At 47.1% G+C, this 60,948-nt stretch overlaps 1 protein-coding gene across 1 annotated transcript; it reads left to right on the top strand.

Annotated features, from left to right (window-relative positions):
* The first annotated feature begins 3,046 nt into the window (after positions 1-3,046).
* Positions 3,047-27,842, top strand: LOC141156383 (putative ferric-chelate reductase 1). Its single transcript, XM_073642581.1, has 6 exons — positions 3,047-3,309; positions 23,379-23,587; positions 24,306-24,439; positions 25,188-25,288; positions 25,473-25,560; positions 27,584-27,842. The coding sequence occupies exons 2-6, from the start codon at positions 23,389-23,391 to the stop codon at positions 27,647-27,649; spliced, it is 588 nt and encodes a 195-aa protein (XP_073498682.1). The 5' UTR covers positions 3,047-3,309; positions 23,379-23,388; the 3' UTR covers positions 27,650-27,842.
* Positions 27,843-60,948: the final 33,106 nt, after the last annotated feature.

Below are 60,948 nucleotides of genomic sequence, written 5' to 3'. Positions count from 1 at the left end.
CCATCACTCTCCTTCTTGGTCAAATAGCCCTTATACAGCCTGGAGGTGTGTTTGGGATCATTGTCCTATTGAAAAATAAATGATGGTCCAACTAAACGCAAACCGGATGGAATAGCATGCCGCTGCAAGATGCTGTGGTAGCCATGCTGGTTCAGTATGCCTTCAATTTTGAATAAATCCCCAACAGTGTCACAAGCAAAGCACCCCCCACACCATCACACCTCCTTCTCCATGCTTCACGGTGGGAACCAGGCATGTAGAGTCCATTCGTTCACCTTTTCTGCGTCGCACAAAGACGCGGTGGTTGGAACCAAAGATCTCAAATTTGGACTTATCAGACCAAAGCACAGATTTCCACTGGTCTAATGTCCATTCCTTGTGTTCTTTAGCCCAAACAAGTCTCTTCTGCTTGGTGCGTGTCCTTAGCAGTGGTTTCCTAGCAGCTATTTTATCATGAAGGCCTGCTGCACAAAGTCTCCTCTTAACAGTTGTTGAAGAGATGTGTCTGCTGCTAGAACTCTGTGTGGCATTGACCTGGTCTCTAATCTGAGCTGCTGTTAACCTGCGATTTCTGAGGCTGGTGACTCGGATAAACTTATCCTCAGAAACAGAGGTGACTCTTGGTCTTCCTTTCCTGGGGCGGTCCTCATGTGAGCCAGTTTCTTTGTAGCGCTTGATGGTTTTTGCAGCTGCACTTGGGGACACTTTCAAAGTTTTCCCAATTTTTCGGACTGACTGATCTTCATTTCTTAAAGTAATGATGGCCACTCGTTTTTCTTTACTTAGCTGTTTTTTTCTTGCCATAATACAAATTCAATACAAAAACAGTCTATTCAGTAGGACTATCAGCTGTGAATCCACCTGACTTCTGCACAACACAACTGATGGTCCCAACCCCATTTATAAGGCAAGAAATCCCACTTATTAAACCTGACAGGGCACACCTGTGAAGTGAAAACCATTTCCGGTGACTACCTCTTGAAGCTCATCAAGAGAATGCCAAGAGTGTGCAAAGCAGTCATCAAAGCAAAAGGTGGCTACTTTGAAGAACCTAGAATATAAGACATATTTTCAGTTGTTTCACACTTTTTTGTTAAGTATATAATTCCACATGTGTTAATTCATAGTTTTGATGCCTTCAGTGTGAATGTACAATTTTCATAGTCATGAAAATACAGAAAAATCTTTAAATGAGAAGGTGTGTCCAAACTTTTGGTCTGTACTGTACATCCTGTATAAGTTGTATAAGTCTCAGTGGTCATTTTCCTGTTTTTATTGGTCTTACATGCTCACTAAATCATTTATGCACTGGCCATGTCACTTTTTCTATGTAGTACTGGTCACATTTACATATACACATATGTACAACAAACTCCATTCTGCATGACATTTTTTTTAATAGGTTTAGACAGTCTAAGGGATCATAATAATTTCTGTGCTTACACTTATTGCTTGTAGATCTCGGCACTCTGAATAGGTGGTGCACTAGTAGGGTCCTAACCATTATAGCAAATCTGAAGAACTAGGCAATCAGTAATTAAATAGAAATTAAATTTATTAGCAATCCAATATGCTTGTATATTGTACGCACAATATTTCGGTCAAGCTAGACCTTCTTCAGATACACAGGTTGCATTTAGGAGAGGCGTGTATGATAGAAAAGTGCTGGTGGTAAGGAAGCGTTACATTTATAACTGCCTAACATCATCACTCGCAATTTTCTTTTTATTGCATTTTTTGAATTAATACATCTGTACGATATTTTCTTGTAAAATTATAGAATAGGTGTCCAGGTTTTCTCAGGGTAAAATGCTGCAGATAATAAGGATTTTTAAAATGGCTTAAAAATCTTCATCCTCAACAACCTTATTCGCTTACTCTTTGAATCCTACTTTCAAAAACCTTCCACCTCCTGTCCTGAACCAAACTATCTCACTCACAAGGTCAAGTATTCAAATTGACCCCAGCAAGTATACAAACGTAGCAACTAATAAAGTCTTGTTTAACTCGTTAAAGTGTTCAAACTACATTTTATATTATGACATATTACTGTATTTTTACTATATTGTTCTTATACGTGTTAAAAAGTGACTTGCATATGGGTTAGGACAATGTAAAGTATACTTGTTGTTTTTTTCTCTTTAATCTCATATCCCCCCTTTCCTTCCCTATTAAAATTTGATTACTTTCCTTCTCCTTACTACTCCTGACCCGTTTTTTTCCTATTCCCGTATTAATATTTCTTACCTTTCTTTTTCCGTGTTTCTCCAAACTTTCCCTTCTTTTTCCTCCCTGTTAAAGATTTGAAAAATCTTCAATAAAAACATTTGAATTAAAAATTATCATCCTGAAGTATGACTGGTTTGCTAGTTCGCCTACTGATTGCCGAACTCTTTAGATGGGCTAATAGTGAGGAGCGAGTGTTCTTACGATTGCTCATTCCACAATTATTGATTTGTCTAAAAATTATCCTATCACATGAGCATATAAAAAATCATCCAGAAAACTCGGACGATTATTGTCTCACTTGTCATCCGCATGCAATTTTATTTCTTTTACAGCAGCAGCTATTAATAATTTCCAAGACCATCTACAGTTTCCAATGTATTACAGGATTACAATATATCCATAAAAAACAGATGCTTTACTGTGGCTCTGTATGGTATCTGATTTATTTTTAGACTTGAACGGTCGAGTCTCATCCGATTTACGGAAGAAACTAGTGCAAGCTGTGATTTTATTCACACGCAGATTCAGTCAATGAAAAAATTGCTCATCTACCCCATTGAATAACATTGGTCCAAGTGCAGTCCGTATGCTGTCCGTTTTTTATGGACAGCACTTGGAATGAAAAGACAGCTGTGCGAACAAGCCCTTATCGGCAGCACATCGCTTTGTATAAACCGCAGATGTGCTGGTGATAGCATGATAATCTCTGCACACAGAATGATCAGATTGACGAATGTTTGTCAGACAGTCTGAACAGGCCAATAAACAACCTTCAATCAGCTTGTACATAGCCGACAGGAATTCATTTAATGACCTGGATCAGATGCTTGTGGAAAGGGATCATTACATGTCCGTACCTGGTGGAGATTTGATTAATGTTGAGGTGTGAGGTTTATTGCATATTGTTCTCTGCTTTGTACTTACCATGTGTCTGGATTTCACAATGTTAGCAAGTTACGGAAAGGCTTCTTGTGAAACATCAGACGTTTTCTAGAGGGTGGAGAAGAGCAGAAGGGAAACTTCCAAAACTGAATGTACAACCAGTGCAAGCAAAGGATTTAATACACTGAGCTCCAGGAGGTGAGTAACTTCCATCATTGGTGCAAGGATGCATGTCACTTTATATAGCATTAGGCTATGAATGTGATAATATTGTTAAGAAATGATATTGAACATGTGTACTCGTGTGGATAAGATGTGGAATGTTTAGTCTGTACTATGGGCTTTCCAGGTTCTATTATGTTCTTCACTGCATAGGGTTAAAATTCAGGTGAACATAATTAATTTACCCAGACTCCTGTGCTCATTTAGAGTTGGACTTATATCAGGAAGCTCTTTAGATCTATTCATATACCATGATTAAGGCTTTTAGCTGAAACGCGCCGGTTGTGTGCTTTTTGGATATCTCTTGGTGACCAGTGCATTTATTTATTTTTAATATTGGTAACAATAAAGACATTTTTTTATTTTTTAATAACCTTGTCGTCGCTGGAGGAATTTCTTACTTTTTGCAAGATGTGGAACTAGCTCACAAGGTAAAGGGGTCTATTACTACCAGTGCCGGACTGGTGTGCCAAGGGCCCACCACTAACATTGACACTGGTAGCCCACTATTCAGCTACATGCAAATATCACATTACCCTCATTCACAAATTTGCCTATGTTGATATTTAATAATAAATGGAGTAGTTTGTTAGATGAATATGTGGATGATGCCCTTTTCTGTACATAGTGAAACAAATGTATTGTGCCAACTACTTCTGATATAGGTGGAGTGGAAGGTCCATTCCTACATGGGGGCCCACCGGAGGAGTCTCCTGTTCTCCTATGGGCCAGTCCAAGCCTGGTTACTGTCATAAAACAGTTTCTCTACTTTCTCACATTGCATGTTACATATAGTTACATAGTAGAACTGAAAACAGTGACATGTTCATCTAGTTCAACCAAGGGATGGGAAAGGATGAAGGAAATGGGGTTTAGATACATCCATAATGCATGTTCCAGTCTACCCTAAAGAGTTAGTTTTTCCCTCCTGACCACGAGCATCGATCGACTGTTCCCATTGTGATCTGCTCCTGCAGTAGACTATTCTACTGATTAATAGTTTTAATGGTAAAGAAGCATTGTCTTCTCTGGAGATTGAACCTGCCTTCTTCAGATAGAGGGAGTACCACCTTGTCTTTTGAGGGGGGTTTATATGAAGCAGCTTTTGACCATATTTTTTGTATGGACCAATAATGTACTTGTACAAATTATTAATGTTTCACCTTAGACGTCTGTTCTCAAGACTAAACAAATGTAATTCCTTTAATCTTTCCTAGGATGCTCCAAGTCACTTGTCAGTTTTGAGGTTCTTCTTTGTACTTTTTCAGAGTCCAAGACAATCTTTCTATGAACTAGTGCCCAAAACTGAACTGGATATTATAGATGAGGTCACAATAATGCTTTGTAAAGTGGTAGTATTACGTCCCTGTCCCATGAGTCCATGCCTCTTTTAGTACATAACAATATCTCACCTATCTAAGAAGCTGCTGATTGACACTGCATGCTGTGATCTACAGGTACACCAAGATCCTTCTCTACAAGGGACTCTCCTAGTTTTACTCCCCCTAAAACATGTGGTGTCCCCAGGTGCATTTCTTTATATTCAGCCACACTGAACCTCGTCTGCCAAGTAAATACCCAAACATTCAATTAGTTCAAGTCAGCCTGTCACTTATGAACATCTTCCATAGACTGCAATATATTATATAGCTTGGTGTCATCTGGAAAAATAGAAACAACATTATAAAATCTCGTCTTCTATATTATTAATTAATAAGTTGAATGTGAGTGCCTAAGCTAATGAATAACATAGATTGAAAAACAGAATGGAAGTGCCCTATGACAAGCTATAAAGGAATTGGGGCCTATAAGCTGTCCTTATGCTGAGGCCTGTGCTAGGTAGGTCTGTCCCTGTATAGTAGCTTTAATATCAACCCAAGTAAGTGTAAGGATTTTATATACCAGAGTATGTGTTCACATACTGGGACAATAAAATGAACACTATATGTGCCTATAATATTATGTAGACTGTATGGTCATATATGTGAACTAGATATGCATAAGCTATTCATATATTCCAGGGGTGGACATAGGATTGGTGCATCCTGTACAGCTGCACAGGGGCCCAAGAGGAGGCCCACTTCCATCTCCAAAGCAGTTATGAGAAGCTATTAGAGTGCAAAGGCCCATATATTGTTCTTGCACAGTGGGCCCTCTCCTGTCTGTGTCCGCTCCTGGTATATTCAATATGTGTATATACGCTATGTGCATGAAACTATATAATGTATATATATAGTATGTGTTTATACCTAACTTGTACATACTGTATAACTATATACTATGGGACCGAATCATCAAGGTGCTTATGTAGCACCCTGAGGATTTGGCTGCTACAGGGGTATTGCACCTCAACCCAGAGGTGTGATATTCCACTCCCGGGTAAGGATGGAGTGTGGAACTGAGCTAGTAGGCTGCATGCACTACACACATCCCATTTCCGGGGAACAGACCGATGGTACTCCCACTAGAGAAATGTGCAGGTACGACAGTGTCTGTTCCTGGCTGGAGTGGGAGGGGGGTGGAACATCCCAGTAGTGTAGGGGCAGATAGGGGGAGCAGCCTGGGTAAAGTTAGGAGCTCATTGGGTGCTGGTCACCTGAGCTCACACATAGAGGGAGTATATAAGGTGGGAACCATCTTAGATCAGGGTCAGTCAGTCAGTCAGTTGTCAGAGTGTAACCTGAGAAGCAGAGCAGAGGAGAAGAGAGAGAGACCCAGAGGCGCAGAGGGGACCCCAAGAGCCCATAAGAGAGCTAATAGGGTGAAGGGTCGGCAACAGGGTACCGGATCCCAAGCTGGCAGAGGCTACAGCACACCTTAGCCAGGAACCGGAGGTCGTGGGCAGGATCTGCCACGATCACCCACTAAATCCACCCGGAAGGCAGACCAAGAATAGGGTCAGGGAGCCCAGAGGAGGCTTGACCAACAAGAGGCCCGAGGGAGCCGGACTTAGGTGGATCCTTGGTGGGAACGGCCAGAAGAAGGGAGAGACAGAAAGGAGCTCAGGACCACACTCCGGAGTTGCCTGGGAGTTGACTGAGTCCAGGACCTGGTGGACGCAGCACGGCTTGGGTGGTCACTGCTGTACACAGTGACCCGAGCAACACCAGTAAGTAAAACCCTGGAACTGCATTTTATGTCTCTGAGTCTCCTTGCTGCACCTTCACAACCACCATCCTCCACGGCTGACCCCCTGAGGCTATACCCCTCCCGTTGGGGGTTATACTACCTAAGCTGCACTCACATCATCAGCCTCAGTGGACTCTGCTGCAGCGGCGGCCGTATTGACCGCAAATCAACGGGTGGCGTAGTCGACACAAAAGAACATCTAATAACATCTGTAGGACTGCCACACACTGAGCTTGACACCCTGGGCACGGACCGGGTCACAGCCACTCGGAGACTACAACCCCCATCTGATCCGGCTCCGGGTATCCCCAAAAACACTGGCCCAGGGGGCGCGTCAACTTTGGCGTAGTCGGCAGGATAACGTGCCCGCAACAACCGGGTACTGCGTGCCTGAAGAGAAGTTCACTGTTACCTTAAAAAGAAGTCTCCCGCCGGTTCCGGAGGGTCCCCGCCAACGGACCCCATCACAGGTCGTTTCCCGCCGGTTGTCCGCCATTTGCAGCTTTTTCCCGCCATCCATGGAGTTTCCCGCCACTGGGAGACGATTCCCGCCATTTCCAAAGATTTCCCGCCTTGGAAGAGCGGACGCCATTATGGGCGTGCCAGAGGGTGGTAAGAGGCCACCTCCCATCGTGGGCCAGGTCGAAGAATGGCGCCAAAAGCGGAAACCGCGCCCACCAACAGAGACTGTGATGCTGGAAGTGTCCATCAGCGTAAGAGAACTGCCCCTGGAACTGAAGTTGCCCCGGGACCACCCTCGATGTGGGCGGAGACAGAAGAAGAGAACAAAGATGGGTGTCGCCTGGAGCAGTCTGGAGAGAGCGCACCCGGAGACAAGACGTCTGGAAGAGAGTCCAGAGAGAGCCTACCCGGAGATGGAGGGAGAGTCAGGCAGCACCGACCCAGTGGTCAGGAGCCTGTTGCAGGTCGCCACTCCAGAAGGCCTGCTGGAGATCCTAGCACAGTTCCCCCGAGACCGGGAGTGTTGTGCACAGACTGCGCTGGAGGGCCTCGCACGGAGGATGGCCCGGGTACAGCGAGAGACGTTGGCGGAGTGGAGCCGAGAGATGGCCCAGCAGACCGAAATCCGTCAGCGGAGCACGCCACCCGAGACGAGGAGACAGACCGCCTCTGAGGATGGCGCAGGAGGAATGAAGGCAGGAGACAACGCCGAGAAGGGAGCTGAACGGACGGAGGCAGGTAAAGGGGACGTCTCTACCCCGAGCCGGGAAACCGCGTGCCTGCCCCAGCTCCCCGTCGCAGAGCCCGAAATTCCCCCTGCCGTGCCCGTCGCTGCATCGTCACCGCCGCCGACTAGGCCTCAACCGGAAACCGCGGCCGCGACCCCTGTGACGTCACACGCCTCGACCTCGAGCGTGGCCAAGCAGGAAATACCACCGGCCTGGTCGCAAGGCCTAGTACCCCCGGGCGCCGCAATACCAACAGCGCCCCCTACCTCCGCGGAGCCACCGGCCTGGCCGCAGGGCCGAGTAACCCAGGGCGCCGCCGTTCTTACGGTGCCCTTTGCCTTTAGGGTGCCCCAAGCCTGGTCGCAAGGCCTGGTCAACCCGGGCGCCGCTACCATCAACGCGCCCTCAACATCTAGAGTGCCGCACCTGGGTGAAAATCTATTTGCCCAGCATACGTGCCCGGATGGGCAGCCCTTTATATGGCCACCGGAGTTTCACCATCCCCAACTCCGGAAAGAGAGACCCCTAGACGAGCCCCTGATTCCGGCTCCGAAGTCTGTAAAGAGGACCTCGCCCCCACTGGAGGAGGCACAGTTCGAGTGGGACCCCACCGGAGAAGACCTCATGGGGTTCACTCAGGAGACTCGGGCGGCCGCAACGGAGCGTGCAGAGTGCTGCCGGCAGCAGCTCGAGGTCTTCGAGAGGGAGCGGAGAGAGAGGCGGGTCCGGGAACAGCAAGCGCAGATAAGGAGCGTGGAGCAGAAGAGCCGGACCAGGAGGAATCCCCGTGCAGCACATGGTCCCCCTTCCACCGGGACTGTGATAAAATTCAACATGCAGCACGGATGGGGCTTTATCAGAGACCATCATACCCCCGGCGACGTCTTTGTCACCCGCAGAGACGTAGAAAGCCATCTGCCGGAGGGACACAGAGGTCGTGACCTGTATGTAGGGGACGAGGTCACCTTCACCCGGCACAAGTGTGCCAAAGGACCCTACGCCCTCCATGTGCATCGCCTGACGGAGGAGGAGCAAGAGGACCCGGACGGGTCTGAAGAATCTAAAGAAGGAGCAGGAGGACGCCGTCGTTGAAGTACGGTAGAGAGAGACTGTACATAGTTACCCGTCAGGGTATAAGAACTGTTCTAGTTAAAATATAGTCCCCGTTGGGACCAGCAAATTGAACTGAAACCCGTGTGTCCCTATTCCAACTGACCGAGGACTGAGAGCGGTCATTCCTTTCCTAATACCTGGCCGAGGACTGAGAGCGGCCATATCCCCTTGTATATAGTTGCGCTTCCTAAAGCGCCCCCTACCGGTTTTATAGGGAACTGTTTTATTCCAAAAGAGACTGTCGCACTTTACCCGGTCACAAGTTGCACAGTGACCGGAGGAACCAGAAACAAGAATGTTATTTATATGAAAAGTTTATGCTGCTGATAATGTTTTATATGTTTATATGTTGATGTTTATGAAAAATAATTGTATGTTTTGGATGTTTATATTTTACAGCCCGAGGACGTGCTGTGATTTACCAGGGGGGAATGTAGCACCCTGAGGATTTGGCTGCTACAGGGGTATTGCACCTCAACCCAGAGGTGTGATATTCCACTCCCGGGTAAGGATGGAGTGTGGAACTGAGCTAGTAGGCTGCATGCACTACACACATCCCATTTCCGGGGAACAGACCGATGGTACTCCCACTAGAGAAATGTGCAGGTACGACAGTGTCTGTTCCTGGCTGGAGTGGGAGGGGGGTGGAACATCCCAGTAGTGTAGGGGCAGATAGGGGGAGCAGCCTGGGTAAAGTTAGGAGCTCATTGGGTGCTGGTCACCTGAGCTCACACATAGAGGGAGTATATAAGGTGGGAACCATCTTAGATCAGGGTCAGTCAGTCAGTCAGTTGTCAGAGTGTAACCTGAGAAGCAGAGCAGAGGAGAAGAGAGAGAGACCCAGAGGCGCAGAGGGGACCCCAAGAGCCCATAAGAGAGCTAATAGGGTGAAGGGTCGGCAACAGGGTACCGGATCCCAAGCTGGCAGAGGCTACAGCACACCTTAGCCAGGAACCGGAGGTCGTGGGCAGGATCTGCCACGATCACCCACTAAATCCACCCGGAAGGCAGACCAAGAATAGGGTCAGGGAGCCCAGAGGAGGCTTGACCAACAAGAGGCCCGAGGGAGCCGGACTTAGGTGGATCCCTGGTGGGAACGGCCAGAAGAAGGGAGAGACAGAAAGGAGCTCAGGACCACACTCCGGAGTTGCCTGGGAGTTGACCGAGTCCAGGACCTGGTGGACGCAGCACGGCTTGGGTGGTCACTGCTGTACACAGTGACCCGAGCAACACCAGTAAGTAAAACCCTGGAACTGCATTTTATGTCTCTGAGTCTCCTTGCTGCACCTTCACAACCACCATCCTCCACGGCTGACCCCCTGAGGCTATACCCCTCCTGTTGGGGGTTATACTACCTAAGCTGCACTCACATCATCAGCCTCAGTGGACTCTGCTGCAGCGGCGGCCGTATTGACCGCAAATCAACGGGTGGCGTAGTCGACACAAAAGAACATCTAATAACATCTGTAGGACTGCCACACACTGAGCTTGACACCCTGGGCACGGACCGGGTCACAGCCACTCGGAGACTACAACCCCCATCTGATCCGGCTCCGGGTATCCCCAACAACACTGGCCCAGGGGGCGCGTCACTTACACCAGAAATCTGGCGTAAATACCTTAAAAAGTCTCTGTATTTTTGTGCAACTCGGCAGTCCCAGCCAGCTATGCCAATATGGCTGTGACGCGGGCAGAACCGGTCATACCCTCCCTTCAATTCATCATAAGTTATGCCACAAAAGTGGCGCTACTTCCTCCAGAAATGTACACCAGCTGGCAGTGCCTACTTGGTACCAGACGCGCGTTATTCACTAAAAAGAATCAAGTCAGTATATTTCAGCGAGCACTTCATTACGACTGATGTGCGTTACACCAGTCTTAATGAATTGATCCCAATGTTTGCATACTATGTTTTTATATTTAAAAACAAGCAGAATATATATGTGTATACGTGTGTACGGAACTTATGTACAATGATTAGGTGTCAATACATATGTACTGTATCATTAGATATAAGTAGGAAATACTACATACACATATATCTGCCAGGCAGAATTATTGGACCAATTGGTAGCTAAAGGGGATTTCCCACGAACAAAAGTTCATTTTATTCACTAGATCTTGCAATAATAATAAGTTCCACGGTACGTGTGATCCTGATGCGGCACATGGACGGCACACGGTTGCCACATGTATGCCACACAGGTACACACGGACATGGATATCTCCAGTACTGTTTTTTCCAGTACCGGAAATATCAGGACACGTGAAAGAGCCCTTAGCCAGAGATCAGATCGCACCCGCTGAGTGTGACCTGCCCCGTCACTGTGAACTCGTGTGCACATGCAGGAACAGGCATTTGAATTTTGGCAGCGCTCCCTCTTGGAAAGCGAGGTTTGTCAATAAGGATCATGGACACTGCTAGATATGTAAATTGGAAGGCGTATCGGTGCACTGAGTGGAGTAGCCATGTCAAGAGTGCACTGAAGTGACCCTCATTTGCACACAAAGTATAACTAAATTTATTTGCAACTACAAAACCAGAAAGGATATTACTGGCATGATTTTTATAGGGGTAAGTCCCCTATATAAATGTTTAAAGGGAACCTTTATGCTGCCCAAATTGTGGGAAGCAAGAATCAGAGCCTGGCTTCATGATTGCAGCCAAGTATATTTTTCTATGAAATGCTCCAGTGTTTCAGAGAAAAATAAAAGTTTAACAATTGAGCCAGGAGACCAGATTAGTCTGGTGTTGTATTTGGTCACTTTTTTCAGTGCTGCTAGAGAACATTGACAGCCCATAGTGAGAAACCTGTCAATCATCTAGAGCGACGATGGGATCTTTAAACTATATTATGGCCGTAGCATTTTAAATTTTCATGATATGGACCAGCGTTGATGACTTGTTTTTTTGTGCCCCAAGTCAACGTTTTTATTGATATCACTTTGGGGTAGATGCAATGTTTTAATCACCTGTTATTCAAATTTTTTTGTGCTGTTGCGGCGGTTAAAAAATCACAATTTTGACGTTTTGATTTCTTTTCTCGTTACACTGTTTACCAATCAGATTAATTTATTTAAATTTTTCAAAGACGAAAGTTTTATGACTAAAGCAATACCAATTATGTGTATTTTTTTTATTTATTATTTAATTTATTTTTAATAGGGGAAAAGGGGATTATTTGAACGTTTATTTATTTATTTTCATATCTTTAAAACATTTTTTTCACTCTTCACAATATTTAATTGTCCCCTTGGGCTACTTGAACCCGCATTCATAATCTTTATTTATTTATTTATTTATTTTTATATATGTTACACGCACGCCGCTAGGTTCAGATAGGGACGAGACAGGTTACATGAATTCTTTGGAATCCTGAGGGAACCGTTACTCAGGGCGACCATAGACCATGTGCTGCAGCTTCTCTCAGGCACACAGGGGTATTTACCCTCAGGCACAGACACGTAGGTTGTTTCACTTGCTGACCAGACACACTTGACAAGAGTCCTCATAAACGGTCGAACAGTAGCATTTAATAAGAAGCCGCACAGCCAGTGCAAGTTAAGTCTTATGAGCAACAGGCTCCAATGACAAACAGTACAGTTTCCCTAGCAGCACAGCAGTTCACAGTCTTCCCAGTAGTAAAGGACAGCACAGTTCTAATGGCACATTATTGAACACAGCATTCTTTACAGCACAGTGAAATGGAGGAGGGGGGGGGGTTTGCTGAGGGAGATGATCGCTGTGACACCACTTCTTACAGTCCTTATCTTTCTGCCTGACAATACTCTGCACTGCTAGTTCAGGAACTCTATCTGACCTATGCTTAGCTTCACTCCTGACTTGAATCTTTTTCACTGGCAGGGGCGCTTCTGTGAGATACAGAACACACACACCACCTTTCTCTTTGGCTCCAGCCAGACAGTAAACAACTTCCCCACAATCCCCCTGGGGCTCTGCTAAAACACTCCCCTTCTCCTGTGACTGTGTTAACCCCTTTAGTTGCTGGATGCTTCTGGAGCACAACACTTCCTGTCTCCTATGCTTGTGTTACTTCTAATAGTTGCTGAATGCTTTTAAAGCAACAGCACTACTTCTGCATGTCACGCTCTGCAACAGCACTACTGTTACGGGTCCGGGTGGTGAAACCTCTGTGCTTCTGTGCAAGGAGGGACCAGAGGGGCGTGACTAAGTGCCTACTTGGCCCAACTAAGGTCACACGGCGGCTTAGTCGACTCTGTGAACCAGGGAGGTGGACTCTGGGACCGACCTTGTGTGAGAGCAGGTGACTCCCACGGGTCAGATGGCAGGAACTGACCGGTTCCGCGGATGAGCATGGCAGGAAGGCTGACGGGTGGACTGGGTAGATAATCAGGCTGGTTCGGCAGATAGCCAGATGGGTGCTCCAGGTAGGCGAGCAGGCGGGCATGACAGGTAACAGGCAGGTGCTCCAGGTAGGCAGACTGGTGGGCATGGCAGGTTACAGACAGGTGCTCCAGGAAAGCAGGCTGGCGGGCACAACTGTAGACAGACTGGAGGTCAAAACTGTTAGACAGGCTGGCAGGCTGGACTGACAGACTGGCAGGCAGGACTGACAGGCAGCGGGACCTGAGGGCTGGAGCAAGTGTTTAGCACATGGAACAACATCCTTGCACAGGCACCTCCATTTTGGAGGAGGTGCCTTATATAGGGGAAGTCCTTCGGCCATTGGCACGGGACTCTATAGGACGGCGCGCGTGGCCCCTTTAAGAGGGAGCGCGCCCTAAGCACAGTGCCCGGGAAGCTGCGCACGGTGCGTGCCACAGCAGCAGGGGAGCGGAAAGACGCCGGACCTGGACCGCGGCGGTGAGAGGAACGGCGTATCTGCCTGGCAGGAGGCAGAGACGCCAATGCTACAACTACTTCTGCATGTCACATATAGTGCCAACATATTCCGCAGCGCTTTACGTACATTATCATGGCTGTCCCCATTGAGGCTCACAATTTAAATTCCCTATCAGTATGTCTTTGCAGTGTGGGAGGAAACCAGAGAACCCGGAGGAAACCCACACAAACACGGGGAGAACATGCAGACTCCTTGCAGATGTTGTCCTTGGTGGGATTTGAACCTAGGACCCCAGTGCTGCAAGCCTGCAGTGCTAACATTTGATCACTTCTAAGAAAACCAAAGAAATTAGCTGGACTATAAGCTGGTATGCGTGTGTGTCACCCTGGCCTGGATGCCACAAAATGTATTAAAGCTGTGTCTGAGAGCAAGGGGGAGGTTCTCTAGTCAGGGGAACATTAGCATGCAATGCCTCAGGCCAGTAGGGGGAGCTGGCTGCCCCTATAAAAGCTGGTACTGGGGGCAGGGTTAGGGAGAACTTGACGGCCTGTCTCAGGACTGAGACTTGTCCCAGAGCAGAGCAGGTACAGACAGTTTTGTATTGCACCTAAGAGGAAGTGTGGCAGGAGGAGAGCCACAAGCCAGAGACAAGAGGCGAAGAGAGCCTGTCTTGGCAGATAAAAGACTTACTTTACCAGACTTTGGTGTCTGAGGCTGGGAGGATTCTACATCCCCCAGCAGAGAACCAGTCCGCAAGGACTATACATTCCTTGGCCTAAGAAGCCTGGAGGCCCTGCCACAACCGAAGGGACCAGTAAAGCCGTACAAGGCTGGGAGCAGAAAGGAACCCACGTCGCAGGCCATACAGGCGAGAATACACGGAAAGCTCGGAAACGTGGGCTGTTACCCTATAAGGAGGAGATAGCCAGAAGGAGCGCAGAAAGCACGGTAGGCCTACACCCTCACCCTGACCAGGGCCAATTTCCCCGTTGCTCTCAGACATCCAGGTCCCCTCCTAGCTGGGACTGTTTGTGGGTCAATTTACCTGTTCTAGTAAAGACCCTGGACTGCAACCTGTTGTCTGCGTGCTCCTTGCTCCTCCAGCACTATCAGCACTGGGACTCTCACTACCATCACTCCCAACATCCATTATACTGCCCTGGGGCCGCACTCTTCCCGTGGGGAGTCACACTACCCTAGCTGCACACCTCATCAGCCCCAGCGGTCTGCATGCAGCGGCGGTTCCTAATAACCGCAATCCACGGGTGGCGTAGTCGGACATAAACATCAACACATAACGGACTACCACTGGCCTGACCACCCTGAGCCATGGAACCGGGTTGCCACTACTACTCCCATCGTTCCCCCACTGCCCGGATCCGAGTGCCCCACGGCCCAGGGGGCGAGTCAGCTTTGGCGTAGTCGGACATAATCAACAACACATAACGGACTACCACTGGCCTGACCACCCTGAGCCACGGAACCGGGTTGCCACTACTACTCCCATCGTCCCCCCTATTGCCCGGATCCGAGTGCCCCACGGCCCAGGGGGCGAGTCACGTGCAAAGTTTAAGAGTATGTTCACACTATGGCCACTTCACAGTCAAAACCCAAGAAAAAAAAACAAAATGGGTATAAATCCTACAGCAAATAAATAAATAGTAATAGTACATATAAATAACATAGGGTACTTAGTTAACGCTATTTTGATAAAAAAAAGTATAAAAGCCATCCCACCATGCACCAGCACTGGCTTTCACAAGAGAACCGTAATGACAAGCATTGAGGTCGTCTGTCATGGCAACCCAGGGGCTCCCCATGATCAAGGGCGCATTGATAGGTGTGTGGAATGACGCCCCCCTTGCCGGCGCGTATTAAATGCCGCTGTCAGTGATTGACATCAGCATTTAACAGGTTAACATCCAAGGGTGGAGATCAGGTCTATTTATGGCTGTTAGAGGCAAATGATGGCTCAATAACACAGTCGTCATCTGCCAGGAAAAGATACAAACTTGTCGTGTGAGCCCACATCATAGTTAGGGAGCCGGCATATGACGTACCAGTATGTCATACATCAGTAAGGGGTTAAACTTAAATCAAATTCATAAATATGAGAGTACATATAGGTTACATGAGAGCACATATTGGTTATATGAGAGTACATATTGGTTATATAACAGTACATACTGATTATATGAGAGTACATATTGGTTATAGGAGAGTACATATTGGTTATATGAGAGTACATACTGATTATATGAGAGTACATATTGGTTATATAACAGTACATACTGATTATATGAGAGTACATATTGGTTATATGAGAGTACATACTGATTATATGAGAGTACATATTGGTTATATGAGAGCACATATTAGTTATATGAGAGTACATATTGGATATATGAGAGTACATATTGGTTATATGAGAGTACATATTGATTATGTGAGAGTACATATTTATTATATGAGAGTACATATTAATTATATGGGAGTACATATTGGTTATATGAGAGTACATATTGGTTATATGAGAGTATATATTGGTTATATGAGAGTATATACTGGTTATATGAGAGTACATACTGGTTATATGAGGTTACATACTGGTTATATGAGAGTACATATTGGTTATATGAGAGTACATATTAGTTATATGAGAGTACATAATGATTATATGAAAGTACTAGTGATGAGCGAGCATGCTCGCCCGAGCATCTCACTGCTTGAAATGCTCGACGCTCGCCGAGTATTTCCTGGTTGCTCGGGCGGGAGCTCGGGTCTCCTCCCTGCATGCTTGGCGCTCTTTACAGAGCCAATGAACATGCAGGGATTGCCCGCCACTCACTGTAATGCCGCAGCCATGTTAGTTGTGGCATTACATTGATTGGCTGGCCGCACAGCGTCATCAGGTCTATATCAAACCTGGCGCCACCATGATCATCACAGTCACTCCGGAATCAGACAGTGTAGGGAGAGGTGCTGCTGAGCTAGGGAGAGATTTGCTTGTGTATTAGGTAGTGTAGGGAGAAGATAAGTATATTACCCATATCCATCTCAACAAACAGTCTTTCTAAGGACTAATCCATCTGCAGAGATATCAGGCAGGCAGTGTATATTGGAAGGCAGGGTATATAGGAGACTGCAGTGCATATAGCACAAGAGGCTCCATTCCAGTTCTGTCTGCTGCTACTGTTAGACATTTCTAGACTTAGGCCCAGGTCACAGGGGTCAGGAATATTTTTTTGGGGATCTTAACCCTCATTATTTTCTTAATCTGCGCCATTTGCTTGTTGGCACTGCAGAATACAGCCAGGTCCTTTCCATATTACAGAGCTAAAAATCCAGCTATTTAAAACTGTGGTTTGTCCATCATACGGATCACATATAATTGTGCTGAAAATACTGCCATTTCTGGCCTCCATTTAAATTTTGTTGCAGTGTGTCAGTGAATTGATTGACACGAGGTCGGCGCTGTTAAAAATAGTTACCTACAGGCCAGCTATTTAAAACTGTGTTTTCTCCGTCACACTGATCACATATAGGTTTTCAGAAATTACTGCCATTTCTGGCCTCCATTAAAATTTTGTTGCAGTGTGTCAGTGAAGCTATTGACACCAGTTTGCTGTTCAAAATAGTTACCTACAGGCCAGCTATTTAAAACTGTGGTTTGTCCGTCACACGGATCACATATAATTGCGCTAAAAATATTGCCATTTCTGGCCTCCATTGAAATTTTGTTTCAGTGTCAGTAAAGCTATTGACACTAGTTTGCTGTTAAAAATAGTTACCTACAGGCCAGCTATTTAAAACTGTGGTTTGTCCGTCACACGGATCGCATATAAGTTCGCTCCAAATTCAGTCATTTGTAGTGGAAAATATTGTCCTCCATTTAAAATGGGCAAGGCACGTGGCAAGGGATGGGGAACTGGACGTGATGGTGATGGTGCATGCAGAGGCCGAGGCCGTGGGCAAGCTGAAATTGTGCCACAACAAACACCCACATCTTCTTGCTCGACCTTCCTGTCCCAATTAACAGGGGACCGCAGAACACCACTATTGAACTCAGAGCAGTGTGAAAAGGTTATTGGTTGCATAGCAGATAATGCTTCCAGTCACTTTGCCTCCACCACCACCACCCTGTATTCCACACAGTCAAGTTTAAGTAGCCGTGAGTCTGGACCGCATATTCCTCACCCTGAACCTCCTTCCTCCCACCATGCCGAGTGCCCGGAGACAACTGATCCCACACTTGGACACTCCGAAGAGCTGTTCACTTTTCCATTTATAGATTCACCCAAATCTTTGACCCAAATATTTGAGCAGCCACGGTCACACGAAGGCGACGGTGGGAAAGGGTCACAAGAGGTGGACGATGATGAAACACAATTTGCCAGAAAGTCAGGAAGAGGACCAGGGTGCAGAAGTGGAAGACGAGGTAGTGGATGATAATAGTAACTGTCCCAACCTGGCAGGAGGACATGCAGAGCGAGGACAGCAGCACACAGGGGGAGGGAGGTAGAGCACCCCAACAGGCAGGAAGAAGCAGTGTGGTGGCCGCAGACAGAAGGCAGGCAACCGTTCCCCGTAACACTAACACGAAGGAAGTTGCCAGTACAACTGTTAGGTCTTCCCGAGTCTGGTTGTTTTTTAAGGACTCTGCCAGGACAGCATCAGCAGGGGGGGGCAAAACTACCAGCCTGACCACCACCAGCATGATTAGGACCCATGATTGTGGGCCAAACCCCAGGGTCCAGGAACAGTGTCTGCGGGTGGCACCACTGCTTCTTCCGCTGTTGTGCATGAAAGCCAATCCCCTGTCCATAGTGCATGCGAAGATGCCTCCTGCCCTGCACCTGTCGTTGCACACTCTCAAGAAGCAGCATCAGGAAGCATGTCCATGTACTTGTCCCAGCGCAGCGTTCAGTTGTCCATACCCCAGTCCTTGGAACGCAAGCGCAAATACGCATCCAACGCCCCACAGGCCACACTACTAAATTCCCACATTTCGCGACTGCTTGTGCTCAAAATGTTGCCTTTTAGGCTCGTGGAGACTGAAGCACTCTGCAACCTGATGGCGGCGGCCGTCCCTTGGTACTCGATCTCCAGCCGCCACTATTTCTCCCGGTGTGCCGTCACCGCATTACACAAGCACGTGTCCCAAAACATTAGCTATGCCCTCAACAACGCAGTTACCGGGAAAGTCCACCTAATCACGGACATGTGGACAAGTGCTTCTGGCCAGGGATGGTACATCTCGCTGATGGCACACTGAGTTAACATAGTGGAAGCCGGGACCCAGTCTTACCTTGGGACGGAACACGTCCTCCCAACGCCAAGGATTGCTGGCCCTAGGTCAATCAGGGTTGCCCTCACAGTCTACAGCTTCTGCACCTCATCCTCCTCAGCCTCCTCGTCCTCTTCAGCCTCCATCTCTGAAATGACCACATCAGTCACAAGCTGGAAGCACTGCTGCACTGCCTCGGCCAAGCGGCAACAGGCTGTGCTGAAGCTAATATGCTTAGGTGACAAACCGCACAATGCTGAAGAGTTGTGGACAGCTGTGAAAGAGCAGGCAGATCTGTGGCTCACACCGCTGAACCTACAGCCAGGCATGGTCATGTGTGATAATGGCCGGAACCTGGTGGCGGCTCTAAGGCGAGGCGAGCTCACACACCTACCATACCTGGCCCATGTGCTTAATCTTGTGGTTCAGTGGTTTCTCAAATACTACCCAGAGCTTCCGGATCTGCTTTTTAAAGTACGCCACCTGTGAGCCCATTTTAGAAAGTCACCTACGGCTTCCGCTTCTCTTGCCTTATTTCAGCAGCGTTTGCAGCTTCCGGCTCACCGACTGTTGTGTGATGTCCCCACCCGTTGGAACTCTACACTGCAGATGTTGGGAAGGATTTGTGAGCAGAAGAGGGCAGTTGTTGAGTACCAGCATCAACAAGGCTGTTGGTATTCAGTTCAGACTCCACACGTAAGACCTCAGGAGTGGACATGGATGTCAGACATATGTACCATCCTCCAAAACTTTGAGAACTCCACCAAAATGGTGAGCGACAATGATGCCATAATTAGCATCACCATCCCGCTTCTCTGTCTTCTGAAACGCTCTCTGCTCACAATCAAAGAGGATGAATTGCAGGCAGAGCACGATGAGATGCAGCAAGGAATCAAACATGGTGATTACACACAGCCCAGCCTCATCTCATCCCAACGTGGATTGGGTGACAATGAGGAAGAGGAGGAGGAGGAAGAACAGGAGCTAGTTTCATGCGTTATAGACGGTACTACCTGCACAACTGTCATACCGTCTGTTCAGCGTGGATGGCCTGAGGATAGAGAGGAGGAGGAGGAGAGCATGGTCAGTCGTGCTCTTGGTGAGGACACGGAATCTTGCCTGTTAGCAGTCTGGCATGCATGGCTGAGTTTATGTTACGCTGCCTTTCCCATGACCCTCGCGATTTCAAAATTTTGGGTGACAGTAATTACTGGTTGGTGACACTTCTAGACCCACACTACAAGGAGAACTTTATATCTCTTAATCCTGAGGCAGACAGGTCTACAAAAATGGGGCAGTACCAGAAGGTCCTTGTTGCAGAACTATTAAAAAAATTCCCATCTGAAAACGCTGGCAGCAGAGGTCACAGTTTGTTGGACAACCAAGGACTACAGGCGAGAGAGACACAACTCCAATCCAGCAGAGGCAGGGGAACACTGTCAAAGTTCTGGGAGAATTTTCTCAGCCCCTCCCATCGCACAGACCCTGAGGCGCGGGGTACTCTCTCAAGGAGTGCAAAGTTTGGGAAGATGCTGAGGGAGTACCTTGCTGACTGCACCAACGTCCTCCGTGATTCCTCTATGCCATATAATTATTGGGTATCCAAGCTAGATACGTGGAATGAACTGGCTCTCTACGCCTTGGAGGTCCTGGCCTGGCCTGCCGCTAACGTTTTATCAGAGCCGGTTTTTAGTGCTGCTGGTGGAATTATAACTGATAAGCGCATCTGCCTGTCAACTGAAAATGCTGACAGGCTGACTCTTATTAAAATGAACAAGGACTGGGTTGGGCCAGACTTCTCAATACCACCGAATGATAGCAGCGTAGCATAAACTCAAATCCAGTGTCTTTTTTTGGGAGGTGTATTCCCATGCACCTTTTCTCACCCACACATGGGCATACGCTTCCTCATTTTGGCTATTTGCTCTTGTCCTCCTCCTTCTCCTCATTCTCATCTTCAACCACTATATCACCAGGGTGACCGTGGTCCATGATGCAACAACCACATCATTTTTTTAAAGGGTGTTTATGACACCCATAAAAAAATTTTTTATACAGTATGTTCATGTATACCCCCCAGGGGTAAATGTTTGTCAGCCCATACACTTAGTGCATGGGCATTACAAGTATAGGAGACCCGCTCCTTTCTAATGGGAACATTTTTTATGAGGCCCTCCTCCACGTCTCTTCCAAGGGGCATTGGAGTGCCTCCCAATTTTTGGCAGCCCTTGCATTCACTACATAGGCCAACACTATAGGAGACCCACTTCCTAATAATGGGAACTTTTTTTCATGAGGCCCTCTATGTCTCTTACAAGGGGCATTAGAGTACCTCCCAATTTTTAGCAACCCTTGCATTCACTGCATAGGCAAACACCATGGGAAACCAACTTCCTAATAATGGGAACTTTTTTTCAGGAGGCCCTCTGACCTTCACGTCTCTTCTGGGGCATTGGAGTGCCTACAAAGTTTTGGCAACCCTTGCATTCACTGCATAGGCAAACACAATGGGAGACCCACTTCCTAATAATGGGAACATTGTTTTCAGGAGGCTCTCCTCTAAGTTTCTTTAAAGGGCTATTGGGATGTGTCCAAATTTTCAAAGGGGTATTGGGGTGCGTCCAAATTTTGGGCAGCCCTGCCACTCACTGCATACGCAATAACAGTATAGGAGACTCACTCTTTAGTAATGGGAACAACAAAGCCTAGCCAGCTGATGGCTCTCTAAGAATAGTGAGGGACGACTTTTGGCTCTTTAAGAATAGTAAAGGCCGCCTGATGAGCCTATAAAAATAGGCTTTGTGACTTTCAGAGTCCTTTCTTTATAAATGAAACAGGATGTGTCTGATCATGTCTCACACACAACATGGCCAAATAAGGTTGTAAAATGTTAAAATGACATTTCCCGGTGAATGCATTTGTCACTGTTGAAAGCAATGCAAAAGTGCAAAAATGCATCAAAAATGCTACGTGTGAACATAGTGTAGTAGAGGCAAGAGAGCCTTTAAGAGAATTCTTACATGATGCTTCAAAGATGGAGAGAGATTGCCATCTGCTGGTCAGGCACAGTCAAGCAGAACCAAGATATGCAAGGGAAGTTGAAGGGGGAGCAGATTTAGACGCTGGACCCACTCAGGTGACTTCCAGGAAGAAGTTCCTGGGTATAGGAGGCCAGCGCACCAAGCTTGAGGTGGTTTTGGCGCCAAGCAGCAGAGAAGAGCTGACGTGCTCCCTACGTGCTGAGAAGCCACGCGTGGCAGGCCTAAGCCAGAGGCCTGCGAGGTGCCACAGCCGGACACTGGTGGATGAGCTCCGGATTCCTCACAGTTGTGACCTGAGTGCTGTGCCTACTGAGGAGAGTCGGAACCTGCTTGTGGTGCTGAGTGAGTTCGCGGAACCCGACGTCGCCCGCCGACAGACGAGGTCTGGACCCCCCTATCCACGGCTTGAGAGACTGCCTCCAACGGCCAGGAAGAAAGGAGTTGGGAGACGGCGGTGCCAGGAAAGTCACGCCAGTGAAAGCAGAGGAGCGGCATACGTGAACAGGGCCTTCACTTCTACTGTTCACTCACGGTACCGGGGCCAGTTGGGTTTAGGTACTCAGGTTGGGAGGTGAACGGTTGAGATGGAAGAAGCTAAATGTGATTTAATTGACTTTGTCCGGAAAAGACTTTTGGCCTAGCGGGAATAACCGGTGACCCCCACTAGGGCCATATATAGAGTTAAAGAACTGACGTGGTGACTCCCATGATTGGGTGCACCACACTACCTTGAGAGACTTCGCATTTTGTTAATATTTCAAATTACCATTCATTATCCCTGTTGCCATTCCCTTGTTCAGAATACCTGTTATATCTATATATAAACTGTTTATATTCATCTCTGACTGTCCTCGCCTTGTGTCTCTGTGTGCTGCATTCCGGCACCTGCATTACAATAGCCCAAGGTGTGGAGGAGTATTTTTGTTTTTGGTTATATATTTTGCCTTACATACAAGTCATTACCCTGGAAAGGATGTTCCTTAACATATTTCCAAGGAAAATCCATTTGGGTTCCATTTTTGTATGTTTTATTGTGAGTCCGTAAAAGTGGCGTAATACCTCTGACAACATTGTTGACAGCAGTGACTTGGGAGTCAGAAATGCTTCCAGGGGTCTTCTCCATGCTGATCCCATGCCATTTGAGCACTGTTCCCATCGATTTGGCCAATTTTTAGGCCCTCTGCAGACTGCCGGGGGGGAGCCGACTGAAAAATGCTCGAGTTCCCATAGACTTACATTGGGCTCGTTGCTCGGGTCGAGCACCCGATTATTCCAATGTGCTCAACCCGAGCAACGAGCACCCGAGCATTTTAGTGCTCGTCCATCGCTAGAAAGTACATATTGATTATATCAGAGTACATATTCGTTATATGAGAGCACATATTGATTATATCAGAGTATTTTTTGAAGAACCTGCTTTTTATATGTAGTGTACTACAATTTACATCTCTATCCACAGGATTGCTGAGATGGGACTTCATGTGAGAATCTTTACCCTTCTGTCACTCATGTTTCTTCCCATGTATTCTGATGGGTATTCAACAGGAAAGGTCGAACCAGCTTGCTCATCAATGATGCCATCCCATGGTGCCAATCCTCAGACTTCCTCACCTCCATACAGTCTCAGCGTCTCTAGTGTCAACTACACAGGAATATCAGCATTCAGAGGTAACGGATCAACATAATTAGAAATGAGCTATAATTAAGAAGATATGAGGCGTGAGATCAATAATTGACAGGAATGAATTTGTAAACTAATTTATTATCTAATTATCTGTTGACTTCATCTGTTGACGTCAATCGATAAGTTCAACCAGGCTATCAGACACTAATACTGATGTTGTGGACCAGTCAGGATCCACTGCTGCTCATTTCTGTAATCACCAAGTGAACAAACTCATAGAGGATGAGCTGAAGATCGGAAATTTCAGGAAATGACTGTCTTAAATATATAGGTTCCTTGAGGTTGTGGACAAAGTTCAAGAGGTCAGAAACCTCACAATACCTTTTGACAGATATTGCTTCAGCTTCTCTACTAATATAAAGCAACTGACAATGAAATAAGGAAACATGAACAAGGAACTGGGACATTAATTTCTCTTGTTAATTGTTAGGTTGGGTTCACATATGACAATAATGCCCTGTCAGTTCTTTTTTCTCGTATCTGAACTCAACTAATGCAAATATTATGCTCTTTGTGCATGCATGAATCATCCACAAACGGGGAAGTGTTGCATACAAGGTTTCAGTGCAGGGATAGTTTTATGATTCTGATTCCATTCTTGCACCATAGTCCGTACTCAAGTGTTCCTTTGATGGATAATTCCTGCATTCGTCACTACTATTGCATGTATACTGTGGATACATTTTGTTTCTTATTTTGCAGTCACTCTTAGCAAAGAACCCAATGGAACCGACTTCAAAGGTTTTATGATTCAGGCTCGTCCACCTGGGAGGGATACCCCCCAGGGTACGTTCATCAGTGACATCGATTCACAGACCCTGTGTTCTACACCTGAAGTAAGTTGAGTCTAGGAATACCAAGTCTCTTCTCCTTTGTAGGTGCACAGAAATTCTTATTTCATAATATGAAGATGTCAAAAATAATACTATCATTCAGCTTCATTCTGGATAGTTTCTTTAAGGGCCTTTTTAGTTCCAAGCAGTAATATATTATTTTCATTTGCCACAAATAAATGCCAATACAGAGATGCAACAATGTATCACTAAATTACTGGCACAAAAAGTTTATTGTATATTTTTTTTCAAAAAGCATAGCGTTTCAGAGAATGATATACATGGCTGCAGCCAGACTGCGATTCATACTGCCCGTAGTTTGGGCAGCATGAAGCTCCTTACAGTTTCCCTATAACTGTGAGCTTAATCCTTAACAAATAACTAAAGCTTATGTGCCCCATTAGTTCTGGATTGTTCTTTCTTTGTACTATATTTATTTTCTATTCCACTCCATTCACACTGAACATTCAGTAAAAATTCATTTCACATTTTAACTTGGTGGTGGTATCTTTCGATGCCATACCTTTTGTGGGGTGATCACCACTGAACCGCTCATCTTACCCTTGGTGTGATCCATTCATATCCCCAAAACTATTCCACTCAAAGTCTGGTAGCATAAGAGGAGCCCAATGCACCAGGACAATGGAACAGTGGCGACAGAATATAAAGCAAGTTCTCATTTTACTGGATTCATATGTTAGAATTATTTGCTTAATCTTAATTATATTTTATTTGCTTATATTTCATGAAGTTTCAACACACGGCAGTAACTCACACGAGTGCCTCTATGAAATCAAATATATCAGTAATTTGGCTTCCTCCAAAGAAAGCTTCGACAGACATACAATTCAGGTAATGCTGTTGCTGTTTTTTTTAAGACTTTACAGATGTGTCCTATAAATTTTAAGTCCAGAGTACTTTTAATAAGGTTTACATTTCCACCATATGTTAATCATCCTGGCCATCTTAAGTAAGTTTATTGAAGCAAATGACAACAATGCAAGCTGGTAAACATGATTTTTCTTATGTTTTAAAGAGCTACAGTCGTGGAAATGAAGACCACATTTTGGACAAATGTGCTTAGTGATATCATCCCACTTGCTGGGGAAGGAACTCAACTTTTGGTAATATAACTGTGAAATATGTCTGTACTTAAAGAGGTTGTTGAGGATTTGAAAAAAAAAAAAGCTTTCTTCTAGAAACAGCAGCACACGTGTAGATGGGTTGTGTTCAGTATTACAGTAAGGCCAGGCAGAGATGCTCTAAGGATATATGCACATAATGTATTTTTTAAGTGAATACGTGCCATAACCCACCTGTAGTAGTGCAAAATGTTCAGTCTTTTTGTCAGAAAGTCTCTTTCTGAGAGCTGGAAGAGCCAGAAAACAGTATGGACAATTTCTTCTTTAAAGCAGAGAATGAAGTTTATTCAGAGATACGCGGCAGAACAGTTCAGAAGGCACACAGGAAAAATACACTGGCACTCACAGGTGACCAAACACAGCATTAGGATATCGGGCGATGGTCTGGTCATAGTCTGGCGATGTTGTGGCCTTATTCTTGTCCCAGACACTACTTACTACACTATAACACCACTTTTTTACTCTCACATTGACCTGCAGCTACTGCTATTAACCTATGTATATACTAATCATACTTGCATCATTTTATGGCTGCATTGTGGGGATAGCGCGCAGAACATGCATCTCATTAGCTGCAAAACTTAATTAGCTCAAACTTCTGAACAAGATGGCTGCTAGCTTTAACATGGCTGTTCAGAATATTAGGACTTCTCATTCTCTTACACTTTTGAGCTTCTTTTAATCACTTCAGGTTTCTAAAAACGCCAAGCGTTTAAAAGAAGTGACCTGACCATTCTTCAGGCAGCTTGGAAGCTGCTCACATATCCAAAAGACGTAGTGTGCACATACCCTTATACAACAGTGACATTCCTAAAAAACACAATGCAGCCACTGCAGTTTTTGTTTATTGATTGGTTCAAGGGAACCTGACAACTGATACATCTTAGACGATCCACGGGCACCATGTGTCTCAGGCACTGGCTGTATGATTTCAGCCACGTATATTTCACTCTCTAACACTGCGACATTTCAGAGAAAAACATACTTTAACAGCCAATGGGGACCAAGTTGCACAGGTGATTATTTGGAATGGTGGGTCTCTGGTGGCTTCTCCCTGTTCGCTGCCAGTAACTGACAGGTCTCTCCCTGTATGTATAGGGAGAGACCTGTCACTCAAGGAGAGCAGGCGGGAAGAAGCCACCAGGGACCAGCCTTCTCAATTAGTCACCCATGCGTCTCGGTCCCCAGAAGCTTTTAAAGTATGTTTTTCTCTGAAATGTAGCATTTCAGGTCAAATATATCTGTCTGAGATCATACAGACACTGCTTGGAAGCATTTATCAGTTGTCAGGTTCCCTTTAAATGGATGTAATATTTTGCAGAACAATTGTTTCACCTGTAAAATCATGCTGCCCATTGTAAACTGCTTTTCTTCTGCAAAATAAAGCACCTGTTTAACAGGGAATTAAGAATAAACTAGCTTCTACATGTCGCCACACTCTGCTGCTGTGCCTGGCCTTAACCTTATAGCTTAGCTCCACTAAGGTGTGTCCAGCTAAGCTGCAGTACCACGCAGAGGCATGGACAGGGTGGCACTGGTTCTGGAGAAAGTTGCCAATTTTTTCTAATCCTTTATTCTCTATGCATGATTTTCATTTTGTTGCAGTGAAATAATTTATATGGAAATTATTTCTTTGATTTTATAATAAATACGGAATTCTGCAACTCAATTCTGCAAAACCTTGTGTGGTTTTACAAGCAGGATGGAATCTACAGTTAGGCAAGTACAGCCAATAACAACAGTGATACAGTTCCATGTCAATAATGTTCTATGTACCCAACTATATTGAAATGTGCTAGTAAGCAGAGAAATTAAACACTGGTGTACACTAAACAAATTGTAAAATGATGAAATCATATTATTATTAACTGTGTTGAAAACCCAAATGTTAACTGGAACCTCTTTAATAAGATATAGTAGTGGAATAAGAGAAGTCCTTATATGCAAAATGGAAATATGTTAGAAAGTTGTGCTGTTTTCTTACATTCCATGTTTTGTCTTTCAGGCTCCTGCATTAGGCCAGCTTGTACTCTGCAGCACTGTACTGGTCTGTGCTCTGTTCACCATCTGACCGGTGGAAACCTGAATTAATGCACAGTATGGAGGGCTTGCCATCAAATGCTATAAGGACGTTCGCCTTGCCCTGTGAAGACTGAAAGCCAGAAGTATTATTTTCTGCATACATTTGTATTTCATACATATTCTATTATCCATTTGTATGTTTACTTTAAGTGTCATATGAATAAATGATCTTTAAGGTTTAATTTTAAGTTCTGTCCTGTTATTTTCAAAAGAAAGACGATTATGCTGCAGGACTTTGCAGTATGACCATTTTTCTAATGCACTCTGTAAGAGGATTTTACTGATAAACCACAGCACGGACCAACCATGGTCTTTGCTGCAGGCTGCACAAAACTAAGCAGCGTCCTGCTTCTGCTGCTAAGCTAGTGTCTTAAAGAAGTTGGCCACTACTTTTTATGATTGCCCCAATTGATTGACCCTGTGCCCCTAAGTATTTTTCTAATTACCTCCTGCTGTCCTTCTGCCTTTGAGCGGCGCTATCGCTGGCCGCTCACAGGCATCACTTGACCCCCAGCTGCAGCCGGCTCTTACATCCGCTGATGTCATGTCAAGTTCCGGTTGGAGCCGGGGGTGACTTACTTCTGCATTCCACATTGGATGCTGGACTGTGGGTGGGGTTACCCCGCGAGTCCCACCCAGCATCCACCACGCGCTCTCCCTCTCCCCATTCATTGGGAAAGCGTGCGGTGGATGCTGTGTGTGACGCGCGGGAAACCCCGCCCACAGCCCAGCATCCACCGGCGGGACTGCATCACTGATGTTACGCCTCACTTGATGTGACATCAGCGGCAGGTCACGTGATGCCTGTGAGCGGCCAGCGGTAGCGCCGCTCACAGGCAAGAAGGACAGTATGATGTAATTAGAAAAACACTTAGGGACACAGGGTTCATCGATTTGGGCTATCATAAAAAGTAGTGGCCAACTCCTTTAAGTGCGGGAGTGAGCATCATAGGATCTTACAGCACTTGTTCCCGCAATGAAGATGTTAGCTAGGAGCAAGAAGCAGGACACTGCCCACAGCACAGACTTTGTTCGGTTCGTGCTGTGGGTTAACAGCAAAAACTCTAATACAGTGATTTAGAAAAACAATTATACTGCAAAGTCATGCGCTATAATCGTTTTTATTCTGAAAGTGGACGTCTGCTTTAACTCCTTCACATTGAATCCAATTTTCATTCATTTTTTTCATTGCCATCATCTAAGAGCCATAAAACAAATTTTCTGTTGGTAAAGCTATATGAACATACTATATAAAAAACTTAAAAAAAAAATAAAAATACTCCGAGATCCATTTTTCCACCAATTAAATATGTGTGAGGGCTTATTTTTTGTGGAGTTAGCTTTGAGCATTTTAATTGTTATTATCCTATATTTTTTTGCGGGAGGCATTCCATGTAGGATAGATAAGTTAATATTTTACTATTTCAGACTTTTATGGATGTGGTGACACCCATTATGTTTATTTTTTAATCATTTACATTTTTTAATTAAACAAGTAAGAAAGAGAGTTATTTTTTTTTTATATTTTGGGGAAGGTGTGTGAATGTTTAAAAGAAAATAAATAACTGATCTCAATTAATGATGAGCAAGTGTGCTCACCACTGCTTGATACTCAATCGATAATCAGGGTGCTCGAATATGCTCGTTATTCGAACGAGTATTACAGGTGCTCAAGCGCCATGCTCGAGTTCCCAACCCGCATGTTTTGCGCCTGTTAGACAGCCTATAAACATGCGGGGATTGCCTGCCACACACGGTATTGCCGTAGCCATTTTGGTGATCGTGCACGCAGAGGCCAAGGTCGTGGGACAGGTGAAACTGTACCTTCTGCGGGAGCACAACAAACATGCTCATACACAAGACCTAGCTTCCTGTCCCACATTGCAGGGGGGGCGCAGGACACCACTCTTAAAGCCAGAACAGTGCAAACAGGTAGTCGGTTGGATAGCAGATAATGCTTCCAGTATGTTTCCCAGCACTACCCTGTCTTCCACACTGTCCTGTCTCACTAGCCAAGAGTCTGGAACACATAATCCTCACCCTGATCCTCCTTCCTCCCACCACGGCGAGTCCCAGGAGACAAGAGATCCCACAATTGGACACTCCGAGGAGCTCTTTACAGTTCCATTTATTGATTCTGGCCTCTTGCCCTGCACGTTTCAAGAGGGACATGAGGAGATTGTGTGTAGTGATGCCCAAATATTTGAGTAGCCACTGTCAGAAGAAGATGACGGTGGGGAATGGAAATTAGTGTCTCAAGAGGTAGATGATGATGAGACACAGTTGCCAACAAGTGATGTTGTTAAATTAACAAGTCAGGAGGACCAGTGTAGTGATGCCCAAATATTTGAGTAGCCACTGTCAGAAGAAGATGACGGTGGGGAATGGAAATTAGTGTCTCAAGAGGTAGATGATGATGAGACACAGTTGCCAACAAGTGATGTTGTTAAATTAACAAGTCAGGAGGACCAGTGTAGTGATGCCCAAATATTTGAGTAGCCACTGTCAGAAGAAGATGACGGTGGGGAATGGAAATTAGTGTCTCAAGAGGTAGATGATGATGAGACACAGTTGCCAACAAGTGATGTTGTTAAATTAACAAGTCAGGAGGACCAGAGTGCGGAAGTGGAAGACGAGGTGGTGGATGATTAAGTCACTGACCCAACATGGGAAGGTGCATGCAGAGCGAGGACAGCAGCACAGAGGGGGAAGGATCTGCAGCACCGCAACAGGCAATAAGAGGCAGTAGGATGGCCAGAGAGAGAAGGCGGGCAACTGTTCCCCAGAGCACTCAAACACGGCAAGTTCTCAGGTCAAGGGTTAGGTGTTCCCCAATCTGACGCTTTTTTTAAAGAAAATGCAGACAATAAAAGAATGGTCATTTGCAACCTGTGCCATACCAAGATCAGCAGAGGCCCGACCACTACCAGCCAGACTACCACTAGCATGTTCAGGCACATGTCATCAAAGCACCCGACTAGGTAGGCCTGGGTCCACCATCAGTGTCTGACACCACTGCCTCTTCACCTGTGCTATGTGCATGCCAATCCCCTGTCCAGGACTCAGGCGCAGATGCCTCTCGCCCCTTGTCGTTGCATATTCGCAAGCACCATCAGCAACCACTTCCAACTCTTTGTCCCAGCAAAGCGTTCAGCTGTCCTTACCACAGACAATTGAAAAAAGCCTTGGACAGGCTGAAACTTTTTTTGAGTTGTGGAATAAATGAATTGACCACCAACATGTGAGTGCCAGGATTTGCTTTTCCTAGAATACTACTCTTCACTTGCACCATCCAAGCTGTACGGAGTGCCGACTATTTTCTCTTGATACTGTCCCTACCACAGGACTTGGAACGCAAATGCAAATACCCAGACAGGCCCAAACACTAAACAGGCTGATTTCCAGACTGCTTGCCCTAGAAATCTTGCCTTTTAAGCTTGTGGACACTGAGGCTTTCCGCAACCTCATGGCCCTTGGTCCCCAGCCACCACTATTTTTCTTGGTGTGCCATCCCCGCCTCACACCAGCACGTGTCCCATAACATCACCCGTACCCTGACCAACCTGGTGGCAGCTCTGAAGCTTGACAAGCTTGCACACATACCATGCCTGGCCCACGTGCTCAACTTAGTGGTTTAGCAATTTCTGAAAACCTGAGCTATTTGTGAAGGGCGCCACATGTGTGCCCATTTCAGCAAATCAGCCACAGCTGCCGCCGGTTTGGCAGTGCTGCAGCAGCGTTTGCAACTGCCAGCTCACCGACTTGCGTGCGATGTGACCAAATGCTGAAAATCCACATTACACATGTTGGCAAGGCTTTGTGAGCAGCAGAGGGCAATAGTTGAATACCATCTACAGCATGCCCGTCGGTATTCCGGTCAGCCTCCACACATAACAACCAATGAGTGGGCATGGATATCTGACATCTGTGAGATTCTACAAAACTTTGCGGAATCAACCAAGATGGTGAGTGGCAATGACGCCATAACCATTCTGCTTCTGTGTCTACTCAAACGCTCGCTGCTCACAATTAAAGAGGAAGCTTTGCATGTGGACCAGGTGGTGATGGAGAAAAGAAGTACACAGGGTGATACTAGGAGACCTACTTCTTAAAAATGGGAAAAAATGTTTTCTGAGGCCCTCCTCTACGTGTCTTCCAGGGTGTATTGCAGTCCCTCCTTCTAATTTTTGTCAGCTCTTGCACTTAGTGCATAGGCTTTATGAGTCTAGGAGTCCCACTAGCTAACAATTTTAACAGAATGTGTACGAGGCCCTCCTTTATGTCTAATACAGGGTCTATCGGGGACCTTCTGCCTTCTAATTTTTGGCAGTTCTTGCATTGTCCGCATAGGCTTTATGCGTTTCAGAGTCCCTCTTCATAAATCAAACAGGATGTGTCTGACCAAGTCACACACATCACATGATCAGATAAGATAGCAAAATGTTAAAATTACATTTACCGGTGACTACCGGTGGGTGTAGTTTTATTTCCCCCTCTGCTATGTCATGTGTAGCAGTTATAGGCGATGGGGAAATACGGTGAGAGATGGCCCGGCAATTAAGGAGTGGAGGAAGTGTTTTTAATTTTTCTCTTTTTAATTTTGCCAACATTGTTCCCAGCAGCAACCTGGGAGTCAGAGATATGTCCAGGCATCTTCCTCATACTGTTCCATCCATTTCAGTGATTTTTCTGCCCCATCCAGCCCTCTCCTTAGGGTCTTCCAGAAAAATGCTCAAGTTTCCCATTGATTTCCATTATACTTGTTTCTTGAGTCGAGCCCGTCCAAGAGTCAAACCTGCTCGATTCAAGTATCGAGCACTCAAGCGTTTTAGTGCGCTCATTCATCACTAATGTTAAAGGGGTTTTCCCAAGAACAAAAGTTAATTTTATAAATTGTCTGTCTGACCATGTACAGAACATACCACAGCTCCTGGGCAGGGGAGGAAGCAAAAGACAATACAGACATTACAGCAGGGGATCGCAGAGGATTCATTTTGTGAGGTAAAATATTTCACTGTATGTTTTTAAACAATATTTTATCTCAAAAAATGAATCCTCTGCGATCCCCTGCTGTAATATCTGTATACTCTTTTGCTCCCTCCCCTGCCCAGGAGCTGTGGTATATTCTGTACATGGTCAGACACAGACAATTTTTAAAACAAACTTTTGTTTGTGGGAAAACCCCTTTAATATCAAGTAACAGTGGTGGTCGTTCTCCTCATAGCAGGCACGTTGTGGAACCTAGTAAAAGAGACTTTTAAGCACAAGTTTTAGCGTTTGCCAGACCAGGAGGTCTAAATAAAGGAATACAGGATCAGCCGGGCTGGGTTACATCTGTAAGGTATAGAAGCTAGAAGAGCTACTTTATATAATCCACAGAGTGTCGTACTGGATTCTTAGCGAAACACATTGACCCATGTGGCCCTCTGCAATGTCCTACACAAGTAATCTTCCGCCGGCAGCAACTTAAATGTTTGTGCCTCTGTCATGTAATGCAGATGAAGAATTCAAGTGTTTTACCTACGACGTGTTATACATAGTTCCAAGACCAAGTAAGCAAGAGTTTATTTTATTATTAATGTCTGGCTTATTCTTCATGACAACAAAGGGCAGGCCTGACTTTGTGACTAGGCATCGGGGGTCCGGTGCCTAGGGCGGCGGGTTGCAGGGGCAGCACAAAAAGAGGGAGGTAAAGTTTTTTTTGTAATCTTCCCTGTCCTCCGTTATTAAATATATATATAATCCGCTGTCTTTTCAGAGGATGTGCAACTCCATTCATTTGTATTCACGTCTTTTAGACGCATATACAAATAAACCATGAAGTCAGGGAGCTGATTCACCCCGGAAGTACTAGCGCTGGCACTTCTACGTCAGAAGAGTGCCAATCAGCTCCCTGACCTGAGGTACTGCGGCGTCCAAACACTGCTGACATACCTGCAGCGCGATGAGGTAATCTCACCACGCTGCAGACGTCACAGCAGGGAACCGAAGAGGAGGACAGACACCGGAGCCCGGAAGAAGACAGCAGCCTGGAGGAAGACAGCCACCAGACCCAGGGGGAGGACAGACACAGGAGTAGGTAAGTGCTCATAGAGCTGAAGATCAGGGGGCTATCACTGTAGGCTGGGGGTTAGAGGGGTTATTTCTGTAAACTGGGGTTACTGAGGGCTATTACTGTAAACTGGCGTTTACGGGGCTATTACTGTAGACTGGGGTTTAGGGGGCTATTACTGTAGACTGGGTTTTAGGGTGGCTATTACTGTAGACTTGGGGTTATTGGGGCTATTACTGTAGACTTGGAGTAGGGGGCTATTGCTACAGACTGGTGTTTAGGGGGCTATTACTGTAGACTGGGTTTTAGGGGGGCTATTTCTGTAGGCTTGGGGTTAGGGGGGATATTACTGTAGACTTGGGGTAGGGGGCTATTACTACAGACTGGGGTTTAGGGGGGCTATCACTGTAGACTAATGTTTAAAGGGGCTATTACTGAAGACTGGTGGAGTGATTTACAGAGTGATGGGATAGTGCAAGGGACAAAATGAATAGGGGACAGTGTAAAGACTCAGTGTGGTGGGGGGGACAGTGTGGGTGGGTCAATATGGAGAGAGGGCATTAGTATGGAGAGGGGCAACTTAGGGGACTCAGTATGAAAAGTGGGGCAGTGTGAAGGGGCGCAGTGTGGCGAGGAGGCAGCGTGGGGGTCTCATTGTGGAGAGGTGGCAGCGTGAAGAGTCTCAAGGGCAGCATGGGTAGAACAGTATGGAGAAAAGGCAGCATGGGGGGACAGTATAGAGAGGGGCATTGTGAGGACAACACAGTATGGAGAGGGGCAACTTGGATGGCTTAGTATGGAGTGGGGACAGCATGAGTGGGACATTGTGGTGGGTGGGTATAATTTATAAGGGTGGACAGTGTGGCATTTTAGTTTATAAGGGGGCAGTGTGACGGTCATAGTACACAAGGACAGACAGTGTGGTGGTCATGGTATATAAGGAGGGATGGTGTGGGGGGAATATTTTATAGGAGAGAATAGCGTGAAGGCCATGTACCGTAAGAGGGACAGTGTGGGGTAATATTTTTTTGCAGAGAGCATAGTGAGTAGTGTTGAGCCACCCCCGTAGTGTTCGAGTTCGGTTCGGTTCGTCGAACACCCGTGTGTTCGCCGAACTGTTCGTCGAACTGTTCGTCGAACACCTTCGAACACCGTTAAAACCAATGGCAGGCAAACAAAAACACATAGAAACACATAGAAAACACCTTCAAAGGTGTCCAAAAGCTGACAAACTGCTCTGAAGACACAACTAACACATGGAAAAGTGACAAGTACATATAGTCATGCGAAAAGAAAAGAGGTGGAGGAGTAAAAGGAGGGGGAGACACAGATATAGGCATGTCATGCCCTTCTAAAATCCAAAAAGTGAGAAGCCGACACGTTCAGTCCGCTCCTGCCCGTGCCACCTCCGTGTCGCCGGGTTTGTGCCAGAGCCGCGGTGAACCCTGACGGCCAGCCCCCCTCTCCCAATACTGGTGCCTGTCCGCTGGTGGGTCGAGCGAGCCCCCCTGTGGTGGAGGCAGCTCTAAGCTTTTTAATTTAAATTGTCTCTCTAATTTGAATGAATATGACGCGCCCCTGGGCCTGCTGTGTCGCGCAGCGTCTCGCGCACGGGGGCTTACCCGGAACCGGATCAGATGAGGGTTGTAGTCTCCGAGTGGCGGGGACCCGGTCCGTGCCCAGGGAGTCAACTCAGTGTGTGGCAGTCTTGATAGATGTTATTTGAGTGTCGACTACGCCACCCGTTGATTTGCAGCTATGGAGCTGCCGCTGCAGGGCGGACCGCTGAGGCCGGTGTAGAATTGTGCAGCGTGATAGTATAACCCCCAACGGGAGGGGTATGGCCTCAGGGCAGCCGACGTGGAAGATGAGGGTAGCAGGAACCACTCAGAGACGGTGCGGTGTAATCCAGGGTCTTTACTGTTAACAACGATAGACCCTCCCGGAGTACTTGCTAGAGAACGGGGCCTGGTCAGTCCTTGAGCAGATGGGATCTCCCCTGGCCAGGCGGAGTTGTAGGCCTCCCAAACTGACTGTACTCTTCTGGCTACCTTGCTAGAAGCGGATATAAGTAGCCCACGTCCCTGAGTGTACCGTGTGGTGCTCACCCGTATGGCCGGTGACTCGGGGCCTTCTAATGGCTTCCGCTCCACGATGGCGGCGCTGGTCCCACGAGTGTGACCGTGCCTTCGGGTTTCTGGGCCTGAGGACCTGAAATCCCCTGCCGGTCGGCTTCTGCTGCTGGGTAAGAGTTAGTCCCCACAGCCTCGGACGCCGGGTCCGGTAAGAAAGCTTCTCAGTCAGGGCGAGCTCTGCAGCTGCCAGCCCCTGACTTGTAGTAGTATTGCTCCCACTGAGCTTCTGCTGTTTCTTCCTGTGACTGTTTCTTGTCTCTACTCTCCTTGACTGACTAACCCTGCTTCAGCCCCGGGTTTATATAGGGGAAGGTCTTCCCCTCCCAAGACTGGGCAGGAGGTGTGGCATGCACAGGATCCCTGACCAAAGGACCTCCCACCTGCTCTCAGACATAACATTACATTACTGTGGGAAACCAGACCCCTGGGGTGCCACATTCCCCCCTAGTGAAATTTAGTACTCCGGGACTAAACATATTTTAGAAAAACATAACAAGATATAACAACAATAATAGTATAATAAGAAGAAACACATAAAGGTGGTCACGGCATGTCCGTAACCGGGTGTAGTCTTTGAAGAAAAGCAAGGTGTCCATTTCACCAAAACAGGGAGACGTAACCAGGTAGGGGTTTGTCCTGCCCCGAGTCCTTAACAGTCTTTAGTCCGTCCTGGGTTACGCTCCAACTATGTACAAAGGATTCCCGGTAAATCCACCAAGGACTCCTACAAATAACTAGAAACACAAAATTATACACAAGCAACAATACACAGGTAAACATAAATAAAACAATTTATACACTTCAAATCCTCCAACGTGCGGGTAACTGGCCTCTAGTGGCCCTAGTGGACCTACGGAGCTGACTGTCTAGCCCTGAACTACAGGGTGTAGGAGCTGTCAAGGGTAAACTGGGCAGCTGTCTACCGGCTCTTTGGCTCACTAGGGATATGGCAGGCTCACTGCAAGCAGAGGGTTGATCCTCCTGGTCTGCGGGTGTGGGGTCTTCTGCCTCCTGGACTGGCTGTTCTTCCAGCTCTACCTGTTGCTCCGTAGGTGCTTGGGATGCTGGTTGGAGGAAGGTGAGTACGGGTACCACAACTGCACCATTGACTTGAGTCCAAGACCGAGGGAAGTCCCCGAGCACAGTACTAACCATATCTTCCCTTTCCTCTACGGGTCGATGGTCTTCTTGTTCCTCTTCAGGGTTCCTCAGTTGTTCGGGACACTTCTTCAGGTGGTCCCGGGATACAATGGCTGTAGTTTCCCCTCCGTCTTTACTGATGGTACAAACCTTCGGGTTCTCGTGGCTTGAGGGCAGTACGGTGTACGGGTCCTTCTCCCACTGGTCGTCCAACTTGTGGAGCCGTCTCTTCCTCTTCAAGACCTGCTCTCCGGGTACCAGGGGAACAGCGGGAGCATACTGGTTGTAAGTTTTCTCTTGTCTTTCCCTAGCCTGACAGAGACTTCGCTCCACGCTCTCCTGTACTCTCCGGTACTGCTGCTGCCTCTCTGTGTCCCAGTCTGCTTCTGGTGAAGTGTCCTCGGGTGTCAGGACTCCCATTTCCAGGTCAACAGGTAACTTACCAGGTCTTGCCCTCATTAGGTAAGCCGGGGTACAGTTGGTGGAACCTACCGGGATGTGGTTGTATAGGTCCACCAGATCGGGCAGCTTCTCAGGCCACAGACTGCGTTCTTCCAGGGGCAACGTTTTCAGAAGATCCATTACCACCTGGTTCATTTTCTCACAAAGTCCATTAGTTTGCGGATGATAGGGTGTCGTCCTTATCTTCCGGCAGCCATACAGAGTGCAGAATTCTTGGAAGACCTCCGCTTCAAAGGCAGGTCCCTGGTCTGTCAACACTTGGTCCGGGTACCCGTGTGGACGGCAGAAATGCTGCTGGAAGGCTCTCGCTGCTGTTCGAGCTGTTAAGTCCTTGACGGGGACGACAACCAAGAACCGGGAGTAGTGATCCACGATGGTTAGTGCGTAGACGTAGCCACTTCTGCTTGGGGTCAGTTTTACATGATCCAAGGCTACCAGTTCCAACGGCTGCCGGGTGACGATGGACTGCAGGGGAGTCTTCTGGCTGGCACGATCCTTCCTTCTTAGGTTGCACGGGCCACAGTCTCTGCACCACTTCTCAATGGTTCCCCTCATGCCTACCCAGTGGAATCGCTCGCGCAGCAGGAACTCCAGCTTCTTCCACCCGAAGTGTCCAGCTCCGTCGTGGTATGCCTCCATCACCATGGCTGCGTCTCTTCGTGGCACCACTACTTGCCAGAGTAGTTCATGCGTCCGGGAGTTAACCATTCTGCGGCACAACTTCCCCTTGTAAAGGAACAGTCGACTCCTCTCTGCCCATAGTTGTTTAGCTTCCTCCGGAGCGTCTGGTTCAAGGCAAGCCTCCGGGCGAGTCAGCATCTCCTTCACCAGTCGGACGGCAGGGTCGCTGTCTTGCGTTTCCGCCCAGTTGTAGTGAGGTAAGGGGTTCAACGTAGCAGCCTGCTTACTCCTTACCCGGTGGGAGTACTGGATAGTCCCATGACGGTGGAACGCAGGGAGTTCAACTTCTTCCAGTCCCTCCGGATCTTCTCCTTCGTCCGGCAGGTTGGGCATCCTGGACAGGGCGTCCGCGTTGGTATTGGAGCGTCCGGCCCGGTATTTGATTGTGAACTCGTAGTTGGACAGACGGGCCATCCACCTCTGCTCCAGGGCACCGAGTCTTGCCGTGTCCAGGTGTGTCAACGGGTTGTTATCCGTGTACACGGTGAACCGGGAAGAAGCGAGGTAATGCTTAAAGCGCTCGGTGACTGCCCATACTACGGCCAGGAACTCTAGCTTAAATGAGCTGTAATTCTCGGGATTCCTTTCGGTGGGTCGCAGCTTTCGGCTGGCGTAGGCGATTACTCGTTCCTTCCCCTGCTGGATCTGGGACAGTACGGCTCCTAGCCCGATGTTACTGGCGTCGGTGTAGAGGATAAAGGGCTGGCTATAATCCGGGTACGCCAGGATTTCGTCCCCCGTGAGGGCCATCTTCAGCTGGCGGAAGGACTCTTCTTCCAGCTCCTCCCATTTGAAGGGCGGCTTCTGGTTCTTGGCCTTCCGGGACTGGCCTATCAGGAGGTCCTGCATAGGTGCTGCCTTTTTGGTGAAACCGGGAATAAACCTTCGGTAGTAGCCTACCAACCCGAGGAACTGCCGCACTTCTTTTACGCTGGAGGGGCTTGGCCATTCCTTAATTGCGGTGATCTTATCAGGGTCGGGAGCCACTCCGTCAGCGCTCACCACGTGTCCCAGGTACTGCACCTTTGGTTTCAGGAGGTGACACTTGGAGGGTTTCACCTTTAGGCCGTAACTCACCAGAGCTTCGAACACTTCCGCCAGGTGTTTCAGGTGGTCCTCATACGTCTTGGAATATACGATGACATCGTCCAGGTACAACAGGACCGTCTCGAAGTTTCTGTGGCCCAGACAACACTCCATTAGTCGTTGGAAGGTTCCTGGTGCGTTGCAGAGTCCGAACGGCATGCAGGTGAACTCGCTCAGTCCCATCGGGGTGGTGAATGCGGTCTTCTCCCGGTCCGCCTCTGCTACAGGAACCTGCCAGTACCCGCTAGTGAGATCCAAGGTAGAGAAGAAGTTAGCAGATCTTAAAGCAGCCAATGACTCCTCTATCCTTGGTAAGGGGTACGCATCCTTGTGTGTGATACGGTTGATTTTCCGGTAATCTACACACATCCTCATGGTGTTGTCTTTTTTTCTGACTAAGACTAGTGGAGCTGCCCAGGGGCTACAGCTATCCCTGATCACCCCAACCTCCTTCATGTCTCTAAGCATCCCCTTGGCGTGTTGGTAGTGTGCAGGGGGTACGGGTCGATACCTCTCTTTTATGGGAGGATGGTCTCCCGTGGGGATGTGGTGTTCTACCCCCTTGACTCGCCCGAAGTCTAACGGGTGTTTACTAAACACTCTCTCGTACTCTTGAACCACCCGATAGACTCCCTGTTTCTGATGTGAGGGAGTGGAGTCAGTACCCAAATGTAGTTGCTGACACCAGTCCTCCTTTGTTTTCTTAGAGCCGTTACCTTCCTCCGGGTGAGATGGAGGCAAGGGTTCCACAGATTGTATAGCATTTTGGTTAATGGTATATAATTTGGCTAGCGTGGCATACCGGGGCAGGTACACTTCCCTCTTCCCGATATTGATTATGCGAACGGGCACCCTCCCATGGCGTACATTAACCACCCCCCGTGCTGTCAAGATGGTGGGCCTACTGTCTGAGTAAACTGGTTCTACCATTGCCTGGTAATCTCTACCTCTCAGACCAATAGCTGCCCGGCACCAAATCATCATTTCACTTTTTGGGGGCATGGCAATAGGAAAAGGGTCACACATTCTTACGCTACCAATCTCACCGCCGGAGAGTTCCACCTGTTGCCGTCGCATCAGTGCCCGGATCTCTTTCTGGAGCACCCGCTGCTCGCCGGAGCTGGCGTTCTTGGCAACCTGCTGTAAAAGGAAAATCACCTCTGCAAGACAATTTTCAATTACATTAGTTCCTAGAGTTATTTTTGGGTGACTCTCATGTTTGTCAATATCTACAATGATCAGTCCCTGTGCTGCCAGTTCGACTCTACCGATTTTGATGGTCACCTCTTTAAATCCGATCTGTGGCACGGGCTGACCATTGCTGGCGATGATACTCAAGTCGTCGTCAGGGTAGCGGGTAATATCCGAGTCATTCCAGTACTGCTTAAAGAGCACGTACGGGATGGTGGTGACCTGTGACCCGGTGTCCAGTAGGGCACTCATGGGAATGCCATCCAGTACCACAGGCAAGACTGGACGTCCTCCCACATATCTGTCGCGCCAGTTCGATGGGCCTGGTGATCTTTTTCCTGGGGGTTGGCCCTCTACCCCAGGTTGTGCCCGTTTAAAGAACCGTACCTTGCCATATGTCCGGGTTGATTGCAGCGGCGGCAGATGGGTCGTCCGTCTTCGCTGTATCGGTCACTGGGTCTTCCTCTGGCCGGTGGGGTCCTCCTTGGTCGACGCCACGGGATGTCCTCCGGTCCGGATGCCAGCTGGATCTTCCCTGGGGTGGAAACCTGTAAAGACTGCACAGTTCAGGTTAGCGCAGCAACGCTCTTAGCTAGCTCTTGGACCTGATGGTGTAGGTCTGGAGCCGGGTCATTGTCCAAAGCCTGTGCATCAGCTCCCACAGGCCCTGCCGACAAGGGCGCCGCCTCCTGGTGGTAAGTGATAGCTGGGCGCCTGTGGGTCACAACGCCACCCGGTGCCGGTTCTCGGAGCACCCGGATGGCTCTGTCCTTGAACTGTGCAAAGCCCAGATGGGGATCCTGTAAGGCCATCGCCCGCAACTGGGTTCGGTGGGCATTACAATATAGTCCCTCTATAAATTGTTCGGTCAACAGCCTGTCCTCGTTTCCCACTCCATCAGGGTCGGTCTGCTTAATGGCCCTCAGGGCCTCTTGTAGGTTTAGTGCATAGTCCCTTATACTCTCATGCGCTCGCTGCTTGCACCCGTAGAATCTAAGCTTAATCTCGGCTGAGGTGCGGGTATCAAAGGTATCCTTCAGCCGGGTTAGTATCCCTGCGACAGTCTTCCTCCCAGGTGGCCAGGATTTTACTTCCCTTTTGGCTGCCCCGGTTAGTTGGGCCACCAGGATGCTCACTTTTTGCTCTTCTGTGAGGGGGTACACCTGGAAGAGGCTATCCAGCTTTTCTCTAAAGTCATGCAGGGTATGTGACTCCCCTGAGTACTGGGGTAGCCAAGCTGCTCCCGGGATATAGGGCATGGTGAAGGGCATAACTGCAGCAGCGGTGGCGCTGGCGGGGGTTGAGGCAATGAAGCTCTCCTCCGCATCCGACATCTTCCTCCCCCCTAGTGGACCGTGGCCTACCTTGCGATGATCCTGTTCCGTAGGCCGCGGCTCCGCAGTAGATCGTCAGGGTTGAGGACCTTCCGTCGCGCTCCGGTGACGTCGGCGTCTGCTGGGCTCCTTCCAGGACCTTACGCAACGTCCGGACGTGAGGCGGGGCTTCAGTTCTCGCGCGCTTTCGGAGTCCACGCCCCTCTTCTTCCCGCGCGGCGTCCTCAAGATGGCGTCCAACGGCGGGAAAACTCCACGGATGGCGGGAAGAAGGCTGAAGATGGCGCCGGATGGTGGGAATCTTCACAGATGGCGGGAAGAAGGCTGAAAATGGCGCCGGATGGCGGGAATCTTCACCGATGGCGGGAAAACTTCACGGATGGTAAGTTTTAAAAGTCTCTTTTTCAGGCACGCAGTACCCGGTGGTTGCGGGCACGAAATCCTGCCGACTACGCCAAAGTTGACGCGCCCCTGGGCCTGCTGTGTCGCGCAGCGTCTCGCGCACGGGGGCTTACCCGGAACCGGATCAGATGAGGGTTGTAGTCTCCGAGTGGCGGGGACCCGGTCCGTGCCCAGGGAGTCAACTCAGTGTGTGGCAGTCTTGATAGATGTTATTTGAGTGTCGACTACGCCACCCGTTGATTTGCAGCTATGGAGCTGCCGCTGCAGGGCAGACCGCTGAGGCCGGTGTAGAATTGTGCAGCGTGATAGTATAACCCCCAACGGGAGGGGTATGGCCTCAGGGCAGCCGACGTGGAAGATGAGGGTAGCAGGAACCACTCAGAGACGGTGCGGTGTAATTCAGGGTCTTTACTGGTAACAACGATAGACCCTCCCGGAGTACTTGCTAGCGAACGGGGCCTGGTCAGTCCTTGAGCAGATGGGATCTCCCCTGGCCAGGCGGAGTTGTAGGCCTCCCAAACTGACTGTACTCTTCTGGCTACCTTGCTAGAAGCAGATATAAGTAGCCCACGTCCCTGAGTGTACCGTGTGGTGCTCACCCGTATGGCCGGTGACTCGGGGCCTTCTAATGGCTTCCGCTCCACGATGGCGGCGCTGGTCCCACGCGTGTGACCGTGCCTTCGGGTTTCTGGGCCTGAGGACCTGAAATCCCCTGCCGGTCGGCTTCTGCTGCTGGGTAAGAGTTAGTCCCCACAGCCTCGGACGCCGGGTCCGGTAAGAAAGCTTCTCAGTCAGGGCGAGCTCTGCAGCTGCCAGCCCCTGACTTGTAGTAGTATTGCTCCCACTGAGCTTCTGCTGTTTCTTCCTGTGACTGTTTCTTGTCTCTACTCTCCTTGACTGACTAACCCTGCTTCAGCCCCGGGTTTATATAGGGGAAGGTCTTCCCCTCCCAAGACTGGGCAGGAGGTGTGGCATGCACAGGATCCCTGACCAAAGGACCTCCCACCTGCTCTCAGACATAACATTACATTACTGTGGGAAACCAGACCCCTGGGGTGCGACAAATACACTTTAAATCCATTTACAAGGATCTATTGGAGGGCAAGTCTCATGCCAGCAGCCGCGTAATTCCAGCTCCAGTAGCGTCCACTAAAGCTGCTGCAGTTAAAAAGCTTTTATTAGGATCGAGCTCGGCTATCCACCGCAAGGCATCCTACTGCCAGTCCCAGCCCCTATGCCTTGGGGTGCCTCCTGATGCTCTTCACTGAGTATCCCGTGGTCCCGAAGCATTTCCTTTGAAAAAATTAAGTGTCCAAACTACAGGTGGTGTAGCTCGCTTAACAGCCGGGATAATCCGCTGACTAGCAGCACTGCTACTAGGCACAAAGTATTTCCTGGGCTAGATGCAGTTAAAAATTTGTAATTAGATACTCTCGTTGGATGCTGAGAAAGCATTCCATAGAGTCTCCTGGCACGCCATATATGATTCTCTTAAAAAGCTTGGGGTAGGGGTCTAGGGGACCCTTTTATAGCCAAAATCACGGCCCTGTATCGCAATACGTCACCTAGGCTGAAGATAAATGGAACTGTAGCACCCTGAGGGCTCGGTTGCTACAGAGGTATTGCACCTCACCCAGAGGTGTGATATCTCACTCTCAGGTAAGGATGGAGTGTGGATCAGGACCCGACACCTGCATGCATTACACCACATTGCCGTGGGGCAGGGCGACCAATATGCCCCTGAGATGGGCACGACAGTCCCTGTCCCTGGCTGGAGTGGGGGGAGGGAACACTGAGGAAGGGGAACCCTGTAGTGCAGGAGCAGGGAGGAAGCAGTTCCTGGGTGCATTGAGAAGGGAGTATAAAAGGTGGGCACCATCTTAGTTCAGTGCAGAGAAGTCTGAGCAGAAGTGGCAGGGAGCAGGGGCTCTGCATGAGCTCTGCTCCGGAGGCGGGCCTAGTAACAGAGGCCCAGGCCTGGAAGAGGGAGAAGGAAGGAAGAGGAGCGGAGAAGGCTCCAGGAACGAGGAACGAAGGGATCCCAGGGGTGCGGACGGGCGAGTCGCCACCGCACGCCCGAATCCACCTGCGTGGAGGGGTCAGGCCAAAGGGGGAGACCGGTCCCCGAAACTAGTGGAGGCAGGAAACGACCCTCAGCTAGAAACAGGAGGCTGTGACATTTTATGTGGCGCAGCCCCTCGCTACACCCGCTAGGAAGGCACCACATAGGGTCAGGGAAACTGGCGCCAAGTTTACCAAGAGGAGGCCCGAGGCAGCCGGACAGAAGGGTTGGTAAGAAAGGCCAGACAAAGGACACACAAAGGGGGTCCTGTGAAGCGCTCCAAAGTTATCTGGGAGTTGTCTGAGCCCCTCACCTGGTGAGCACAGTACGACGTGGGCAGCCGTTACCTGCAGACGTGGTCTGGATAATAAGAACTGTGAGTAAAGGCCCTGGACTGCATCACTGACTCCGTGTCGTTACTGCTGCTGCCCTGCACCATCACCCCCATCCTCCGCATACACTGCCCTGAGGCTATACTCCTCCCGTGGGGAGTTATGCTACGCTCTGCTGCACCCACAACACCAGCCTCAGCGGTCTGCCCTGGAGCGGCGGTTCACTCTGACCGCAATCCACGGGTGGCGTAGTCGGACATTTAAACATCAAAACCACATAAATAGTTCCGCCACTGGTTTGACCGCCCTGAGCCACGGAACCGGGTCGCCGCCATGGAGACTACAACCACCAGCATCCACCAAAAAGGGTCCGGCTCCGGGTGTCCCAAGGCCCAGGGGGCGCGTCAGAACATTTTCATCACCTTTCACAATCATCAATGGGACAAGGCAGGGATGTTCTCTGTCCCCTCTCTTATACATCCTAGTGACGGAGCACCTGCTCTCATCAATTCGCCATAACCCCAATATTAGGTGGATTGAGGTGGGAGGCATCGAGTACAAGTGCTCTCTATTTGCTGATGATGTCCTAGTATATATCACTCAATCACATATATCCATCCATGCTGTTATGGCTGAAATAGATCACTTTGTTACATGGTCAAATTTTAACATCAATGCAGTGAAGTCTGAGGCCCTCGATGTCTCCCTCCCCAAATCCATATAGGATTCCATCCAGTCCAACTTTCCCTTTGCCTGGCCCTCACAGGGTTTCAAATACTTAGGAATTCCTATTCATAGAGACCTCTCCCATCTATGTTATCTTAATTTTGGGCCCTTTATTGAACAATTCCATACAGACCACGGTTGGCAAGTTAGAACTGTAAGATTCACTACGTGAACCACTGGTGTTTTGTGGAAAAGCACATGTACACTGTGTTCCAAATTATTATGCAAAAAGTGTTTAGGAGTGATAAGGGAAGAATTTGTTTGTTTGTCAATTAAACTCATTGATGGTGATGTGTGTCAGGGCTCTTTATATCACTGTGTAATACTATTGTAGGAACTCGAGGATTCTGATAGCGTGGGGCAATGAACAAGCAGAGACTGGTCTCTTTAGTGCAAATAGTGTATTTGTGCAACAGCAATAACACCCAAAAACAATATACAGATAACCCGTGGTGACATACAATGAAATAGTCCAGCAATATTAAGTCTTTGAAACCTATATAGCAAGTCGGCAATGTTCTTACGACGGAGTCCACACACAAACGTGATCAAAAGGAAAGTGACACACTAGTGACGTGGCTTGATTCAAACACTGCGGGTGTAGTAAAAGTCAGAACCAGGTATGCAGTAGCCACAGGGAAGTCCAAGAACAAGTTCACAAGTTAATCCTAGATGTAGCGTAGATTCAGGGAAGTCCAGAAACAAGTTCACATTTAAGTAATATTCCAGTAAATAGTTCCAGCAGCCCTCACCGGAGGGAGTGAACGAAGGGTTAAACAACACAGTCCAGAAACACAGTTCTTACCGGGTGGAGTGAGGCAAGGGTTAAATTCCAAAGTCAACAGGTTAATGATAACACAGTGAGTGTAGCTTACATAGGCAGAGAATGTCCAGAGCCACAGGCTGCTGCTGAGAAACACGTGAAGATTAACCTGGTAAATACACAAGAGATCTGGGAGATAATAGTAGGACAAGGCAGCTTGACTGAAGGGATACAGAAGAAGAATACTCCAGCAAGGAAGCCAGCACCTGAGCCGGGTTTTAAATAAACGAACAGGAAGTAGGGCATACAAAAACAGCAAACTCCATCTTAACAAAGGGCAAAATCATTCACAAGGTTACCTAGAAAACCCGGAATACTGACATTACTCCCCCCCCGAAAGACGGCCTCCGGACGGTCCAGGACCAGGCTTGTCCGGGTATCTCTGATGAAACTGAGCGACCTTCAGGGGAGCATTGATGTTACTTACTGGTTCCCAAGAATTGTCTTCGGGAGAGTAACCTTGCCATCTAACTAGATACTGAAGCCGGTTCCTATGAAGTCTCGAATCAACAATATCCTGTACCACAAATTGCTCTTCGCCATCAACCAACACTGGTGGAGGGGGAGATACGATACGTCCCTGAAACGTGTTAGGAGAGACCGGTTTTAATAAAGAAACATGAAATACTGGGTGTACCTTTAAAGTCCGTGGTAGCTTCAGCCGACAGGCAACAGAGCTCACAATCCCAGTGATCTTAAATGGACCGATGAATTTCTGCCCCAGTTTCTGCGAAGGAACACCCAATCTTAGATTCTTGGTAGACAACCAAACCGCGTCTCCTACCTTATACATAGGTGCCGGTTTCCGGAACCTATCGGCCGACTTCTTGTAACGCTCCTGTGCTACGGTCAGGGTGTCCTTTAACACTTCCAGATTACGTTGCAACACCGCCACTCTGTCTTCAACCGCCGGTACCGAAATAGCAACCGGAGACCTAGGCAAAATATTTGGATGATAACCCAGATTGGCAAAAAAAGGCGTTACCTTCGTAGAACTGCTCTGAGAGTTGTTGTATGAAAATTCCGCTAAAGGAAGTAGCTTCAGCCAATCGTCCTGTAAATGACTGACGTAACAGCGTAGATATTGCTCCAAGGTTTGATTTGTCCGTTCGGTCTGCCCGTTGGTCTGAGGATGGTATGCAGAAGACAGGCAAACATTAATGTGGAGTGCAGAACAAAATCCTTTCCAAAATCTAGAGGTAAATTGTATTCCCCGGTCAGAAATGATCTCATCTGGTACTCCATGCAGCCGGAAAACGTTCTGGATAACCAGATCCACTGTCTCTGTAGCAGAGGGAAGACCGGTACATGGAATGAAATGAGCAGCCTTCGTTAAACGATCTACTACCACCAAAATAGTATTTTTACCGCCAGAGGTGGGTAACGCCACAATAAAGTCCATCGAAATAGACCCCCAAGGGCGAGACGGTACAGGTAGCGGTTTAAGAAGACCAGTAGGTGAAACACGAGGAACTTTGTACCGGGCACAAACCTCACAAGAGCGGACATAGTCATTCACATCTTTCAAACAGGTAGGCCACCAAAAAAAACGGCTTAAAAATTCCTGCGTCTTCTGTACCCCCCTATGACCAGCCAATACAGAGTCGTGGACCAATTTGAGAATTCGAAGTCTCACAGCCTCTGGGACATAAATACATCGATCTCTAAGCCACACACCATTCCGAAGGACAAGATTCACGTTGTCAGGTGGAGCAGCAAGAAATACGTCACCGTCATAGGCCAGCTTGATCTCCTGCCACAAGTCCCGGTCCTGGAGCACTCCTACAAAATTGGCATCAGACAAGATGGTCTTAGAAGGGGTCCCAGGCACGGAGTCCACCGTATGGATTCGGGATAATGCGTCAGCTTTCCCATTACGTGAACCTGGGCGGTACGAAATAATAAAATTAAACTGGTTCAAGAACAAACTCCACCTAGCTTGTCGAGGAGAAAGACACCTGGCAGACTTAAGGAATTCCAAATTACGATGATCCGTGAGTACCACTACCTGTTGAGTTGCTCCCTGCAAATGGTGTCTCCATTCCTTAAAGGCAGCAATGATTGCCAAAAGTTCCTTATCTGCAATATCATAGTTCAGTTCAGCAGAAGATAACCTACGAGAAAAGAAGGCACACGGGTGCAGCAAACCTTTGTCTCCGGTACGTTGTGAGAGGATAGCTCCCAATGCACAGTCAGAAGCGTCCACCTCCACGATGAAAGGCAGTGCAGGATCCGGATGCATCAATATCGGAGCCGTGGTAAAACAAACCTTGAGGCGATCAAAGGCTTCCTGAGCTTGCGAAGGCCATACAAACTTCTTCCCCTTCTTGGTGAGAAGAGTGATGGGACGGACAACTTCTGAAAAATTTCGGATGAAACGTCTATAAAAGTTAGCGAAACCAATGAATCGTTGTACCTCTTTAATGTTTCCTGGTACCGGCCAGTCTAAGATTGCCTGGATCTTGCTGGACTCCATATTCAATCCCTGAGGAGAAATAATATAGCCTAAAAATTGGATTTCGGAGCAATGAAATTCACACTTTTCGAGTTTGATGTACAAATGATTATCTCTCAAACGTCTAAGCACGGTCTTAACATGTTCCCGATGTTCCTGTAAGGAATCAGAGAAGATCAAAATGTCATCCAGGTAAATTACCACATATTGGTCCAATAAATCCCTGAAAATATCGTTGGCTAAATGTTGAAAAGCAGCAGGAGCGTTACAGAGTCCGAATGGCATCACCAAATATTCATAATGTCCATACCGGCATCTAAAAGCTGTTTTCCATTCGTCTCCGGGACGTATACGGAGTAAATTATATGCCCCGCGAAGATCTAATTTGGTAAATACCTTGGCCTGGCGAACTCTTTCCAACAATTCCGGAATTAGCGGCAACGGGTACCTGTTACGAATGGTTACCTTATTTAACTCCCGGTAGTCAATGCAGGGTCTTAGAGTCCCATCCTTCTTCTTTACAAAGAATATAGGGGCTCCCGCTGGTGAAGAAGATGGTCGGATAAACCCCTTGGCTAAATTCTCATCTATATATTCTCGTAATGATTTTAATTCCGGAGCCGCCAGCGGGTAAACATGGCCGAAAGGAATCGCTGCCCCAGGAAGCAATTCTATGGGGCAATCATACGGTCTATGTGGGGGAAGTTGATCTGCCTTCCTCTTGTCACAAACGTCCGAGAATTCCTGGTAAACCAGAGGGAGAGTGGGTACCTGTATTGCCTCTTCCAAGTTCTGGGTGACTGGAACCGCTACCGTTGGACTGATGGTAGGACTACACTTCGGAAGGAAGGATATCTCCTTGGTTTCCCAATTGATGTTTGGATTTTGTGACCGTAACCAGGGAATTCCTAAAATTACAGGAAAATGAGGAGAAGATATTAACATGAATGAAAGTGTTTCTTGATGGTCCGGTTCCATCTTACACTCCAGAAGCACTGTCTCCCGATCTACTGGTCCAGAAACTAATGGGGAACCATCCACTGTTTCCATAGTGACTGGTGAAGCTCTTAGTTGCGTCTTTATACCATGTTCCCTGGCAAAAGAAGAATCCATGAAATTCCCACCTGCTCCAGAGTCTATCATGGCAGAACTTGGTATCCACTGTCCCTCCCACTGAATCTGAATAGGAAGAGAACAATGTGAATATTTCTCCCCTTGGTCTTTAGGGGAAGTCGGCATCAATATAGGGGGAAAAACAGCATCTATCTGTAGACTGGTCTCTGAAACTTCAGACTCAGCGTCAGTGTTGTCATAATCCCCTACTACCGCCAACACCTTGTTGGGTCGCCTGGGACATCTAGGACAATTGATAAGGAAATGGTCTGATTGACCACAATAGAAACATAAGCGCTCACGGAGACGGTATTCGCGGCGTTCATTACTCTCACGTTTTAGTAGCGAGTCCACCTGCATAGGCACCTCCTCGGCCTCCCGCGAGTTTTTGCCTGTGGTTTCCCTAGACGGAAGGGAGAAATTAGTGATGCGATTTACAGCTGCCCATTTTTCTTGTCTGCGTTCAGTTAGACGGATATCAATACGTACACAGTGCTGTAAAAATAACTCAAACTCCTGTGGAGACTCTGAACGAGCTAGCTCATCCTTGATTGCACTGGACAAACCCTTTCTAAAGATTGGCAATAAAGCATTGTTATCCCAGTTGGTGTCTACCACTAACCTTTTAAATTCAGTAACATATTCTATGACTGAACGTTTCCCCTGGCGTAAGGAAAGCAAGGCAGATTCAGCGGTAGCACGGCGATTGGGATCGTCGAACATTTGTGCCATGGCTGTCAGAAAATCATCCAAATTATTTAGACGGGTATCGTGACTTTCAACCATAGGATTTGCCCAAGCCAGTGCCCGTGATGTCAACAACATAATAATACATAGTACCTTAGATCTATCAGACCGGTAATAGGAGGCATGTACATCAAAGAATAATATACATTGGTTAACAAACCCACGGAATTGACTTCGGTCACCATTAAACCGGAATGGAGGCATTTTGGGCATACTAGTGGATGATGTAGGCTCAGTAGGTAAGGCCTCCCGGACTTCTAACTTAGTACGTAGATCTTGGAGAGCCTGACCAAACACCTGTGCGTTGTGGTCAACCCGGGATTCCATGTCTCTAACCTTAATGTGTATAGTCTCTATCTCCTGCTGCAAGGAGTTAATTATGGTGAACAGTTTGTCTGCCCGTGTCTCAGTCATTGCCCCAGCAGAATCCTCTTTTGGCTGGAGTATCCTGTAATACTATTGTAGGAACTTGAGGATTCTGATAGCGTGGGGCAATGAACAAGCAGAGACGGGTCTCTTTAGTGCAAATAGTGTATTTGTGCAACAGCAATAACACCCAAAAACAATATACAGATAACCCGTGGTGACATACAATGAAATAGTCCAGCAATATTAAGTCTTTGAAACCTATATAGCAAGTCGGCAATGTTCTTACGACGGAGTCCACACACAAACGTGATCAAAAGGAAAGTGACACACTGGTGACGTGGCTTGATTCAAACACTGCGGGTGTAGTAAAAGTCAGAACCAGGTATGCAGTAGCCACAGGAAAGTCCAAGAACAAGTTCACAAGTTAATCCTAGATGTAGCGTAGATTCAGGGAAGTCCAGAAACAAGTTCACATTTAAGTAATATTCCAGTAAATAGTTCCAGCAGCCCTCACCGGAGGGAGTGAACGAAGGGTTAAACAACACAGTCCAGAAACACAGTTCTTACCGGGTGGAGTGAGGCAAGGGTTAAATTCCAAAGTCAACAGGTTAATGATAACACAGTGAGTGTAGCTTACATAGGCAGAGAATGTCCAGAGCCACAGGCTGCTGCTGAGAAACACATGAAGATTAACCTGGTAAATACACAAGAGATCTGGGAGATAATAGTAGGACAAGGCAGCTTGACTGAAGGGATACAGAAGCAGAATACTCCAGCAAGGAAGCCAGCACCTGAGCCGGGTTTTAAATAAACGAACAGGAAGTAGGGCATACAAAAACAGCAAACTCCATCTTAACAAAGGGCAAAATCATTCACAAGGTTACCTAGAAAACCCGGAATACTGACACACTGTAAGCAATTGCAGACACCTGTGCTAATTAGTTTGGCAGGTGTGTCCAATGAAAGGCAAGACTACTTAAGAAGGCTGTCTCACATTATTAAGCAGCCTACATTTTCTGCCAAAATGGGAAAGAAAAAGGATGTGTCGGCTGCTGAGAAGCAACAAATTGTGGAGTGTTTAGGTCAAGACATGACTACAATCAACATTGTGCGATGATCAGGATGAAGTGTCTTGGCAATCAAGAAGTATGTAGCTGATTCACAGTACACACGTGTGCGTGCTGATAAGGGCAAATTGAGGACTCTTTCCTACAGGCAATTACGTCAGGTTAAAAGAGCAGCGGCAAAAAAGCCTTGTCATAGCAGCAGACAAGTTTTTGAAGCTGCTTGTGCCTCCAACGTCCCCCGAACAACAAGATGCAGGGTCCTTCAGAGGTTTGCAGCTGTGCACACGCCATCCTGTCGACCTCCTCTATCCACTTCACACAAGCAGAAACGGCTCCAGTGGGCCAAACATTACATGAAGACTGATTTCAAAACTGTTTTGTTCACGGATGAGTGCCGTGCAGCGCTCGATGGTCCAGATGGATGGAGTGGAGGATGGCTGGTTGATGGACACCCCACGCAAACACGGCTACAGCGCCAACAAGGAGGAGGTGGAGTAATGTTTTGGGCTGGAATCATGGGGAGAGAGATTTTCGGCCCCTTTAGGATCCCTGAAGGCGCTAAAGATGAACTCCATAATGTATGTAGATTTTCTCAAACAGCACTTCCTGCCATGGTTCAAGAAGAAGAACCGTGTATTTCACAGCAAGATCATTTTTTTGCATGATAATGCACCATCTCATGCTGCACATAAAACATCTGCATCTCTGGCTGATATGGGCATAAAAGGGGACAAACTTATGGTGTGACCCCCCATGCTCCCCTGACCTCTACCCCATTCAGAACCTCTGGAGCATCATTAAAAGGAGTGTCTATGATGGCGGGAGGTAGTTCACATCTAAGCAACAGCTCTGGGAGGGTATTCTGTCCTCATGCAAAACAATTGAAGCAGAAACCATCCAAAAGCTGACAAATTCAATGGACGAGAGAGTTCAGAAGCTCCTTTCGAACAAGGGGTCCTATGTGAAAATGTAACATCACCTAGAATAAAGTTTTGAGTTGAAAACTGTTTGATTTCAGTTTCTAATAACCTGCTAATGCTTATAATTTCAAAAATGACCATTTTTTTGGTCTTTATTAAAATGAAAAGGTTGATTGAAAAGTTTGGGGGATCTAAGAGTGTGGCAACCCAGTAGTCATGATTACTTCGAATTCTGACAATATGAGGGTCATGTTGCAGGTAGTGCAGCAAGAAGGCACTTATGTGTCTTGCGCATCTCGGAGCCCCAAAATTATTTTCCGGGCTAGATGCAGCTAAAAATTATTATTAATTTTAAATCTGGTGGAGCTTAGTATAGATGGCCTAATAGGATCAGTGCTGCACACTGCTACAAAGCCCAAATTATTTTCCAGTCAAGATACAGATAAACATGATTAGTAATTTTAAATCTGGTGGAGCTTATTATAGATGGCCTAATAGAATCAGTGCTGCACACTGCTACAAAGCACAATTTATTTTCCAGTCAAGATACAGATAAACATGATTAGTAATTTTAAATCTGGTGGAACTTATTATAGATGGCCTAATAGAATCAGTGCTGCAAACTGCTACAAAGCCCAAATTATTTTCCAGCCAAGATACAGATAAACATGATTAGTAATTTGAAAGCTTAAAACGGTTGGTAGGGTGATTTTAACCAATCATCAAGCTTTTACTCTCCCCAGGATGACACAGGGGTAGAAAAGTCGTTTCGGATCCATGATTTGTTCATCTTTATGAACGTGAGTCTGTCTACATTATCAGTGGAGAGCCGCGTGCGCTTATCTGTCAGCACACCACCAGCAGCGCTGAACACACGTTCAGACAGAACGCTGGCTGCGGGGCATGACAAGATCTCCAAGGCGCAAGTGGCTAGCTCTGGCCATTTATCCAGATTGGAAGCCCAAAAAGAGCAAGGGTCCAGTGACACAGTCATGGCTTCAATGTTTACTTGGAGATACTCCTGTACCATCGTCTCTAGGCGTTGACTATGTGTCAGACTTCTTGTCTCCTGTGGCCTTGCAAAGGATGGGCTAAAAAAGTGGTGAAATGATTCCGCAAAATTGATGTTATCAGCAGATACTGTGGTTCTGTTACGGTTTGAGTGCTGAACACTTGACGGTCCCACGGTTGGCAAGTTGGAACTGTGAGATTCACTACGTGCACCACTGGTGTTTTGTGGAAAAGCACATGTAAGATTCTGCAACAGTCTCTGCTGATACTCCTGCATGCGTGCATCCCTTTCTATGGCAGGAATAATTTCTGCAAATTTACTTTTGTACCGGGGATCTAAGGCTATGTGCCCACGTTGCATTTATGAAGCAGAAAATTTCTGCTGCATAAATGCAAGTCCTCTCCCGGAAAAACGCATGCGGAATTCTGCACGCGTTTATCGCGCATTTTTCGCGCGTTTATCACGCGTTTTCCACTCGCGGAATTGCCTTGCGTTTTTTATGCATTGGACAAAGGCAATTCGCTTGCGGAAACGCAAAATTAAATGACATGCTGCGGATTTTTGAACGCGGCATAAACGCTGCGGAAAAATCCGCAGCATGTGCATAGAACTTGCGGAATCCCATTGGGGACCATGGGGTGCGGATATACATGCGTTTTTCAAGCGTTTACGCTGCGGAAATTCCGCAGCATATACGCTTGAAAAATGCTACGTGGGCACACAGCCTAACAGTGTGGCAGCCCAGTAGTCAGGATTATTTCTAATTCTCACAATTCGAGGGTCATGTTGCAGGTAGTGCAGCAAGAAGGCACTCATGTGTGTTGCGCATCCAGGAGCACCAAGTCCCTGTTGTGTTGGTGGCAAGGTAACAATCATGCTTCCTTCCTCTGTCCTCTCCCCCCAACCTCGCACAACAGAAATGTGATCAAGGTCTCCCTCATCTGATGAGTCTTCCATCAGTTCGTCCTCCACTTCTTCCTGGGCTCCTGCACCTTCCTCACTAGTTTGGCTGCTACCATGCGCCCTGGTAAAACCATCTCCCCCACCCTCACATGCCTGCTGCCTTGGTGCTGTCGACCATCTGGACCTTGCAGATGTTAGCCCTTCCGCATACAACTCCTCCTCCTCTACTTCCTCCACCTCCTCTTGTGCCACCACCTGACTCCGAATTCTGTTTAACATGTGCTCCAGCATGTAAATCACCGGAATAGTCATGCTGATAATGGCATCGTCAGCACTAAACATCTTCGTCGCCATTTCAAAACTGTGCAGAAGGGTGCATAGGTCCCTGATCTGAGACCACTCCTCCAGTGTGATTTGCCCCACCTCTGGATCTCGTTGGTCCAGGCTATACGTCAGAACGTATTGCACCAGGGCTTGTCGGTGCTGCCACAGTCGCTGCAACATGTGCAGAGTTGAATTCCACCGGGTAGGCACATCGCATTTTAGCCGGTGAAGTGGCAGGCCCAACGACTTCTGTAGAGATGTAAGTCGCTGAGCTGCGGGATGCGAACGGCGGAAGTGAGCACACAGCGACCGTGCCCTCTGCAGAAGGCCATCTAGTCTGGGATAGTGGGCTAAAAATTGCTGGACAACCAGGTTCAACACGTGAGCCATACAAGGCACGTATGTGATATTGCCCCGGCGAAGGGCCGCACCCAGGTTTGCAGCATTGTCGCACACGGCCTTCCCTGGTTTCAGGTCCAGTGGAGACAACCATTCATGAAATTGGTTCTCCAGAGCTGACCACAACTCCTCAGCTGTGTGACTCACATTTCCCAGACATTTCAAAGTAAAAACCGCCTGATGACGTTGAGCCCTACTGCCAGCATAGTAAGGAGGTGTGCAGGATCCCTTCTGCGCAGTTAGAAAGCTTGTGGCATGACCAGACAGGCTTTGGGTGCAGGTGGAAGACCGAGAGGAGGTTGAGGAGGCAGAAGCAGTGGAGGAACTTTGACATAAAGAGGATTGACGCACAACTCGTGGGGACGGCAAGACTTGGACAGCATCCCCTTGTCCTGCTGTCACCATAGTTACCCAGTGACCAGTCAGCGACATGTAACGCCCCTGTCCATGACTACTCGTCCAAGTGTCTGTGGTGAAATGCACCCTGTCACACACAGAGTTTCTCAAAGAAGCGGTGATGTTGTGTGCGACATGCTGGTGGAGCGCAGGCACACCTTTCTTTGAGAAGTAGTGCCGACTGGGCATCTGGTACTGGGGCACTGCGACGGACATAAGGTCTCGAAAATCCTCTGTGTCCACCAGGCGGAAAGGCAGCATTTCTGTAGCCAAGAGCTTGCAGATGGTGAAATTCAACCTCTTAGCTTTCTCATGGCTAGGAGGAAATGGTCTTTTACTTGTCCACATCTGAGGGACCGAGGGCTGGCTATTGTGCTTAGACGGGGTTGATAAGGGTGTCCCCGGCAAACTGCCGGTCTGTGAGGAAGATGCAGGCGGACATGTTAGGTTGCCTTGATCCAAAGGTGGTGCTATCGATGTCGGACAGCGCTCAACACCAGCTGGTGTTACCACCTCCAAAGAAAATGATGACCTGCCAATCACGCTGGCTGTTGCGGGTAAAGAGGTGGCAGGTCTGCGCCCCAAAACAGGTGTGACTGCTGTCCCCCCAGTCACAGAGGATGAAGAGGCCGCGGATGCACAAGATATGGCAGACGGTGGTTGGCCCGGCCGGCTAGGCCGCATTGTAGCACACTGAGCTTCCCACTGCAACTTATGCTTCATGTCCATGTGCCGTTTCATGCATGAAGTACTCAAACTATGTATTTTTTGGCCTCTACTTAGCTTTTGCTGACAAATGTTACAGATAACACGAGTTGGGTCATCTTTATCGATCTGAAAAAATGCCCAGGCTATGCAAGGCTTAGCACGCATGCGACCTGAAGAGCCACCACGACTTGTGGTGAGAGGCAGAGTTGTGTTTGAGGATGCAGTTGTTGACGTGCTTCCAGTACTACGTCTCTGTCCAGGAAGGCGCAACCTGACCTCGTTGTCACTAGCATCTTCCTCCACCTCCTCTGCTGACCTCATCTCTTGGCTGACTGTGGGTTGACAGTAAGTGGGATCTCCAACCTCATCATCATCACCCTGTGCGTTATCACACCCGTCGTCCTCAGAGCCAACCTGTTCCTGCCCTGACAAAAAACTAAAGATGTCGCTCAAATCAGGTATTTGAGTCTCATCATCGTCTTCCTCATTGTCTCCACCAACAGGAGTTACAGTTTGGGAATGAGGGTCTACATTATGGTCAGAACCTTCTGCGTCTGGTCCTGGATCCGACTCATAAAGAATCTGGGCATCAGTGCAGATCATTTCCTCGTCTGGATTCACAGAAGCGCTGGAGTCGACCTCTGATTCCCAAGCTATAGTATGAGTAAACAGCTCTGCAGACTCAACCATCTGTTCTACCTCATACTCAGACGGGCAGCTGGAGATTTGGGAGCTGTGAGGAAGCAAGTGCGATTGGGGTGACACCTTTGAGGACTGGAGTATTTGTGATGTTGAAGTTGATGTGGAGGAGAGCCCACTTAAAGGAGCACTTGATATCCGTTGAAGCACCTGCTGTTTTTGTGCCTCATCTGGAATTTGTAGCGATTGGCGTGGCCGTAAGAAAGGGATCTTATCACATTGTCCGCTAAAAGAAGTAGACATTTTAGTTTGGCTGGAAGATGGTCTTTCTTCTGCAGATGTTACTGTTGCTTTAACACCTACCCCATGGACACAACCTTTTTTCCCCTTCCCAACACGCCTATTCCCCTTTCCACCAGCAGCAGGCCTTTTTCCACTCATTTTGGTGGTTAACTAATTCACAACTCTGGAGTTGTTTGCACAAAAAAACAATGGATGGGAACCGAGCAGAGCTGAGTGGCCAAACTGTGGTATTAGGCCAAAACTATTGGCTGGGTTAGATGCAGAAAAAAATTATATTCAATTTGCAACCTGATGGAGGTCAGTATAGATGGACTAATAGAACAAGTCCCACACACAGCTAGAAGCCCAAATATTTTTTCAGAGGTAGATGCAGATAAAAATTATTTTTAATTTGCAACCTGATGGAGGTCAGTATAGATGGACTAATAGAGAAAGTCCCACACACTGCTAGAAGGCCAAATATTTTTTCAGAGGTAGATGCAGAAAAAAATTATATTCAGTTTGCAACCTGATGGAGGTCGGTATAGATGGATTAATAGAACAAGTCCCACACACAGCTACAAGCCCAATATTTTTTCAGAGGTAGATGCAGAAAAATTATATATTCAGTTTGCAACCTGATGGAGGTCAGTATAGATGGACTAATAGAGAAAGTCCCACACACTGCTAGAAGGCCAAATATTTTTTCAGAGCTAGATGCAGAAAAAAATTATATTCAGTTTGCAACCTGATGGAGGTCAGTATAGATGGACTAATAGAACAAGTCCCACACACAGCTAGAAGCCCAAATATTTTTTCAGAGGTAGATGCAGATAAAAATTATTTTTAATTTGCAACCTGATGGAGGTCAGTATAGATGGACTAATAGAGAAAGTCCCACACACTGCTAGAAGGCCAAATATTTTTTCAGAGGTAGATGCAGAAAAAAATTATATTCAGTTTGCAACTTGATGGAGGTCAGTATAGATGGACTAATAGAACAAATCCCACACACTGCTAGAAGGCCAAATATTTTTTCAGAGCTAGATGCAGAAAAAAATTATATTCAGTTTGCAACCTGATGGAGGTCAGTATAGATGGACAAATAGAACAAGTCCCACACACAGCTAGAAGCCCAAATATTTTTTCAGAGGTAGATGCAGATAAAAATTATTTTTAATTTGCAACTTGATGGAGGTCAGTATAGATGGACTAATAGAACAAGTCCCACACACAGCTAGAAGCCCAAATATTTTTTCAGAGGTAGATGCAGATAAAAATTATTTTTAATTTGGAACCTGATGGAGGTCAGTATAGATGGACTAATAGAGAAAGTCCCACACACTGCTAGAAGGCCAAATATTTTTTCAGAGCTAGATGCAGATAAAAATTATTTTTAATTTGCAACCTGATGAAGGTCAGTATAGATGGAGTAATAGAGAAAGTCCCACACACTGCTAGAAGGCCAAATATTTTTTTAAAGCTAGATGTAGAAAAAAATTATATTGAGTTTGCAACCTGATGGAGGTCAGTATAGATGGACTAATAGAACAAGTCCCAAACACAGCTAGAAGCCCAAATATTTTTTCAGAGGTAGATGCAGATAAAAATTATTTTTAATTTGCAACCTGATGGAGGTCAGTATAGATGGACTAATAGAGAAAGTCCCACACACTGCTAAAAGGCCAAATATTTTCTCAGAGGTAGATGCAGAAAAAAATTATATTCAGTTTGCAACCTGATGGAGGTCAGTATAGATGGACTAATAGAACAAGTCCCACACACAGCTAGAAGCCCAAATATTTTTTCAGAGGTAGATGCAGATAAAAATTATTTTTAATTTGCAACCTGATGGAGGTCAGTATAGATGGACTAATAGAGAAAGTCCCACACACTGCTAGAAGGCCAAATATTTTTTCAGAGCTACATGCAGATAAAAATTATTTTTAATTTGCAACCTAATGGAGGTCAGTATAGATGGACTAATAGAGAAAGTCCCACACACTGCTAGAAGGCCAAATATTTTTTCAGAGCTAGATGCAGAAAAAAATTATATTCAGTTTGCTACCTGATGGAGGTCAGTATAGATGGACTAATAGAACAAGTCCCACACACAGCTAGAAGCCCAAATATTTTTTCAGAGCTAGATGCAGATAAAAATTATTTTTAATTTGCAACCTGATGGAGGTCAGTATAGATGGACTAATAGAGAAAGTCCCACACACTGCTAGAAGGCCAAATATTTTTTCAGAGCTAGATGCAGAAAAAAATTATTTTCAGTTTGCAACCTGATGGAGGTCAGTATAGATGGACTAATAGAACAAGTCCCACACACAGCTAGAAGCCCAAATATTTTTTCAGAGGTAGATGCAGATAAAAATTATTTTTAATTTGCAACCTGATGGAGGTCAGTATAGATGGACTAATATAGAAAGTCCCACACACTGCTAGAAGGCCAAATATTTTTTCAGAGGTAGATGCAGAAAAAAATTATATTCAGTTTGCAACCTGATGGAGGTCAGTATAGATGGACTAATAGAACAAGTCCCACACACAGCTAGAAGCCCAAATATTTTTTCAGAGGTAGATGCAGATAAAAATTATTTTTAATTTGCAACCTGATGGAGGTCAGTATAGATGGACTAATAGAGAAAATCCCACACACTGCTAGAAGGCCAAATATTTTTTCAGAGGTAGATGCAGATAAAAATTATTTTTAATTTGCAACCTGATGGAGGTCAGTATAGATGGACTAATAGAGAAAGTCCCACACACTGCTAGAAGGCCAAATATTTTTTCAGAGCTAGATGCAGAAAAAAATTATATTCAGTTTGCAACCTGATGGAGGTCAGTATAGATGGACTAATAGAACGAGTCCCACACACAGCTAGAAGCCCAAATATTTTTTCAGAGCTAGATGCAGATAAAAATTATTTTTAATTTGCAACCTGATGGAGGTCAGTATAGATGGACTAATAGAGAAAGTCCCACACACTGCTAGAAGGCCAAATATTTTTTCAGAGCTAGATGCAGATAAAAATGATTTTTAATTTGCAACCTGATGGAGGTCAGTATAGATGGACTAATAGAGAAAGTCCCACACACTGCTAGAAGGCCAAATATTTTTTCAGAGCTAGATGCAGAAAAAAATTATATTCAGTTTGCAACCTGATGGAGGTCAGTATAGATGGACTAATAGAACAAGTCCCACACACAGCTAGAAGCCCAAATATTTTTTCAGAGGTAAATGCAGATAAAAATTATTTTTAATTTGCAACCTGATGGAGGTCAGTATAGATGGACTAATAGAGAAAGTCCCACACACTGCTAGAAGGCCAAATATTTTTTCAGAGCTAGATGCAGATAAAAATTATTTTTAATTTGCAACCTGATGGAGGTCATTATAGATGGACTAATAGAGAAAGTCCCACACACTGCTAGAAGGCCAAATATTTTTTCAGAGCTAGATGCAGAAAAAAATTATATTCAGTTTGCAACCTGATGGAGGTCAGTATAGATGGACTAATA

Source organism: Phyllobates terribilis, unplaced genomic scaffold (assembly GCF_046119375.1).
Source record: "Phyllobates terribilis strain yellow unplaced genomic scaffold, ASM4611937v1 Scaffold_8__6_contigs__length_399053987, whole genome shotgun sequence".
In the NCBI taxonomy this organism is placed as follows: Eukaryota; Metazoa; Chordata; class Amphibia; order Anura; family Dendrobatidae; genus Phyllobates; species Phyllobates terribilis.
Note: the sequence above shows the minus strand (reverse complement) of the source record. Positions and strands in the feature narration are given on the sequence as shown.

Coding starts and splice junctions, on each gene's coding strand:
- LOC141156383 (XM_073642581.1), top strand. CDS start 23,389: ATGGGACTTCATGTGAGAATCTTTACCCTTCTGTCACTCATGTTTCTT. Junction 24,440..25,187: donor CCCTGTGTTCTACACCTGAA/GTAAGTTGAGTC, acceptor TATTTCATGAAG/TTTCAACACACGGCAGTAAC. Junction 25,561..27,583: donor GGGAAGGAACTCAACTTTTG/GTAATATAACTG, acceptor TTTGTCTTTCAG/GCTCCTGCATTAGGCCAGCT.